Source organism: Sardina pilchardus, chromosome 15 (genome assembly GCF_963854185.1).
Source record: "Sardina pilchardus chromosome 15, fSarPil1.1, whole genome shotgun sequence".
In the NCBI taxonomy this organism is placed as follows: Eukaryota; Metazoa; Chordata; class Actinopteri; order Clupeiformes; family Clupeidae; genus Sardina; species Sardina pilchardus.
Window position 1 is genome coordinate 31,699,824 of NC_085008.1, and position 69,664 is coordinate 31,769,487.

General features: G+C 39.5%; 6 protein-coding genes and 6 non-coding genes across 14 annotated transcripts in view; 6 read left to right on the plus strand and 6 right to left on the minus strand.

Moving 5' to 3' along the window:
• Positions 1-1,936, plus strand: part of LOC134101741 (vacuolar protein sorting-associated protein 4B-like) — a 6,738-nt gene extending 4,802 nt beyond the window's left edge. The window contains exons 9-11 of the mRNA XM_062555514.1: positions 150-369; positions 770-910; positions 1,001-1,936. Of these exons, the coding sequence (XP_062411498.1) occupies positions 150-369; positions 770-910; positions 1,001-1,102 (463 nt within the window). The 3' untranslated portion in view covers positions 1,103-1,936. The remainder of the gene's footprint in view (positions 1-149; positions 370-769; positions 911-1,000) is intronic.
• On the minus strand, positions 1,860-7,207 carry plekhb2 (pleckstrin homology domain containing, family B (evectins) member 2). 2 transcript variants are annotated; one of them, XM_062555518.1, is made up of 8 exons: positions 7,183-7,207; positions 6,473-6,528; positions 5,396-5,548; positions 5,016-5,118; positions 4,471-4,510; positions 4,178-4,264; positions 3,879-3,996; positions 1,860-3,690 (listed from the first exon to the last, which is right to left on the minus strand). In XM_062555518.1, the coding sequence occupies exons 2-8, from the start codon at positions 6,507-6,509 to the stop codon at positions 3,554-3,556; spliced, it is 675 nt and encodes a 224-aa protein (XP_062411502.1). In that variant the 5' UTR covers positions 6,510-6,528; positions 7,183-7,207; the 3' UTR covers positions 1,860-3,553. The 2 variants fall into 2 exon arrangements, with proteins under 2 accessions (XP_062411502.1, XP_062411501.1); XM_062555517.1 differs by lacking the exon at positions 7,183-7,207 and adding an exon at positions 7,061-7,173.
• A 3,016-nt stretch (positions 7,208-10,223) lies between these two features.
• Positions 10,224-15,385, plus strand: ing5a (inhibitor of growth family, member 5a). Its single transcript, XM_062555516.1, has 8 exons — positions 10,224-10,356; positions 11,460-11,531; positions 11,663-11,829; positions 12,049-12,160; positions 12,244-12,340; positions 13,452-13,587; positions 13,831-13,892; positions 13,979-15,385. Exons 1-8 carry the CDS (start codon positions 10,320-10,322, stop codon positions 14,016-14,018), a joined length of 723 nt encoding a protein of 240 aa, XP_062411500.1. The 5' UTR covers positions 10,224-10,319; the 3' UTR covers positions 14,019-15,385.
• cep19 (centrosomal protein 19) lies at positions 15,384-16,704 on the minus strand. Its single transcript, XM_062555519.1, has 2 exons — positions 16,323-16,704; positions 15,384-15,998 (listed from the first exon to the last, which is right to left on the minus strand). Exons 1-2 carry the CDS (start codon positions 16,450-16,452, stop codon positions 15,643-15,645), a joined length of 486 nt encoding a protein of 161 aa, XP_062411503.1. The 5' UTR covers positions 16,453-16,704; the 3' UTR covers positions 15,384-15,642.
• A 3,069-nt stretch (positions 16,705-19,773) lies between these two features.
• pigx (phosphatidylinositol glycan anchor biosynthesis, class X) lies at positions 19,774-23,315 on the plus strand. Its single transcript, XM_062555515.1, has 7 exons — positions 19,774-19,862; positions 19,958-20,149; positions 20,241-20,328; positions 20,419-20,554; positions 20,724-20,943; positions 21,469-21,569; positions 23,058-23,315. The coding sequence occupies exons 2-7, from the start codon at positions 20,074-20,076 to the stop codon at positions 23,226-23,228; spliced, it is 792 nt and encodes a 263-aa protein (XP_062411499.1). The 5' UTR covers positions 19,774-19,862; positions 19,958-20,073; the 3' UTR covers positions 23,229-23,315.
• A 245-nt stretch (positions 23,316-23,560) lies between these two features.
• Positions 23,561-37,493, plus strand: pak2b (p21 protein (Cdc42/Rac)-activated kinase 2b). Of its 2 annotated transcripts, none has more exons than XM_062555512.1 (15): positions 23,561-23,677; positions 24,987-25,362; positions 25,935-26,041; positions 26,825-26,972; positions 28,738-28,769; positions 28,913-29,041; positions 29,177-29,312; positions 29,431-29,494; positions 29,607-29,655; positions 30,987-31,099; positions 31,319-31,436; positions 31,794-31,893; positions 35,438-35,634; positions 35,790-35,927; positions 36,336-37,493. In XM_062555512.1, the coding sequence occupies exons 2-15, from the start codon at positions 25,176-25,178 to the stop codon at positions 36,420-36,422; spliced, it is 1,605 nt and encodes a 534-aa protein (XP_062411496.1). In that variant the 5' UTR covers positions 23,561-23,677; positions 24,987-25,175; the 3' UTR covers positions 36,423-37,493. The 2 variants fall into 2 exon arrangements, with proteins under 2 accessions (XP_062411496.1, XP_062411497.1); XM_062555513.1 differs by having other exon boundaries at positions 23,609-23,677; positions 25,222-25,362.
• Positions 37,494-42,207: 4,714 nt separating this feature from the next.
• trnad-guc (transfer RNA aspartic acid (anticodon GUC)) lies at positions 42,208-42,279 on the minus strand. The gene has a single exon. It is a non-coding gene; the product is annotated as a tRNA-Asp (tRNA).
• Positions 42,280-52,362: 10,083 nt separating this feature from the next.
• trnad-guc (transfer RNA aspartic acid (anticodon GUC)) lies at positions 52,363-52,434 on the minus strand. Its single transcript has one exon. It is a non-coding gene; the product is annotated as a tRNA-Asp (tRNA).
• Positions 52,435-52,524: 90 nt separating this feature from the next.
• On the minus strand, positions 52,525-52,596 carry trnad-guc (transfer RNA aspartic acid (anticodon GUC)). Its single transcript has one exon. It is a non-coding gene; the product is annotated as a tRNA-Asp (tRNA).
• Positions 52,597-58,780: 6,184 nt separating this feature from the next.
• Positions 58,781-58,853, plus strand: trnav-cac (transfer RNA valine (anticodon CAC)). Its single transcript has one exon. It is a non-coding gene; the product is annotated as a tRNA-Val (tRNA).
• Positions 58,854-59,003: 150 nt separating this feature from the next.
• trnad-guc (transfer RNA aspartic acid (anticodon GUC)) lies at positions 59,004-59,075 on the minus strand. Its single transcript has one exon. It is a non-coding gene; the product is annotated as a tRNA-Asp (tRNA).
• Positions 59,076-62,114: 3,039 nt separating this feature from the next.
• trnaa-agc (transfer RNA alanine (anticodon AGC)) lies at positions 62,115-62,187 on the plus strand. The gene has a single exon. It is a non-coding gene; the product is annotated as a tRNA-Ala (tRNA).
• The last annotated feature ends 7,477 nt before the right edge of the window (positions 62,188-69,664 follow it).

A 69,664-nucleotide genomic window follows, 5' to 3' on the forward strand; every position in this document is an offset into this window, starting at 1 on the left:
AAAACCGCATAATAACCAATATAAGATCATCATCTGGTCATAATAAAGGGAGAGTGACTATAGTATATTATTACATGTGTGTTTTCATGAGCATGAACGCTCATTCAGTTGTGTGTGTGTGTGTGTCTGTGCTTGTGTCTGTGGCTTAGGTTTGAGAAACGCATCTACATCCCTTTGCCTGAAGCGCATGCCCGCTCCAGTATGTTTAAGCTAAATTTGGGCACCACCCCCAATGACCTGAATGAAGAAGACTTTGTCACTCTTGGGCGTAAGACAGAGGGCTACTCTGGTGCCGATATCAGCATCATTGTTCGAGATGCCCTCATGCAGCCTGTCCGCAAGGTGCAGTCGGCCACTCACTTCAAACGGGTAAGGAGAAAGAACTTCGCCATAGTAACTTGATTAGATAGCCATAGCCCCTACCTGAGTATTTCACTTTGAGACATAGTGAACATGTCAACATTTTTGGAAATTAGCTTATTCACTCTCTCCCCCTAAGAGTTATTTAAGATGACACATAGCATAGCTTAGCATAGTTCATTGAGGTATGCAGTTCCAACAATCCACAAGTGATTTAAGAACTCCACCATGTTACCATTTACATGTTTTTTTCTCCACATATAGCAAAGAATACACCTTTTGGGGGATGTTTATAGCAAAACAAAATTATTGATTTTTGAAATAACATGTATTTATCCTTGATATAAGCAGTTAAATGTTTTCTTCAATTTTGAATTACCACTAACACATACCACATCCATGATACCAGGTACGTGGAAACCAGTGGAACAAACCAGATGTGGTGGTTGATGATCTGTTGACCCCATGCTCTCCTAGTGACCCCAATGGCATAGAGATGACCTGGATGGACGTATCAGGGAATGAACTTTTGGAACCTGTTGTTAACATGGTAAAAAATAATTACAGATGCCTTTTTCTCATATACCCAACGAAGTAGTCGAGTTAGAAACAAATTCTTCATGACTGCCTCTTTTAACAGAAGGACATGCTAAAGTCACTTGAGAGGACCAAGCCCACTGTGAATGAGGATGACTTGGTGAAGCTTAAGAAGTTCACAGAAGACTTTGGTCAGGAAGGCTAATTACCGGCAGAGGATATGACACCAAAGCAATACTTGTGTGACTTACATCCGTCTTATCTTTGTCTTCTATCATTCCTTCAGTGTTTCCATATACATCTGAAAGTGCCAAAGGCTGTTTCCTTGTTCTATTGTATAAACAATGTTGGGAAGTAAAGTCATTGTAGTGGGATTATGTATTTAAAATACAAGCATGAGTAACTTGTTTAAAATACAAGGATGTTATGAGTGACATAAGTGTTTATATTTAGTTACATTTTTAAACGGGTATTCAGAATGGTAACTTTAATGTAGGCTTAGACTTTTCAAACCATGTATGCATCTCATTGGTGCCTCCTCTTTCTCTCTAGTTACACTGATACCATACAAAACCCCCTTTGGAGAATGTAAAATCAGTTTTGTTGCCAACCAATGGGGCCCATTTTAGACCATTATAGGTTCTGGTTCAAGGACATGAGTTCCACAGACAATAAAATATAAGACAATTCTTAATGTGACCTCCCCAACACTGTACCCATAACACTGGCAGTTTACATTTAATTGTATAGTCATCTGTTACATAGTTCAGTCTCTGTCATGCACACACACACACACACACACACAATATAGTAGAATCTTGAATGACATGGGGGTTTTTTTATCTTCAAATTTACACCTGTATGTGCATTTAAATTATCATGAGAACTGAAAATGTCATCTTTTTTTTTTTTTTTGGAAAACAAGCAATATACAGTCAATCACCAGGAAATGGTTCTCCATCACTTTCATACATGTATTCATTTTATTGTAATGTTAACTTTGAATAAAATGACAATAAATTATTGACTTGAAATCCAAGACCTTTGTAAATAATAACAATACATTTTTGTGCAATGTAGCATGTATGTTAAAAATCCATCCTCAAGAGAATCATCAGAAATGCCACTCAGAAGATATTACATTACATATAGTATAAGCAGAACAAAGTAATGAACTTCTATCAGACTGCTGGCCCTCTGACCAGTCATCTCGTAGGGGACAAAATATCTTAGTATAGACCTCTGAAGTTCGCCTACAAAAAGGATCCAAAGCTGCCATCTTTGCCCATATAAGGAGATCCGGGAGTTAATTGAAGCTAACTGCCTATGGCAAGTTGCATTGTAAGTTAGCTCTGGGGTAGCGAAGATCAAAGTGTGCCATCTTCACCTATCGAAGATCACAGTATGCACTTGAAGGCAGAGGACAAAACTTTGTAGCGCAAAACGTCTGCTTTTCCAATTTCTTCGTCCCAGTGAGAGTGTAACAGGTGCGATAATTCAAAATCCCCATGTTATTTTCCCATAGAAAAAATCTTGAGATACCGGATCTCCTTATTTGGGCAAAGATGGTGGCTTTTTTGTAGGCGAACTTCAGAGGTCTATTGAACATGGTCAGTAACTCATTTAGAAGGGAAAACAAATTATGTGGAAAACACAAAGCAAATAAATAGCTTCAATGACAAATAATTCATTTGTGAAAGTGCATGGCGATTTGAATGGAAGAAGTCCTGATCCATCATTTATAATAGCTGGATGCCCTGAGGCTACTGAGTGAAGTATGTGAGTAAATTACCTATAGTTTCCCTAATTACCCTTCATATTTGTGCATCTGTTTGTACATATCGGAGACAATAAATAATGACACATATTCTGAAAGACACAAGGTGATGAAATGTTCTGACCAATCCCAAGTCTTGGATATTTGATATAGATATATACACACACAGATAAATGGTCGATCAGAGTCTAATTATTGATCTTATGGAGTGTAAAATCTACTGCACATATCAGAAAAACATTTAGAACATGACAAGAATAACATAAAACTAAATTCTTATTATGAACACATCAGAAAAGAAACATCCTGGAGTTAAAACTGAATGAGGAGGGTGTGCTTGGGTGTGTAAAAGTTTAAGAAAGTGCAAAGCCACAATTGCCAAAACAGGGAGACCCTGAAGGCACCAATACTTACATACTAGACCAATAATCAAAGAAGTTGATATCTACCCATATTGTGTCAAAGGAGGTTTCACCTATCTGAAACTCTGATTCCATCATGGTGACTCAAAGTGGGCCTTCATGAAAAATCACATTAAGACTTCATCTAGCCCATATCAAAATGAATACTCATCAATACATGAATCTAAATAAAATATTGTTCCCTTCATCATTATATTTGGTTAACATAGTTATTTTCATAGATGTGTAACTTACTTACTAAGAAGCCTGACATAAAGTGAGGTACAGGGGATAATAGGTCTTTGGTACAAAGACAGAAAGGTTAGTTCACACAGATACACTTCAAAGCCCAACTAAAACAAGGATAATAGCTATTATATTGCAGTGATACTGCAGTTAAACCTTCACTTGGACAGCTGCCTTAACAATATGTGATCTGTGGAGTAAGAAATCTTTACATGAGTTTGGGAGCAACATATTAGAACACAGAGAAGAGAGATCCAAGAGCCAATCCAGTCGCAGCACCTGCAAGCATGCCCAGCGCTACATCACCTGCGTCGTCACGGCGACGCTCCTGGACAACGACGTGGTTGACTCCAGGAGGAGGGTAAGCTCCTGTTTAGCAGACAAAAGCATCATAAGTCATGTACTGCTATTTACATGCAGATCGACTACATTACAACACATTCCGATTTCCACTTCCAATGATTTGAGGAAAAACAGTAAACAGGAAAACTTGAGCGGACAAAACTTCACTTCATTAGTTTTTTTTTTTTTTGTCTTCCCATAGTTTCAAGCCATACCTTGATACTGGTATGGGTAAGCAACGGTGTAGTATTGACCATCAGGAGAATAAACCATTTGGGTGCCATGTGGAGGAGGCTGAGGGACATAGCCTCCATATTGGTCTGGACAGTAAACCTGTTCAACAGAAATTATAAAAAGTTTACCGACAAAATACTATGGATACCAAAATAGTGTTATGAATAACTTGTCAGTTCCTGAAACCAAATAAATGGTGAAAATGTAACACTAAACCACTAAACACTAAAAATGTAACAGTAAAATGTAACACTAAGCTTAAAATAACGGCAATTGATACCTGAGAGGCTGGGGCACACTCAGAGTATGGCGGAGGGGCCGTGGCAACAACCTCCTCAGCCATGCCAATCTGGGGTGTAGCCACAACCTAAAATAAACCCAATACACAATGTCAACACTGTTGTTTAGGAACACACAATAGTCAAATTACCTTTATGGTGGCCAAATGCTCATGCCCTAACATAAGCAAAAGTTACTGACCAAAGCATAACACAAGGATGTACAGCTGTTGAAGGGATTACTGTACATATGATTAAGTGGTTAACCCTTTATGTTGCAGATACAATCACTCACCGTGTTAACTCTAGCATCCTGGAGAGCCATTGTCCATGCCCTGTGACAAAGAAAATAGTCAAGACAAAACCTCAGATGTGGTACCTCACTCTCTCACTTACACAACTGTTGACATGATTTACCACCATAATGTTTTCCAATGAAGGCATGAATGTTGTAATACTGATTGTCATTCTGTACTGTGCTCAGACAGTACAGAAGGACAGTCTGATATTTCTTAACTCCTCATGACTCACTTCCACTTTCACCACTAGCCTGCCAGAGGTGAATACAACATGGAGAATGAAATAGAAGCTATAGCATCTGTAGTACAGTTAAATTCTGTAACTTATTTGACAATGACAACTGTGTGAATGGTCATGTGATTAGTATGAACATGTGATCCACACTCCTATCTCCTCTATCTATCTATCTATCTATCTATCTATCTATCTAGCATCCATAGTGAAGAAAGTTCTGGAATTGCAAGCGTGAGTCTGGACAAAGATCATATTAGTTTTAAATTGAAAATGAAATGGTGTGTGGAAGTAGCCAAAGTGACTTACAGAGAATCATCAGAGCTGTCTGCACAGATGCTGATAACCCGTCCATCTCTGCAGACGATCTGCAGAAGGGAATCCCGACCCTTGCCCTCAGGTGGTGTCAATTCTGTAAAGAGAGAGAGAGAAAAAAAAATTGAGAATTATGCAACAAAAGTCATTCAGGTGATGTAATACAAACACAAATATACAGCACCATGAAGGTAAGGCTTCCAAAAGTTCAAACAATACTAAACTCTACAAGAGAAAGTAGAAAATTGAGAAAACAGAATTTGGTTCAGTATACTTGACTGTATGTTTTCAACTTTTAACAGTTCAGATACATTGTTCTACATTGATACGCAACTGTAAGCAATACTGAGTATCAATAGCAAATGTCTCCCCACCTCGACATGCATTTGCATTGCGGATGTTTATGCAGTCAATTCTCATGTGTATCTCATCCTCCATGTCACGTCGCTGCTGGTCATCATAGAACACAAGCCTTCCATCAGACCAAAGGTCAAACCAATTCTTTTTCCATCGCCGCAAGATGGTGCCTGTAAAGTTTGACACATTTTAATTTGACTGCTCAACCAAAGTGAGTCTGGTTCCTTTTGGGCCCATCATTAGCCCATCCCATTAACCACTTCAACAACACACTGTTAATTCCTCCTACCTTAGTGTGCAACAGATTTGTATGCATCAAGGCCATATGTGGAAGAAACCAATATGTTAGGGAAGGGTGTGACTTTATGAGATACAGTCTATGACACAGGCTATATGATTGTTGTGTTTGTGATTGTTATGATTGACTCATAATATAAAATTACAATATCAGTAATACAATCATTTAAATAGCATTTCATATTTTTTTTTAAATCCATATATAAAATCTGAGTGGGCACGTGCCCACCGGGCTTTTCCAGGTACATTGCCACTAGCTGTCTATGATGTTTGTTGTTTGGTACTTACTTTGGTACCTTAGCACCTTAGTAGAACGCCAATCCCTTTTTAACACTTGTGAAAGTGAGATGCAAATACACACTTTGCTTTAAAGAAATAGCCTACAAGCATTGATTGCTTTGCAAGATACCTGGAAAAGGGTATTACTATATTAGCCATGTCACAATCTGTTTAGTCTGGCATATGGTCTTGATAACATGACATCCTATTTAAAATTGATGGGGAGCTATACTTCTATCACAGGTTATAAAGCGAAACACTCAATTTAACATTATGGTGAATGCAGAGAATTAATCTCGGCATTGAAAACACATTAAAGTGTGAGCTTTCTGAGCTACCAAAGCTAATTTAATAAAGTCTGAAAATGCCCCCCACAAATTGGCTACTGCTCACGTTCAAGGTCTATGCTACAGCAGTGTCCTCAATAACTGCATTCCATCACTTTCGCCTGACTTTAAGTTGGAAGTTGAAAAAAATAATATAACCTTATTCAGATGTTACTTTATATGCATACTTACTCTGTCTATGAAGCCATCCACTTTTCACAAGAGCCATCCTGGATCTGGGCGCAACGCTGTTATGGTAGAAAAACAAAAAGTTAGATGCGACCCATCCTGTATCATGCATGCGGGCTGAAGTTAAAATTCAGTCTGAGCAAAGTTAACGGAGAACCAGTGACCCAAGAAAACAGGCTTATATCCAGCCCCACGCATGTACTTCGAAAACGAATGGTCAAGGTAACATTTTAGCCGATGTCATATCGCTTCAAATAGGCAGTCCCTTCATGATATTCCAAAATTAAGAATTTGAAGGCCGCTGCGCGCTGACAGCATTATATGAAACTTGCCGCAAATTACAGCACAGACCACCGTCTGTATGAAGAGTACAGTTCTGTGTTAAAGCTTATAGGTACTATCCGACTTCAAGAGGCTAAATAGATGTTGGTATTTTGTTTGTAGAATTACAACAACATGCTAGATAGCTAAAGTTCCGCTAGCATCAGCTGCTCCGACCACTTCGGGCAAGCAGGCAGATCAGCGGAAAACTAGATCTCTGAATTGATGCATATGCCCTACAATGCAAGTAGAACATTTAAATCTAAATACCAATAAAGACGTGGATCCCGTGTGTTTGTAGACCAAGACTAGTAGAGAAAACAAGACCCAGGGACTCCCACTCGATGACTAACTCATCAGCTGACTTTTGAAATGTTGGTGATGAGACTCACGAATATCCGGTCTGGAGGCAAACAGTAGGGGTTGGCTCAAAATATGGAGTGGAACTTAGTGCAATTCAGGACATCTCAGTCACATCCACGCTATACCCAAACCTGACCCAGCAGGGTCCAAAACGAGGTTCGGTCAGGAAAATTGCTGTGTGAGTGAACAGAATTAAATTATAGAATGAAATATAAAATAGAGTTACTATGAATGAAACAAATTCAGAATGAACAGGGCGGTTTGAACGGCATGTCTTGCATTTACTGCAATATTCCTAGGCCTACACGTTAAGACCCACGTTAAGACCCAAATCCAGGACATTACACATAAGAGTGGTAGAGCCTATAGTTTTAGGCCCTATAATACATTTTCATGTCATGAAACAAAAAACTATTTTCATCCATGTCTCACTCTTGACTAGGATATTTCCTCTTGGCTTTCATGTTGCATTTCTACTGTAGGCCTACTACGAGACCTTGGGAAATGCCCTTTAAATGATACATTGATACATAATTGATACATTTAATTGATTTTATTTGAATTGCATTTCACAGCAATTGACATGAGGGGAAGTAGGCAAAACGTACCCTAACATAGGCTATTAGTTTAAAACTTAGGTTAACAGCACCTTTTATCTCTCATAAAATATCAACTATATTACAAGTATCAACTTGCAAAGGCACTTTCCTTTGTATCATCCCAGTCATGATATTTGCAGAGTTGTATAAAGTATCCAAGACCCACAACTGAGTAGAGGTAGGCCTACAGTTATTTGATCAGAAAATGACTTAGGAAAAGTAAGTAATTTATAGCATACCATTAAGTAAAAGTATCTACAGTACTTAAGTACAACAAGTAGCCCATTATAAACATACTCAAATACGTAGGTAGAAGTACAAAGTACTGGTAAAAGCTTCGAGTCCAGGTGGGGTAACAACCCCATTCGCTAGGCTTTTAATGAAAAAGAAGGCAGTCAGAACTTTTGATAGGATGTATGTTAATGCAGCACCCTTTAACAATGCAAATAATTTAAAGGTTTAGTGTAAATAAAATCTAGTCCTACAGTACTCTAAATGACCTCCCAATCTACTGTAGATACTCTGTCAGGTTGAATTTTTGAAGGAAACAGCACAAATATCCCAAGATGTAAAGTAAATAAGGATACGTACTTAAATACAGTACTAAAGTATGAATGTGAAGTATGTGTATGTGTGTTCTTTACTTAAGTTTTTATTTTTCTTCCTACTTTTACTGTTACTTAACTACATCTTTTAAATTAATTTTTTTTTTTTACTCCACTATGTTTTCATTAGCATCATTAAGTAGACAGTAGTCTAAAATAACATGCAAATGAAAACAAAAGCAGTTTCCATTCAGCATGTTAGATATTTGCAATTCCAAGATTTTCTGACCTGATGTCACCATGAGACCAACAGGGTTAAGGCCTGGCAAATATAGTTAGGACATAGAACACAGGCCTATGTAGGCTGTATGTTGTGTTCTGTAAAAGGAAGTAGCAGTGAAAAATAAATGGCAGCCATACCTTTACTCAGGCTTCAAAGACTGTGTATGAAGCATAGGCACCAAGTCTTAATGTTGTTGTCATTACTACTACTGTGAAGGTACTACTTGCCTATTACCAATACTTCTACTAGGCTGCTGCTACAACCCTGTTGTTCATGATTATAAAGATAATGTATTATTATTTCAACTGTGTGCACATAGTGTGTCTGATGGTGACAATTAAAATGAAAATTCATTTGTACTTTGATTTCATTTATAATAAATACAATCTTAATATAATTTAAACATAAATAACGTAAATATACAATCAATTATATTCATATATATTCACATTTATTTTAAAATGGATCTATTCCAACAATAGCCTATGTATAGGCTAGGCCTACCTTAAAATGGGCTTTAAACAATTCTTAAGAAAAAACCCTTCTGAACAATACAGCATAAAACAAATGACAATTTCAAAATTATTACCAGATGTATTTTTGCAGTGTTTGTGGTTCAACCTTCGTACATTTTCATGTTATTAAAATGGTATTGACTGTGTTGAATATATTGTGGGGCAAACTGATGGTGAGGTAAAGGCATTGTGGGAGGAACTGACAGTTTGTCAACCACAGTTCCTCTATTGTTTTCTAAATAGGCCATCGCTGTCTGTACCTGGCTTTTGAATGGCAACAGGCAAGTTCATTTCTGATTTTCAATTTAATCACTTGGTCCTGTTCTGCTTGTTCTGAAAGTTGGTTCAGTTGAGAAGAGTAGGAGTGCAGCTGTCCCGGTGTAGGTCTAAAGCACTGGCCAACAGGCCCCATGCGCTTGGACATCTCATCAGCCAACATCGCTGAGGATATCCTCCGTTTTGCCGAGCCATTGCGTCTTTTACTAACTGATCAAGCTAAAAACAAGTTCATATCAGCATATGCGAACAAGTTTAGTTAAAAGAGGAGGCCTAGGCTATACTAAAACAATTTATCTGAATGAGTTTGCCCAAAACTAAAAAATACTGTGCATAATGTCAACATGAATTTGCTGTTACGATTACATGTTTAGCCTAATACAAAATTGTAAATCCTGGTTCCAGTTTTTTAAAATGTTAAAAAGACCAATCGTCCCATATGCCTACGAAAGTGGGAATAGCCTACTAGCCTACTAAAGTGCACACTAGCTGCTCGTCAGAGGCGACAGCGGAGTTTGAGATGGAATGGAAGTCATAATGAAATTAAAGAAACATATTTTCCATGTTTAAGAGATATTTCATCCTTTGCCCTACACTGCCTTAGCACTACCTGCATGACAGAAGCAGCATCAGCAGCTTTCAGGTGGCATCAGACTCAGGCAGGCAGCAGGCTTCATAATAAATGAAGAATCTTCAAGAATGCACGAGCTGTGTGTAGTCTACTTCTAGCCTTGCCGCAAAGATCCTTGATTTACTGCTCCGTTTCAAGCATTGTTTCTTAAAGGAGCCAAACCAGACCAAACCCTCGTGCTATCCAATCAGAGCAGCTTACCCTAATAAGTAGTTTTTGATCCAATAGTAAAGGAGGACATCATGAATTATTAATTTCAATTCGGTTGCTGTTCGAGAGTAGAGAAACAATATTTTAACCACTCCGAAACAGCTGAAATGGCGACGGCAATATACCTTGAACATTACCTTGATAGTGAGTAAAAAGATGAATCTATTTCGCTACTGTTTTCTGGTGCCTTGGACATCGGGCTGGTAGTTCAGTAATTTCCTTGCTAGCAGCCCAGCAAGAGTTAGCGGGCCATCATGGACGGCTAGGTAACATTAGCTACAAAACAAACGTTCTACGCATAAAATTAGAAAATATAAGGATTTGACATTAAACTGCTGGTGTCCGCTTTGAGTCCAACAGTTGTATTTCTTAACTTTTCCTGAGAACAAGCCAAGTTGGGTGTGTGTTTTTGGCAGTGGCGAAAGACATACTTTCGTTGTCGTACTGTCAAGTTAGCTTATAAGCTATAGCTTGTCAAATGTGCCTATATTTTTCAGACGGCCATGCTAACGTTAGGTGTTTTTAATCAGGAAACTGTGCGCGGCTAACCTGGCTAGCTTTGCTGTTATGGCTGCGGCTGTGCTCTTGGAGGGAAAGAAGCAGTTAGCCATTAAAGAGCTGTGATGGCACAGGTCACATCATGGTAAAGTTAAATTAGACGAGCTTTCATCAGAGACACTTATATATGAGCGTCAACTAGCCAATATTGGTGGCGGTTCCCCCAATGATGAGTTACATAGTAACAGTGTTTATTAGCGTTAGCTGAATATGTAACGTTATGTTAGCCTAGGCAATATTCTTAAATATTACATTTGGCCGTGTATGGGTGTAAAGTGGACTTAACGTTAACGGTACACTGACTTTTGCTCTTAATCTTTTGAAGAGTATGTTGTTCAAAAGAGCCGATAACTGTTGAATTGGTAAGCTTGGCATTTAACACTATCAGACAGCTCCGAGGCGAAGCTTTCTTTTCTGGTCGAGAAACCTTTAACAGAGTGGAGGGCGGGATCTGTTGTTTGAAAGTGCGTCACAACAGACGATGGTGTCGTCCGACATAACCCGTCCTGTAAACAATGTAGCGGGACACAATCAAAAATAGATACTGATGGTTACAATTTTACAGTCCATACTGTAATACTGTAAACGTAGTAATGTTGTTATTGTTTTGGGCGTGACCACCTGTTACAACCTGGTATTGGACTTGCCCAATAGGCTACCCATCACTACATGCATTTTCATTCCCCCAGGTATTGAAAACCTGCCATGTGAACTCCAAAGAAACTTCACATTAATGAGGGAACTAGATAGTAGAACTGAAGGTAAGATGCCAAGATATTACATACCATCAGGAAACCTCATTGGTTATGAGTCATTGCAGTTGTGAGGACTTAAGTTATAAGCCACCAGGTCTACTTTATTGAATCTTTTGTGGCTCTTTACACCTTGACAGAGAAAAAGGGGGAGATTGACAAGCTAGCTGAAGAGTATATTGCAAATGTCCGGAGTCTGGCTTCTGAACAGAGAGTGGAGCACCTACAGAAGATTCAAAATGCCTACAGCAAATGCAAAGAGTACAGTGACGACAAAGTACAACTTGCCATGCAGACATATGAAATGGCAAGTGTTGTCCTTTCCTGTTGTTCATGTCCTTGGGATAGGTTTATGGTCATTACTTTATTGTGGATTTGTTTTTATGTACACATTTCTTACATAATATGAATTTCAACATAATCGTAATTTGATATCTGCCAAATTATGTTGCCTTGTAAATAGTCATAAAAAAGAAAGTTAGTTACTCAGGTATATGATCAGACTGTTTACATCTGTTCCTTTCAGGTGGACAAACACATCCGAAGGCTTGACGCAGACCTAGCACGATTTGAAAATGAGCTGAAAGAGAAGCTGGATGTCAGTGGCTATGAGAGTCCAGATAGTCGGGCGCTAAAGAGTGAGTTTGATGGGGAATAAGTTGTTTGCTGAAATATTGTATATCACAGTTTTGGTTTTTAATTTGTCTCATCATCCTGCCAGAGGGTGGAAGAGGACTGAAAGAGAAGAGAGGCCCAAGAGGAAGAGGAAGGAAAGGGTCGGATGAGGACTCACCAAGAAAGAAAAAAATTAAAAACAGGTAAGCCTGTGCCCTATGAAAACAAAAAGTCTGTTCAGTTGAAGAACCCATGAAGTACAGTGGCAACATCAACATGTCCAATCTCATGTCCCCCCTTATCCTTGGATACCTATTCTATTGGTATGATAATTAGAGCATGACTAATGATCTGTATCCCAGTTTCAAGTGTAGCAAATGAACATACTATAGTATCCTTTGAATTGTAGCGAATGAATTTACAATAGTATCTTTTCAATTGTATGTAATTCACAACAGATAGACAAGGACCAAAATGTAGAAAGAACTAGAATTACATATTCACTGGCCACTTTATTAGGTACACATGTTCAACTGGTTATTAACACCAATATCTATTCAGCCAATCACTTGACAGTATCTAAATGCATTAAGGCATGTATAAATGACTCAAGCATCAGAAAAGGGAAGTGATGAGTGACTTTGCATGTGGCTTGCTTGTTGGTGCCAGACAGGCTGTCTGAGTATTTCAGAAACTGCTAATTTAATATACTACATACTCCGGTCGAAATTCCAAAACAAAAGCACCACAACACCCTTTTCAACCCTTGGTGTATCCTACGAAGCAAGTTAGACATATCTAGGCAATCTTGAGATATCGAGGCTACACAAAGCCTCAACTCGGTGTGATCCTACGATAGCAGTTATGTGATAAATTTGTAAAACTAGGCTTTCAGCTCAGATCTGTGAGGGTTCTCGGGGATGGGATGACGCTGGCCAATTGTGAAACGTGGAAATGCACAAGACCATATCAAAAACCTGATCTTGCAGGAAAAAGCTAAGTTTACTTTGGTCAAGATAGATCAAATTGGGGTGGTCTAACAGTATTTAACAAGCTGGCCGACATGATGTCACTTTAGCCAGCAAATCTGAATGGCTCGATGAATCACATGTTTACAGACCTAAACAGCCAAAAACAGGACTGGCTTGGGTTGTTTTTATATGTTTGCATTAGTAGCCACTCCAAATATCCAAATACATGCGTGAAAGCACTTAAGGAGAATAAGGTTTTGTCGTCCACTACAATAACATGGTTGCTGCATAAATGGGTACTAATACTTGTATTTGCCCCCTTTTGTTTTTTCTCTGCCTTCAGTCCTGAATTTAGTGACTCACTGTTGTCAGTTCAGCCATCGGACGTCTTGGATATGCCAGTTGATCCTAATGAGCCAACGTATTGTTTATGCCACCAAGTCTCATATGGAGAAATGATTGGCTGTGACAATCCCGACGTGAGTTTGCTAACTCTACTATTTATCAGACATTGTTTTCATAGCGGCAGAGAGATATTTCATGTTTTGTAGTGTTTTGCTCTGTCTTTTGCCATTTACCTGTTAGTCAAGGTGTCTTTAAGAAAAGGCAAAGTTAGTGCAAAGTCTTGACTCGTACTGTTCTGAAATACATGTATGTACTAAGCATAGTAAGCAACCATCTTAATCAGGCTTATGTCTATGCTTATGGTTCTGATTTATCAGTGTCCCATTGAATGGTTCCACTTTGCCTGTGTTGACCTTACTACAAAACCCAAAGGGAAATGGTAAGCCTGACACTGTAATAATATAAACATTACTCACTATTATGAAAAGTTTTTGATCAACACTCATTCATACTCCAATCTTTCAGGTTTTGTCCCCGTTGCACCCAGGACCGGAAGAAAAAATGAAATGTATGTTTCGGAGGCTAAAAGATTACTTTTATATAATATATGTATTTTTGTTTATGTAGAAAAATAGTGTAATATATACATATAGATATATATATATACAAAGGTCTCCATTAAATCATGACCATGTTTCTCTTAGAATGTGGTCAAAAGACTTATTTTTTGAAGTACTTGAAAGTATTTGTCTATGGGGGACTTTAGCCAACATTATTGCATCCTTCTTCATCCATGCCTCGATATTAGGATTGGACTTAAACTTTACTTTCAGTTGATTCTTGTTTTTCATGACATGGGAAGACAAACACTTGTAGTCTTGGGCTTAATTATATAGACTTTGAAAATATTCCATGAATTTCCATGGCTCTTGCACTCGTCTGTAATTATGTTGTAAAGCAACAAAAGCAAAGGCATATATTCCAACTCCGTCCAGGTGGGCACCAAACCAACAAGCCCTGATAAACACCTATTTTAACTAACTCTGCCTTTTGAATGTACCACAAAGGGAGGAGTCCCAGGCAGAACTGCTGTAATATTACCAGAACAAATTGATCTGAATGCACTTTTGTACTGCACTGCTTGTAATGCACTGCTGTTAAGTGAAATGGAAAAGATGAACTAGTATCAAATGATATTTGTTTTAAATGGACCTGTGGAAAATGCTTTAATCCTACACAAGATGTGAAAGCAAAGCATGAGAATAATTGACACACGTTTCTACTATTGGCAGGTGAGAGAGCACAAAACCAAAAGCATACCAAAGTTTAATCTGGCCATTGTATTAGCTTATGACATTTACTGCTGTTATTATTTTTGTTTTTGTTTGTTGGTTATATCTTAAACCCAGTCAGGTTAAATGATAGCCCTATAACTACTTGTGTATTCCACTTTGCCAGTTTAGGCCTAAATGTTTTCCAAGACCAATACCATGTGAACTATAAATAAGCTTTAGTGTGTATTTAGAGAACTGTATGTATTCTAGTGGCACATTCTGTCTAATGTTAATGTTTTCCTGCATTTGGAAAATACAATGACACTTGCAGCTACCTTGTGCTATACAAAGAGGAAATTGAATTGTAAAGTTATTTATTTTGCCAGTCATCATTGGAGACAATCATCAGGAGAATGCAAATTTAATGGCAAGTGATTGATCATTTTGCCCAAAGATAATTCCACTGCTGTCCACTCTGTATTTCTCCTACTGAAATGGGTACTTTTTGTATTTCTCATGGGGCATATTCTTATCACTTGACTGTGAATATACAAGTATCCTTATTTCAAAAAGAACACTGTTCCTAGAGGAGGAGTGAACATTTTTGTATATCAGTGTTTCATATAAAATGTCAATAAATAATAAATATTTACCAGTATTTGATATTTGTAGTTTTATTTTATACATAACCTGAGTATGATTCAATACAATTCCTTTGTCGCAGAGCTGACAGACTTTATTATTATTATTTTTTTATTTTTTTATTATTATTATTATTATATCATTATACACTTGTTAAATTGAAGAATCCATTTCCAAAAAAATAATGAAATAACAATGCATTCTCCAATATATGCAAGGCAACTCAATGAAATAACTTCCTTAGTAAGATGAAAACTCACATTTCACGCATGGCTAAAAGCCATCATCTGATTCATCATCCCAGCTGCAGGCTCCCTGACTCTCAATCTCTGGAAACTCCACCTCGAGATCATAAACAAAGTCTGGGTCTCCCCTCTGCTTTCTGTTGCGTTCAAAGACCTTGTCCATTTGAGCTTTCCTGTGAGCAAGATCCTCGTCGCTTAGCTTATTGAGGTCCTCCTCGTAAGGATCTTCATTTTGCAAACCAGCCAAACTTTGTTCTGGAGTTAGCCCCCGCATGTGTTCACGCAGGCGTACATGAAGCTTCTCTAGTTGGCTCACGGATATACTCTCCAGGTAATCCCTGTGACGAGGGTTATGTTTCAACCGTTCTGCAGCCTTGCTGCAATCTACAGTTATGGGGAAAGACAGACCGCTCCATAATGAAAGATAGATAGATAGATAGATAGATAGATAGATAGATAGATAGATAGATAGATAGATAGATAGATGGATACTTTATTGATCCCCAAGGGGAAATTCAAGAATGAGAACATCTTTGGTCAATTCAATGAGAAGACAGAAAACACAGGCACTGGCAATGACCAAACGTTATTATTAAATCAGAGAATGTCTAATAAGGGGCAGAGACGGGCTCTGGTTAAATCGAAGACAGGGGTACATTAATAGCCATGCTAATTGCAGTTGTGACAGGCTACTGGATAGTCTCTTACCTGAAAACTGTGAGAAATTCCTCACCGGAATAACGCGTTTTCTCATCTTGCTAGTACTCTTGTCTTCATAGATAACCACGACAGAAGGTGGGCTAAAATTCACTCCACATCGTTTAGCCACGAAAGGCATTGCCACCAGTATGCTAATGTGAAGCTAACTAGTCTAACAGGAACGTAAGCTGAGGAACGTTATGTCCATTATTGTATGAAATCACTGTTCGTTTGAATAACCTGAAGATTATGAGCGAACATGACTGAAAAGCCTACCACTCGCTTATGCAAAGCTCACCGTATCTGACGTATCATACATCTAAAAGAGTAAAAATAAACTAGGCACCTAAATTGAAATGTACCCCTTTTTCATGCGTTCGTTTGAGGTGCAGGCTGGTGCAGGGCTGTTTGTATAGGAACGTAATGTGTTGCCTGATATTTTCGCGAGCACTAAAGGCCTATTCTTTTTTTCTTTTTTTTGCGATTCAAAAACGGCTTATCATAAGGACCTAAACAAATAAGTCTAGGCCTATGCTTTCTTCCTTACAGTTAAGTTTAGTATTTTACCTGCAGAAATCTCTGTTGCTTGTTCTGGCATTAATAAGGGCAGCCCTCTTTGCCTATGGGAAGCACGGCCACCAAGTGGCAGCATGCCAGGTAGAAAAATCGGCACGTGAGAGTGGGGTTTTCATTTGTCTGTGGAGGAGAAGACTCAATTAATTTGTTTTTCAAAGAAAAAACAGTAAATCCCACACTAGAACTGAAGCTATATAACCAGTCTTTAAAGCAAGTCAGTGTTATTAGGTAGGCTACCTGGGAGTGTGGTTTAATGTCAAGTTAACATTTAAGGAACACATTCAGAAAAAAGTATAGGCCTACATAAGAAGGGCATCAAAGTTTTGAAATGTTTGTCAGGGTAGCCTACAACTGGGGAGCTTCAGGGGTGTCTCTTCGGAGAATGTATATTGCACTGATAAAATCAGCTTTAGACTATGGGTGTATTGTGTATCTCTCAGCCTCTTAAGACAGTTCTCAATGATCTAAATAGGATACAGGCTAAAAGCCTCAGGATATGTTGTGGTGCATTTAGAACCTCTCCCATACCAGCATTACAAGTAGAAACAGGAGAAATGCCCTTAAACCTCAGACGTCTTAAATTGAGTATGGCTTACTGGACTAATCTGAATGGACATGATGCATCACACATACTAAAAAAGTTCTTAAAGAGTGCTGGGAATATGGTAGGTCCCCGATTTGTCATTTTGGCTGGGATGGTAACAAACTAAATCAACTGAAAATAGACACCATCACTTATAGCAAAACTGTACCCCTGGTAACAACTCCACCTGGGTTGTTTTGCTCCCCTATAGTGAACATGGAAACCAGAGAGATAGCTAAATCCGGAGGAGTCTATCAGAATGTAGAGCAATATTTAGAAAGTATGTTCTATGACAAAACACAAATATATAGGCCTACAGATGCATCTAAAGATTCAGAGGGCAAAACAGGTATTGCAGCTTACATCCCTGAGTATAATGTATCTATTAAAAAGAGAACATCTAATAATTGATCTATATTTGCAGCTGAAATGACTGCAATAATTGTTGCATTGCAGTGGATTGAAGAGGTAAGGCCACCTAAAGCAGTTAGATGTTGTTCAGATCTCTCACATCCATTCAAAATGGAGAATCAGCATGCCAACAGGATTTATTGAATGAAGTTAATGGTATCATATTTTCAATCAACCAACAGGGATTAGCAGTTCAGTTTGTGTGGGTTCCTGCCCACAAAGGAGTTGATGGGAATGAGAAAGCTGATAAGCTGGCAAAAGAGGCAACCAAAGAAGAAGAGATCCAATTAAATATTCCTCTTAGCAAATCTGAGATAAAGGTACTCATTAAGGACAAGGTTAACATTATGTGGCAGGCTGAATGTGATAAGGAGGAGAGAGGAAGACACTTATACAAACATGTAGCAAGCAATAAATCTAATTATGCAAACAGACAGGAGTTGGTTTGGTTTTCCAGAATGAGGATAGGTCATACTTGTTTAAACAGCAGCTTAGAAATGATAAATAAACATCCATCTGGGAATTGTGAGATTTGTGGAGTCAGAGAGGATGTAGACCACGTCCTTTTAGGACACTTTATAAGGTGAGCCCAGGTCAGAAAATATCACCCATGCTTTAATAGTGTTTATCAAAGAGACACAATTAGATGATAAGATTAGAATGTGTTGTTTTGTGTTGTTTTTTCTTTTACTTATTTTGTGTCTTGATATAAAATCAGTTTGATTGCACCCCAATCCTAGATGGCGGTAATACACTAGATTGTAAACTGCCAAAAACCTCACAGAAGAAGAAGAAGCACGGCCACCAGAGCCCAACCTATGAGCCCAACCTATGAGCCCAACCTATGAGCCCAACCTATGAGCCCAACCCGGCCCAAGGGCCCAACCACCAAAGCAACTTCAGGTTATCTTTTAGTCTATGGTTTGGCCTTTACTGGGTTGGTTGGGCTGTCTATGGGTTGGGCTCACTGACATCCAAGGTAGACATTCTCTGATAAAAGATCAGTGGTTGGGCTGGATCTTCAGTGGAATTTAAGTGAAGTTTAGTTGCAAATGGTGACAAATTTTAGAAATATGTTGAAAGTTCATGTGAAACCCCAATTATGGATCAAGGGATACACAGCAGTAAAAAGGGACGGAGAAACTGGCATAGGAACTTTCAAAGGGAATTTCAGAATAGAGAAATAGGATTAAGAAGGGGAATGTTGTGGAATAGGATTACGTACATTTATTCAGTTGGCAGACATGTTTATCCAAAGCAACTTGTAGCAATATAATGGCATTAAACTATTCATTCGATGACTTACGCACTTAAGTAAGTGGGTGCAGACCCAGCACTTTGTATGCAACCATTAGTGATATTGATTGATTTGGTTGACTGAAGACCAGACGGGCTGCAGTGTTGGACCATCTGGAATGGGTTTACCGCACCTTAGAGGAGTGTATAACAATATTGTTGTAATGGTATATATGAGGGCAATGTGTTATCAAACTATTATAATCCATAGCAATTGGGAATAAGGCCATTACAAGAAATTTGGAAAGGGAAGTTAGGCTATCTGGTGGGGATTTTACTGCATAATCTAGAGATGTTAATGTGAATGTGATTGAGGAATTTATGGAACCAAAGTTCCATAAGATGGAACACACATGACATATTCCATTTTTTTGTAGGCTATATAATATTAAATCTTTCTTTATTTACTTTTTTGAAGAAGACAGAGTTAGCCCAATTGAAAGAAACCCATACCAGAGCCAGTCTACAGTAGCCTAGAAATCTGCGGGCTCTGACCAGTCTGATGTAATTTAAATAGCTTGATCTGGCACTCCAGTCCAGTGGGTGGCGGTAACTAATTCACCATTATAGCTAACGGGCAACTGCTATGATAAGAAGAAGAAGAAGACGAAGCTCCACGGAACGGACGGAACTCGGCTGTCAAATGTTTCTTTAACTGGCTCTGTGATGAAATGTTGACAACTGTAAGGAACCTGTTATTGTAGCCTAGTCGTCTACATTTACAGAGTTGAAAAATAAAGTAGGCCTACTAGTCTCTTGTTTCTATCAAATTCAACAGGAAGACAATATTTGCCGCCTTGGTCTTCTAACATGGAAATACTCGTTCTGCAACTTGGTTAACCCACCAACAGACAGAAGGAAACATTTAAGGGGACCGATTCATCAAATAAGTTCATGGACATCATTTTGCTCAGTTGTGTCTTTTTCCTATGGGTTGGGCATGGGTTGAGCGTGGCGCAGCCAGAGAAAGGTAAAATGAAGGAATATCCCTATTTTACGAGCTAGGCTCAACCAAAGAGTATAGCGGCCCATCATCTAATTAGGCCTATTTGTTTCTGTAGGTAGCGATGGCTGTGGCTTCTTTTTAACGCCACAGTGGCTGGATTCCGTGAAAGTGGCCGTGAACCTGACAAAAAGTGGTTTTCATAGGTATTCGATTACGTTTAGATTTTCTCTAGATGATATAGGCTAATTAGGCCGGTGAGTCATAACATTCTACTTTCCTACATTGATTTTCAGAGATCTTATATACACTGTCCAGTTTGGTTCTCCTTTACCAGAGGATCTCAAGGCTCTTCTGGTTCAGAATATATCCAGTGGGGTGTACATGGATTTTTACCAGTTGCAAACCTTGAGGAAAGATGCAGGCTTGCATGTATGACATTTCCTTTGTTTCCTTATATGTTTTTTGAATTCAAAATGGCATGTCATTTAAAATGTTATGGATGACTGAGTGAATTAGACAGTAAGTTAAATATGATCAACAAATGCATACATAATATACAAATGTAAGAATTAAATAAACATGTCATTCCATACACCAGGTGCTACTTGACTCAGAGGTGGATCTAGAGGCACCAGCCTATGAGTCGTCTGGTTTTACTGCCTTCATCTATCCTCAGCTAGATCCTACAACTCCAGGGCATCTCACTGCAACAGTGCCTATTCATGGGCGTTATCACAGGCCTTCTGGCCCAGGAACACGTGTGAAGGTGGAGATAAAGAATACCAAACTGCTTCTTAAGTCAGACACCTGTGAGCATGGTAAGTCTAAATGGGTAAGGGTCTAATGCTGAGGTTGCTGTACATCCTCATAACATTACCTCACTAAACAGATGCTGTTATCCTAAGTGAGCTGTGAATCCCATGTTTGGTAGGAAACCATTTACTAGTTGGATGCTGCCTCTGGTTTGAAATGTGAAACCACTAACTGCCTTCATTGTCTTCAATTATTTCTGTAATAGCAGCAAATTTGATCAATTGTAGATGTTATAAGGCCACATATTTGAAAGTAAGTGATAAAGTGTATGATATTGTACTACTGTATTACTGCCGTGTATTGTATTATTGTGTGTAGTAAAATTAAAAGATAAATAGTAAATACATTATAGTTTAGTAAATTAGTCAAATCCTGCCAAAGCTGCACTTGATTGCTTTCTCAGCTGGGGCGTACGTTTGAGCTAACAGCATCTCTGCGCATGCCTCTTAAGACTGCTGATCAGTTGCACCAGGATGTGTTTGTTATGGAAAATGTAGGTGACAACTCTAACTTCTTCTCTTCACTGTTAGGTACACTACCCTTTTCCAATCTCCCTCACAAGATAGTGTATGGTCCTTGTTCAGTACACAATATAAGCATTTGTTCATGGATCGAGATTGAAAATTTGAAGGTAAGGGAGACATACAGTTTTCACATACAGTACAGGCCAAAAGTTTGGACACACCTTCTCATTCAATGAGTTTCCTTTATTTTCATGACTATTGACATTGTAGACTCACACTGAAGGCATCAAACTATGAATTAACACATGTGGAAAACAAAAAAGTGTAAAACAACTGAAAATATGCCTTATATTCTAGTTTCTTCAAAGTAGCCACCTTTGCTCTGATTACTGCTTTGCACACACTCTGCATTCTCTGGATGAGCTTCAAGAGGTAGTCACCTGAAATGGTTTTCACTTCACATGTGTGCCCTGTCAGGTTTAATAAGTGTGATTTATTGCCTTATAAATGGGGTTGGGAATCAGTTGTGTTGTGCAGAAGTCAGGGGTGATACACAGCTGATAGTCCTACTGAATAGACGGTTAGAATTTGTATTATGGCAAGAAAAAAAGCAGCTAAGTAAAGAAAAACGAGTGGCCATCATTACTTTAAGAAATGAAGGCCAGTAAGTCCAAAAAATTGGGAAAACTTTGAAAGTGTCCCCAAGTGCAGTCGCAAAAACCATCAAGCGCTACAGAGAAACTGGCCGTCCCAGGAAAGGAAGACCAAGAGTCACCTCTGCTGCGGAGGATAAGTTCATCCGAGTCACCAGCCTCAGAAATCGCACGTTAATAGCAGCTCAGATTAGAGACCAGGTCAATGCCACACAGTTCTAGCAGCAGACACATATCTAGAACAACTGTTAAGACGAGACTGCCTGAATCAGGCCTTCATGGTAGAATAGCCGCTAGGAAACCACTGCTAAGGACAGGCAACAAGCAGAAGAGACTTGTTTGGGCTAAAGAACGCAAGGAATGGACATTAGACCAGTGGAAATCTGTGCTTTGGTCTGATGAGTCAAAATCGGAGACCTTTGGTTCCAACCACCGTGTGGACTGCAGAGTTAAGGCAAAAGGGCCAACAAGTGCTAAGCATCTCTGGGAACTCCTTGAAGACTGTTGGAAGACCATTTCAGGTGCCTCTTGAAGCTCATCAAGAGAATGCCAAGAGTGTGTGAAGCAGTATTAAAAGCAAAAGGTGGCTACTTTGAAGAACCTAAAATATAAGACATATTTTCAGTTGTTTCACACTTTTTTGTTAAGTATATAATTCCACATGTGTTAATTCATAATTCTAATGCCTTCGGTATGAATCTACAATTTTCATAGTCATATAGTATGAAAATAAAGAAGGGGTGTCCGAATGAGAAGGTGTGTCCAAACTTTTGGCCTGTACTGTATCTCTGTTACTAACATGGTTAACCTTGCATGTGTAGCCATATTCACAAGGTACTTGTAGGCTGATGTAACATGAATTCAGAAGTGTCAGTGTTCTGAATGTGGGCTCTCCAACATCAGCAGTCTAGGTTTCAATTAAAGAACGATGACACAACAATACTCTGAAACCCCTTAGCAGGCAACATGACACATACTAATTATTTTCTTTTCTCTATGTAGGTGCCACACTCATTGTTTATGGACTTACCTGTTGGTGACAAGTCTCTGCTATTCCTTGTTTGTGGTGGAACTCTGTGTGTTGCAATTCTGTGTAACCTTATTCTCACAGCAACCATCTGGAAACATGGCATATTCAAGTTTTCTCTGACCTCTCTCTGGTCATGTCCATAAACTGTTTACAAAGTGATGAATTTTATGTTATTTTGGAATAAATGTGGAATGAATTAACATTGTTTCAGTAAAGACACTATCAAGGGATGGTGCTTGACTCTTGTTGTTTTTCATTTTCATTTCAAAATCACCTAATACATTTAATCCAACATTTCTGAGAAGTAATATAATTATTTGCATTAGCATTGTCTTTCATCTGCCAAATTAAGTTACATCCAACCTATGTGGATTGGAAATATAAGTAATTAAAATAGGCTACTATTTTCTGTTTTACTAGTACTTAAGCATGCTTTTATTTTGACATGTCAAGGAAATGTGACCCAGAAGTAGGCGTGAGATTAGCTAGATGCTAGGTTCATCCAGGTCGCGTATCCCCCTCCTCTTCTTGTCCTGTATGACTGAAGATTCAAAGCCACTGTATACATAGCCGCTTTTAGGAATACACTTTGGTAAGTGTTCTCTTAATATTCAGTTGTGTGGTTACATTTCAGAGGCTTAACATAAATCGTAACTGTTTTTATATTGGAGGTTTCTGAGCCTGATCAGTTAGCGAGCTTTGAAGCTTATGTTAAGTTTAGAGAAAGTTTAGCCAGCAAGATAGCTAGCTTGCTAGGTAGGTGTTTAGCCAGAGTTAGCGGTACAATGGACAGGTTTTTTCCTTTCCTCCCTTGAGCAGACAACGTTTATGAATCAAGTGTGTAAGAGCATTCCCCGCAGCTTATGCATCCGAGTAATTTAAGTTAAGTAGTCAGCCTATCTTTCGAATCGGCATCTTTTCTTTTTCAGCTTGCTACGTATTGCTATTCATGATAAATGAAATCATCGAGTTTGCCCAGCTAATAGCAAAGTTTCCCTTAGCTAGCTAGCATAAATATGCAGACCTGGCAAACATCAGTGTTCAGGATACGTAAACGTTAACTTTAAGTGAATACAAATTGGAGCTAGTCATTTTGGAGAAGTTGACTTTTGCTAGGTTGCTAATCTTACTATACCGTAAGGTAGCATATCCTTACACGTTGAATGAGGAATTTGATTTGTTTGAGCGCTGCTTTGTAACTCGTCGCTTTAATGCAAAATGTCTCATTTGAAATAAAAAAAAACATCTTCGAGGCATGACTGAAATATTTTGAATTAAGCTACCTTGCAAACCTACACAATGCTTGTGCTAGGTATTAGACGTTCTAAGACAAATTGGTTGTGTGCTCGCTACTGCTGTAAACAGCTTGCTGGCAACGTTAATGTTATTCCCACAGTTGAGGACTCTTCACACATGACTTTGTCAATTTCGCTTTGGCTTGAGCTAGGTAGATGACGTTCCAAGACAAATTGGTTGTGCTCGCTCTTGATGTAAACACAGCTTGCTAGCAACGTTACTCCCACAATTGAGGACCATTTTCTTCATTCATTTTTACCTTTGGCGATTTAAGTTGTTTTCTTTCCATAGGATAGGAAGTGGATACCACAGCTCACTTGTTGTGTTAATGCCGTAACCCACCTGTAACGTCTAGTTATTTTCCTTCTATTGTTGTACTTGTATTAGGCATGGTGATATTGAAAAGAAACGCTTGCTGATTATGTGTAGTTATACCACCAGATGTTTTGTGTGGAGATATTTTATGGTGTGAGTGTCATTTTTAGTTAAAACTATTGATAATTTAATGTGTAGAATTCGTGTTAAAAGTGTGGTGCAAAGAAGAAAACCTTATGCTCACAGATAAGTCTTTCTAAATCACAGGATGTATTTTTGTTTGTCTGCAGTGCCATTCCCCATCTTGTACTTTGAACTCCTCCTCCACTTTTTTCACCCTCTCTCCTTCACCTGTCACTGCATCTCTCTTGCTTCTGCACATTTCTCACTCTTCTTCAATTTTCCTCTCCTTTCTCCTCATTTCCTCGTTTTCTGTCTCTCTTGTGGTCTCTCTCTTCACTCACTCACTCTCTGTGGTCATGTGTGACAACGGGGATCACGAGGACAAACCCCCCGCCCCTCCAGTAAGGATGAGTAGCACCAGTTTCGGCAGCAGTGGGAAAGATCACACACTCTCAGCCAATCACAGCTCCAAGCCCCTGCCCTCTGTGCCAGAGGAGAGGAAACGCAACAAGATCATCTCCATCTTTTCCAGCGGGGAGAAAGGTGACCTCCTCACTTTTCACTTTCTCCTCCTGCTCCTTGTAGATTCATTTTCTGTGGGAGACAGAAGAGCTAGGGTTGTATTTGCTGTTGTTTTATAAACCGTAGAGTAATTTGGCAGTGATATCCGCTGTACATGATATACAGTTTCACTCTGTAATAGGCTACGTGCAGGAAAGGCTCTCTGTACGCTCGTGTGTTTCCGATGGAGCCAGGTGTGTTTGAGCCGCTATTGGTAATGCAGTGTCTACACGGACCCGGTTGGATGCTGCACCTGAGAATCAGCACGTTACGATAAAGAAATATTTAAATATGTGCTGAAATTGTTATTATTAGTTGAACAAGATATTCAGTGTCAGAGTGGAAGATTTAACGAGCATAATGTAACAGAAGATGCCGTTACAACAGTTTAATTTCCACCGGAAATAAATGTGTGTTCAGGAAGAGCCTTTTGTGCACCTAGGCTATTGTGACTTCTGTCCATTCTCTCGGGGTCTTCCTAAGATGAAGGTTTCATAGGTTATCTATGCAGAAAAAGGTTACAGTAAAATCTATTTTACTTGGGTGATTTGCAGTGGGCAGAAGAAAAGACAGAGACAAGGAGCGGCCGGAGATTTCCCCACCGTCTGATTTTGAACACACAATCCATGTCGGTTTTGATGCAGTCACAGGAGAGTTTACAGTGAGTATGGGTTCACTTCGTCATATGCTGACTTTTGTCATCAACCTGCACATTTCTTTTTTTTGCGATCAACATTTTTATTGTTTTTCAAATGGACGGGGGGTGGGGGTTACAGACATATCCAAAATCATCTGTGACTGCTGAATTGAGAAAGAAAACAATATATGATTAAAAAGAGAGAAATTAAAACATCACATTGGTAAGACAAGACATAAAGCAACACAAACATGTTTTGCAGGTAGAGTTCATGACAATGATCGCCTTAGCTGTTGTCCCTGGTCCAAGAGATTATCCTAGATGAGAAAGAGTTCCAAGCTTGTACAGTCGCTGGTCGTGCGTGCCTTATTGAGTCGTGCAGTTGTATGTTCAAGGTTTACAATTTTGACAAGGCTATGGATCCAGAATGATTTCATACACATATTGGGAGTAAACCAGTTTTTCAGAATTGTTTTCTTCGCAGAGGTAAATCCTGCGAATACCATTTTGAACTGGATTTGCGTGCCTTATTGAGTCGTGCAGTTGTATGTTCAAGGTTTACAATTTTGACAAGGCTATGGATCCAGAATGATTTCATACACATATTGGGAGTAAACCAGTTTTTCAGAATTGTTTTCTTCGCAGAGGTAAATCCTGCGAATACCATTTTGAACTGGATTTGCTTTAGTTTTATGTAACCTGCACATTTCTGAAGTCTCTTTGTGAGAGGGTAGTTGACAGATGCAAACTGAGATGTACCATCACTAACCACTTGTTTTAAACGGACTGGCTGCTTGTTGTCCATAGGGCATGCCAGAGCAGTGGGCGCGGCTCCTGCAGACATCTAATATCACCAAGTCAGAGCAGAAGAAGAATCCTCAAGCTGTACTTGACGTTCTGAAGTTCTACGATTCTACTGGCAACGGCCGTCAGAAGTACCTCAGTTTCTCATCAGGTGTGTTTTTTTTTTTTTTTTTTTACATTACATTTACATTATTTTTACCCAAAGCGACTTACAACATGGTAAGACATGTTGTACAATAGTGACATTTACAACAGTTAAAGCTTTTTAAAGCAATTCTCATAACAATTCTAGGATTTTTTTTCTTTCTAAAGGTAGGGTGCAATAACAATAAGTGCATCAGTGAGTGCTGTTTTTAAACAGTCAAGTGTCAGTTATAGTCGAGCAGTAAGTCTAGGACCAGCAAGACTAGTTGTAAGTCGTGCTATGAAAGGAGATGGTTTTCTGTGTATCTACAGTATCTGTCTGCTATGGCAATTATTGATTAAAGTGCTCATAGTTGGAGTAGGTAATCAACAGTAGTCTTACAGGGAGGCGACACCGGGCGTGTTACTAAAGGCTGGCTTACATTGTACGATTTTGGCCTGTTTTAACAGTCGGCGACTAAATTTCCAAAATTGGGGTTCTCAGCGGTTTTAAGTCCGTCGGAGGCAGTCTTTTTCTAGTTTTGCCGTTACGACAATATCAAACATGTTTGATATTATCGGAAGTCTTTTCAGTCGTGGCTCATGCAAATAGTGACGTGAACATTAAAAACCAATAGTAACCTTGCGCGAACATGAAACAGGAAGGGGCAAAATAGGCGACAGCTGTAGCCTATATGATTATTTGTTATTTCATTTCTTATAATTTATTATTCGGCTGTTCTACGTGACAGAACAACTCTATATCTGTTAGTGATGTCACACATCAAACAATGCTGCAGAAACGTGAAAAAATGACTTTGATATGAGTAGGCTATCATGTGAGTTCCTGTTAATGATGACGTGTAGCCTAGTGCACGATGGAAATAATTTGAAGGAATCTAGCAGCAGTCTTGTAAATAGTGACCCACAGTCTTTGCAAAATCCTAATCTGAGACTGGCCTGTGACTAGAAACTCAATGAATTGTCTTTAGATGTGAGAGGGTCTGAGACAGTAGTCTTTCAAAAATCTTTTCCAAATCTTTGCAAAGTCTGTCAATGTAAGGTAGGCTTTAAGCGTTCCATTTGCCTAGTGTCTGCTGCAACAACTTAGCTTCCACTGTAATCAGTGGAATTGGCTTCACCTGATGTCATAAAGTGAACCTACTATTGGTCCTTACCCAGGGCTGTACACTTAGTATTTTCACTAGGAGCACAGGTGCTCCTAAATGAAAAAATTTAGGAGCACAGAAAAACATTTAGGAGCACTATGACATTTCCTTGAAAACCTTATTGCCTTAAGCAGGATACAGACCATTCACAGCAGTGGCAATCCTAGTCTCTGCTCAAACCCTCCACACACACAGAAAATTGCTTGTCTTGTTTCTATTTCATATTTTGAATTCAGAATTTATGTACATTTTGTTAAGAATTTATAGCATTTTAGGATCTGCATAATTACTTATAGCTTAAAATATTCAGTAATTTGAATACTTCATATTGATTACTCTTGTCTTTAATGATATTACAGGGGTGGTGTGTAGGTCTAATTGAGTGCCTGTCACTTTAAGAAGTACCGTACGTGAACATAGTTACGCATAGTTCAAGGATACATGGTTTCATTAAAAGAACACTTCACCGTTTTTTCATATTAAACTATGTTATTCCCTTAATTAAGACAAGTTGATGCATACCTCTCACATTTCAATGCGTGCACTCATGTCCTTGTAGAGATGCAGTATCTTGCTGTGGTCATTGAGGTTCATCTGTCTGTCCTGTATTGTATGTGTCCACAGAAAAAGATGGTTATCCCCCAGGCCCACAGTCTGTAAGTACTAGGTTTGGAACTATTGAAGAATCTTTATTTTTTATGTGATGACTGTAGTTGGAGATTTACCCCATCAGTAGTATGTGGTTTATTCACTCTGCAGCATTTGTCTTCTCCGTGTTTTGTTCTAAAATATCCCACAGCCTGTCAAGAAAGGCACAGAACCTTCATCTACAAACACCAAAGACATTGATAACGGTGGCGATGACGATGAAGATGATGATGAGGCACCTCCGCCTATTGTCGCACCCCGCCCCGAACACACCAAGAGTGTGAGTGTCACCTTCCTCACATTTCCGCTCTCAAACAACAATCCTCTGGATCTTGTTTCATTAGCTTCAACGTTAACTGCATGCACTCTGTGTACATATTACTTCATTCTTTAATCATTGTGCTATACCTTACAGGTATATACACGACCCTCCATGATAGACCCCCTGCCCCCGCCTGTGACTGCTCCAGACGGGGACTCGGCCTCCAAGGCAGCTGACCGACAGAAGAAGAAGGGCAAGATGACCGATGAAGAGATTATGGACAAACTGAGTATGACTGGCATCCGTTTCTATGGCCTTTATGTGGGCAACATTATGTGCCACTGTCCCCCAAAGCATCACAATGATCAATTTATGTTTAATCAAAATTTATTTATTTATCTGCCCAGGAACCATAGTTAGTATTGGAGATCCCAAGAAGAAGTATACACGTTATGAAAAGATTGGGCAAGGGTAAGTGTGAATGTATTTGTGAATGTGTGCATGTGCAGAAATGTATATTTATTTGAGTATGAAAGAGATTTATACAGATTCAGTGAGTTTTGCCTTCTTCCGCCCCCCTCAGAGCTTCAGGAACAGTGTACACTGCCATAGATGTTGCAACTGGACAGGAGGTAAGGGAGTAGGGCTGCTTGATTATCATTATCGCAATTGTTTTGTTCAAGAGATTGAGATCACGATTATTAAACATAATTACTTAGTTGTTCTGGAACTGTCTTCCATTTTCAATCAAATTAAATTTTGTATATAATCCAAGAGAAAAAAAATACATACAAAGGGGGAGTGTGCATGACATCTCAAAACTAAAGGAGAATATTATTATGAAAATTATTTTAGCAAAATAATCATTATTTTGATTGTGTTGCTTTCATAATTGTTGAAAGCCATATTCACAATTAATCAATCAATTGCACAGCGCTATAAGGGAGGAATATCATGAGGAAGTGAACATGATCTTGACCAGTGGTTCTCAAATAGGGGTAGGAGGGGGGACAAACAAATAGAATGTCCTTTTACCTTGCTCTCGCAAAAAGCAAGGGACAAAAATTAGCCTACCACTGAACCAACAGTAATAGACACCACTTAAAAAAAAAAAAAAAGCTTTAAATGTGTCATTTGAAATCTACATGACCGCTCCTTCAATAACTGTAGCAGACATCCGCAGGTCGCACATCAGGCTACCATTTGTTTGCTGTATAGGTTCATAGGTTGAAGGTAGTTTCGATTGCAGGTGCATTCTTCAGTTTTAACAGCCGCCTTTATGGGCTCACTTTCGCATTCTTCACATAACTCACAAGAGTGCATCAGGCTACATTTTAACCAGCCATTTTAAAAACTATTTTCCTCTTGTTCCTATCTTGCAAAGCCTAGTAAAGTAAAGGCGCATAATCTTTTTTCGTCTTTTTGCCCATCTTTTCTCTCCCCTACTCTCAAAACTATTTTTTGTAAAACATCTAAAGTTAATTAAGTTTTTGAGCTAATCATTGTTGCCATTTGCAACACTTATTTATAGTCTTAGCAATCCTATTGAGGTGCAATCACTGTTTGTCTGTTTTTTGTCTTGTGCCTCTATTTATTCCTAGCACATTCTTACAACTAAGCACAACGCAACTAAGTTTAACTTGCGAGAAAAGAGATGCTTTGACTGATGCCTTTTTAAAATATATATATAAAAAGAAACCTCCACACATACAGTATAATGAGTGATTTGCTTTCAGTGTGAGCTTCACATAATATGGGGGGGGGGGGACGTTATGTTATGGATCGACCAGTCCCATAACAGCTGTCAATTTCAGAAACAGAAACAACAACAACAGAAACAACATTGTGTAGTGTGTGTGGCCATGCGAGGCATGAATGGATTTTAGGCCTCCCTTTTCTCGGTCTGAAGAGGAAGAGGCGGAGTCCTCAATGTCCTGTTCATTGTCTTCTCTTTGATCTCAAGGTGGCCATTAAACAGATTAACCTCCAGAAACAGCCCAAAAAGGAGCTCATCATCAATGAGATCCTGGTGATGAAGGAGCTGAAAAACCCGAATATTGTCAACTTCGTAGACAGGTAAAGCCATTGCTAGATGCCTGTTGATCTCACCTACAGTGTATGAAAGAATATTTAGTCTTTGCTATTCCTACATCGCTCATTAACTGTTCTTATGAGAGTTCAGTTCTATATCACAATCAGCATTTCAAAGTTTGTGAACAGGGTTGTGAGTTGTATCAGTAAGTGTCTTTCTTAACCATTGGTTTATGGATTTGATTTCTGACATTTGCCGTATAGCTTTTTGGTAGGCGAGGAGCTCTTTGTGGTGATGGAGTATCTGGCCGGTGGATCTCTCACAGATGTTGTGACAGAGACGTGTATGGATGAGGCTCAGATTGCAGCTGTTTGTCGAGAGGTGATGTTGCAGCCTGATCGTGTTGCATAACTGGTGTCTGTTCCTTTTTAGTCTTTATCAGAATAGATGTTTATTTTACTCTCATTCACAGTAACTATGTGATGAAATGTTTTATTTCAGTTTGATCATGCTCATTGTGTGATTCTATACTGTATAATATAATCTACATTGTTCTTCATATGTTATCTTCATTGTTCCATGATCATATACAATTGCAAAGTATTGCAACAGTTAGATCAAGATCTTTGTTGAACCTTTAGTGGTGTTGTCTCATAAACTGACTGGTGCATCAGTTCTCTCTATAGACCTGCCAATGACTCATTTTCTTCTCTCTCTCTTTTCACTCTATTTTCGTAGTGTTTACAAGCATTGGAGTTCCTGCATGCCAACCAGGTCATCCATCGAGACATCAAAAGTGACAACGTCCTATTGGGGATGGACGGCTCGGTTAAACTCAGTGAGTAAAAATAATTGAAAGCATACACTGATAAAAGAGTGAGACTTGGGCTACATCCACCCTATCCCTTTTCTGTTTTAAAACGTGATCACTGCCTTGTCCGCACGGGACACTTACACAGTGTGTGTGTGTGTGGGGGGGGGGGGGGCACACCTGAAGGGTAGATCACACCTGAAGGGTAGATCACATGACCATTCATACATTCGATTCAACTGCATTGCAGATGCTACCTAAGACCGCAAGACTGTCTTAAGCCTGTATTTCCCTGTTGGATTCACCACTGGCAGGCTAGTAGTGCCTTGCTAACTCATTAGTTTGTCAGCCAGGCTAAACAAATAACTGACTTAAACACAATCAATGGATTTGCATTTGTTTTGGTGACTTGTGTGTTGACACATTTTAATTGATGTCATTGATGTATCGTAGATGTCAAAACTTAAACTTAATGTTAAAAAGTAGTCCCCTCCAATTAAAACGCTGCCATGTTTTCATTGATCGAGTTGTGACAACATGTTACAGAAGTCATGAGAATCAAGCTTTCTAAACCGTCTGCACTCCTTTTGTAATTTTCATTCATCCTTACACAACTTTTCTTTTTACATTTGCCATATCCTTCATTAGCCCTAACTAGGTTTGTTGTTCCTCAGTGTCTGGTTTTTGCTGTACTTACACATGGTATAACCCTGAATTGACATTTTAAATTAAGACGGTAGGCTTGCAGAGAATAACTAGAGAATGTAATTCCAGGGAAATTACGAGTGCATGAAAATGCAACAATGTATAGATACAGTAGATAATGTAGATATTAGGGCTGGGACTCGATTAAAAAAATTAATCTAATTAATTAGAGGCTTTGTAATTAATTAATCGAAATTAATCGCATTTTAATTGTATATAAATATATGACCTGAGAACAGTGAGAAGTATTTTTTTTTCACATGGATTTTTAGTATAGCCTACTATTGGATAATGACTGAATACATAGGCCTAAGCTTAAGCAACAAAAATATTGTTTATTAATAAGTCCAACAGACCAGGGCAATTTTTGCCATAAAGTGTAGCAATACCATATTTAGAAATAGTACATTTTCAGAAATTCATGTAGCATATAGATAGGTAGACCTTCTGTAAACTATAATACTGTGATATCCTGTTAATTGTGTCACCTGTTACCTTGAGTTGAGTTCATGAAATTGTTGTGTCCCTTTAAGGGGAACTGGGGGGCGGAGTTTACGTGTGTGCATGTGTGCTTGCATGCGGTTCTGAGTGTGAAGTTTCTTTTAGGTCTATGAAAGTTGGACATGGAATTAGGTGCGGTGGATTACTGTTATAAGCGTGAGTTGTGGCTGTAACAGCAACTTGGTTGCTATTTGTTTAATAAATAAAGCTCAGAGGTTTCCCTCAAGTGTCTGGAGTATCACAATACTTTGTCCACGCTAGCAGCTAGCTGCTTTATGTTTTGCACTGAGGTGATACCTGCGGTGATACGTCCTTGTTGCATAGGTTGCACACAACCATGCTCTTATCTACGCTTCCATCCGTTCGTTTTTTGTAACAACATTTCCCATCCACGGGGCCAACCAACGCGGTCACATCAGCTTCTTTGTTCATGTTCACTGTGCCACTGTGGTTTGTTTTGTCTGAACCGAACTCATGCACGTCACTTGGTGCTCCAGTATAATCGGTCCGTCTGAAACTCATCCAGTGAGAAACGTTCCGCGGTGCAAAAATAAATAGGCATACGATTAAAATGCGTCAATTTTTTTTAATGCATTAATGTTTGTGTAATTAATTAATCGTAATTAACGCGCTAAAGTCCCGGCCCTAGTAGATATAGTTACTAAGGTGTAGCTAGGGTAAACATGATGGTTGCATAGTTTAAAGAAAGCTGATAGTGTGAAGGTAGACAGTTTAAAGCTAAAACATTACAGTTCTAACTGAACTAATGATTTCTAACAGTTATGCTAAAAATGCTAACTATGCTAACAATGCTAACCAGGTTGATTAGCTAACTTAGCTAATCATTTCTAACAGTTATGCTAAAAATGCTAACTATGCTAACAATGCTAATTATGCTAACTATGCTAACAATGTTAACTATGCTAACAATGCTAACCAGGTTAATTAGCTAACTTGGCTAATCATTTCTAGCAGTTATGCTAAAAATGCTAACCATGCTAACTAGCTAACTTGCTAGTGAGGACTTTTATTTTGAAACATTTGTTGATAGGGTATCTATGGTGGCCACTATCAGGAATAAAGAAGTTACTGTAGTAAAATCATGTTGGTTGCTATGGAAACGGTCATAAACGCTTAATTTTAATGGTTGCTATGTTGGTTGCTAGGTACATGGAGGTTTCATATAGTTGACTGGAGGCATAGTTGATGATAACTGACAGTTTGAATGGTTGAACAGTTAAATAGTTGAGTAGTTTCAATGGTTACATGATTTAATAGTGTATTATTGCAGTGAGGACTTTTATTTTGAAACAGTTGTGGACAGAGGAAACAGTTTACAGGATATGTAGTCTTCACAGAGAGATTGTATGCTTAGGCTGAGAGAGACAGAGCTGCTGCAGGTGGGGCTGGCCACCTGGCATAAGATTCTAATTGCCCTACTATGATGTCATAATCGCAATGTTAAGTCTATGGGGGGAATTTTAATAGTTTTTATTTAATAGTTCAAAAAGTATAAAAGTTACAAAGTTGAAAAATACATAGCTGAAGTCACCTAAGTAAGACCTACGCAGCGCAGTTTGAATGAAGTTTCTACGTTAAACGGTTGAAGCTGAATTGCGCGCACAAAAACGTTAGAGGAAAAATAATAAGAAGATGTCGGATAACAGTAGAGTGCATTTTCATGCACTCTAATTAATCTACTAATACCTCAACACAAGTAGTCATAAATGTTTTTCTTAATGGTCTTAAAATTCTTACATTTAACTTGTTGAATCTTGCAGAACTTCTGTATTAAAAAATGCTGTAATAGTGGTAAAATCATCTGTCTATAATCAGACTAATTAGATATACCGCATTGATGTGTGTTTGTCTGTGTCTGTGCGTGTGGGTGGGGTGTACAACAACCCTTTGCTCCACCATCTTCATCCTGTTTGATGTACATTCATTCATTTATGTATGGCCCTATGAAACTCAGCATTCAGAGGGTGTAACTAGGTAGTGGCTGAAGGGGCTGAGTGGCTTGGTTGAGCTGGCTCCTTGAGACCAACATGCAAAAACAGTCGGTCCTCATAGGCCCTACAGTTCTCTAGATATTCACGAAAACTGTGTCCGCCCTACCCACATTTCGGCGGCCCTGGTGCGGCAGGGAGAAGATGGATCAGAGCGAAAATCGACAGTTCCGTGTCATCCTTGTGGGGCTACAGTGCCCACCAAGTTTCGTGCAGCCCAGTCTTTCAGTATCCTGGGAATCATTGACACAAAATGACTGCGCTGCGGTCATATTAATAGTTGGCTTTTTCTGATTTGTAATTGTCCTTATGATATATTTCCCCTCTCCTCTCCTCTCTCTGTCTTCCACTTTTAGCCGATTTTGGGTTCTGTGCCCAGATCACTCCGGAGCAGAGCAAGCGCAGCACCATGGTGGGCACGCCCTACTGGATGGCCCCTGAGGTCGTGACCCGGAAGGCTTACGGGCCCAAAGTGGACATCTGGTCCCTGGGTATCATGGCCATAGAGATGGTGGAAGGCGAACCACCATACCTCAATGAGAACCCGCTCAGGGTGTGTACAGAACATGTATTCATAGTGTGCAGAAGCCTGCTCCCTGCTCCCAGTCTCTCTGTCGGTCTCCTCATTACTTACCCGTGTCTCCTCTCTGTGTGTTTGTGTCTGTCTATCTTTCACTGCTCCTATTGCCCTCTTTTGCACTCTCTCAGGCACTCTATTTAATTGCCACAAATGGCACCCCGGAGCTTCAGAGTCCAGAGAAGCTGTCACCGGTTTTCCGTGACTTCCTGAGCCGTTGTCTGGAGATGGACGTGGAGAAACGGGGAGGAGGAAAAGAGCTGTTGCAGGTGAGGTTGTTAGCAGAGTTACCAGTCACGTTATGGTATTGAATTTGTGATGTCTCACCTGGATATGATTAAACTGATTCAGTACACTGTAGATATTTGGTACTGTATATTTAAGTGTCTGGTCATTTGTTTTTCTCGCATATTAGAAGCACAGTCTCCTCACAATAAATCAAAATAGAATGAGGAGGACATGTTCCTGTTACTCTAGAAAACCTATCCTAGCCGTTAGCTCCTTTCTACAAATAGAAAGATACCCACATTGGTTGTTAGAAACTGTTATCCTGCACATGAACTTTCAAGCAAGCTACCATCAAACATTAACACTCTGTTTCAGTCTGTGCACTTGCAATACCTACTTTGAGTGCATATAGGTGTGTTAACATTCCCCCCCCTTTTTTCCTACTGCAGCACCCCTTCCTGAAGCTGGCCAAGCCTCTATCTAGCCTCACGCCACTTATCTTAGCAGCCAAGGATGCCATGAAGAACAACCGCTAACCTTTCAGATGAGAGGGTCCCCTACCCATTCGTTCCTGATGTGATGTCAGAAGCTCCTTCTTGTTGTGCCCCCCACCCCTTTCTTTTGCTGACGTGCCATCAAGCAGCCAAGCCCTTGAAGCCACGCTGTCTCCAAGACCAAAAACTTAAGCCCCAATCTACAGGGGTTGGAACTCTGGTGGCCTTATGAACTCTTTATTTAGTTTTTTTTTTTGTTTAGTTTTTTTTTTTCTTTATTATTTTTTTTGTCTTACCCAGGGGTTATGAACTCTTCCCTGACACCAACTGAGATGGTATTTTCCCCCTGCATTTTTAAACTATACAGAAAAATTGTGTTCCATAATATTGATGACTCGATTTAATGTGATCGAAACAAACAAAATCTATCTCTTGTCACAGAGAACTTTTTTATTCAACCTCTGTATGAATCATGTCTCCATGTTGTATAGATCCATGTGTCTTTCATTTCAAAATATGACGTAAAAAAGACAACATTCAAATGTGGGTCCAGAAACATATCTTGATTTCTCCACTTCATGCGAAGAACATTGTGTTAGATGATTTTGTGTCCATAATTTCAAAAAGTAGCGTTTATGACACTCCCTCGTTGCCACATCAGTTTTGAATCTCACCAGCCTCCTTCAGAGGAAGGCGTGCACCTTATTTACCGATGCCAACAGTAGCTTGTGAGTGGTAGGGTTGTCACTTGTGCCTTGTGTACTTGTTCCTACACAAACAAAGTATTGTGAACCGTTCAGGATGGAGTCCTTCTTATGTCAGTTTCTTCATTTGACTAGAACCTGGGAAGATAAACTTTCATAAGGTAAAATTTGTTATGTATATTACGAACTTCAAAAAAGGAAATGGTAGTATACAAATTAGGACTTTTAGACAAGCTGTCATTTAATATGTATGTTTATATGTATAAACACTATTTTTGTTTTTAATAACTAACATTATAAATAGATCTGTCGGAAGTCTTGGTCAGGCCTGTTTTGGTGCCTTGAGTCTGACTTTATTCCCATGTCAAAAATTGTAACTGTGAAAATAAAAAATAGTGTTTCTTGTCAATTTCACTAAGTCCTTTGTTGTTTAACTGTTTGGGTTATTTTTTAATACACCATTTGTAAGTTGTGATGAATTTCACTAAGGTGGTGTATGCTGCAGATGTGTGTGAGGATGTGCAAGAGCAATGGGTTCTTTCAATTATCACACCTGTTAAACTCTCGCGGGGATGATGACGTTGGAAATGCAGACGTTTTTCGCTACACAGTTTTGTCCACTGCCGTCTAGTGGATACTGTGATCTTCGGTAGGTGAAGACGGCACACTTTGATCTTTGCTACCCCAGAGCTAACTTACAATGCAACTTGCCATAGGCAGTTAGCTTCAATTAACTCCCGGATCTCCTTATATGGGCAAAGATGGCAGCTTTGGATCCTTTTTGTAGGCGAACTTCAGAGGTCTATTAGGGACATTAGAAAATCTTGGATTATAATAATCTTGGTTATATTACTTATGATACTTTGTACAACCAAGTTTTGAATTTGAATTTGTTGTTCAGAGTTGTGTTTTTAAAAAAGAAAATCTTGGAAAAAATATTCTTATTCTTAAATCTGAACATTGAGCTTTAGACTTCCTGTAGTCTACAACGAGCCAAGTTGTTGTCAGTGCACCACGCCGTTAGGTGCTGGACCTCCTCTCTGTAGGCTATCTCATCATTGCAGCTGATGAGATCAATCACCATTGTGTCATCTGAAACCTGACAATGGTGTTAGAGCCATGTGCAGGTGTGCAGTCGTAGGTGAAGAGGGTGTTAGAGCCATGAACAGGTGTGCTGTCGTATGTAATGCCTTCATTAGGATCCAAACAGAGATGAAGTTAGAAGCGACCAAACACCTCCATGTTTTTCCTCTTAAAATACAGTTACACGAGTAGTCACACAACCAAGTATGGTGAAACAAAATAAAACGTGGTGCATTTCTAAGCAGGCAAAAGGGATTACTATATTGTGTGGCGGAATAACATTGGGAGCACGTAGACTCTGCGCAGTAATATCCTCACTCCAAAGTGAAACTGAAAGTGCAAGAGTGCGGATATTACTGCGCCACACAATTTATCCCTCTTACCTGCTTACAAATGCACCACGTTTTATTTTGTCTCACCATACTTGGTCGTGTGACTACTCGTGTAACTGTATTTTAATAGGGAAAACATGGAGGTGTTTGGTCGCTTTAACTTCATCTCTGTTTGGATCCTAATGAATGCATTGGGCTAGCTAAGTGCTATCAAAGTTGTGCCGTGCGCCAGAGCCAGTGAGTGCACGCATTGAAACGTGAGAGGTACGTATCAACTCGTCATAGTTAAGGGAATAAAGTAGTTTAATATGAAAAAACGGTGAAGTGTTCCTTTAATTGACTTATTTTAAGTCAATTCTTCCTGAAAACAAGCAAAATGATCTGTCCATGCAGTAAGTAAATTTGCCGTAAAACAAGCAAAATTATCTTTCCATGCAGTAGGCTAAGTGAATTTATCTTGATAAGACTCCTTAAAATAAGTCAGTCTTCTTAAATTAAGTTAAATTATCTTTTGAGAGAGCGCTAGTATGTTCATACTTAAAACAATACCAAATAGATTTTTGACCTTTATATATATATACAGTATATATATATATATTTTAAGGACTGTCTTAATAAAGAAAAGTAGCTCTGCTGGTGAAAATGTTCAAATGATCGCTTCTTCTAGTAGTTTTGAAATCCGTGGCAGTTCTAGTGTCAAAACCAAATAATTTACTAAGAGGACTTGATCAATTTCAACATCACCTTGATGAAATCAAATGCTGTCACAGCCTTTGAGTTTTAAAAGCACACAGCACATTTTTTTCACAACAGAACTGTGAAAGGCAGAGTTCAGATTTGGCTGGGGACACCCCATTTTTCAGGATTTGCAATTGTCTAATGTTTTTAATAAAGAAGGTCCGTGTACTTTTTCGTTCATTCGTTATTCTATTTTGGAATGAAATGTGAAAATGTGAAAAGGGTGCAACTTGGTGTTTTATTCAAAAGAATAAAAGCAGAAATGTCTGTATTTTGTTTTCAAAATGTGTAATCATCTTCAAAAATATTAGAAAAAAACGACATTTCCGATCATTTTTAAATTTGTGATATTCATTTATTCCTTTATTTTAGCCTATTCCATTTGACTGATCCTATCTTTTCCCTGGAAGTATGCCTACACCGTTTCGCGCGCCGCGCACTCACGCATCTCCACGACCACAATATTCCTCCCGTGGGGTATAGCCTATGAACCTCGATTAGTGAGTTAGCGAGGTATGTTGCGCTCAGAGCTAGGGTATGCTGTCATACGAAAGTGAATCTTTTCTAGTGTCACTGTATCACCAGTAGGCGGTAGCCTACTTTGGGGTTAACTGTAACCACTTTTGAGGCCGTTTAAATGCACCAAATCAACAGGCCACCTGTTCACCATTCACCATTCAAATCAACAGGCCAACAGCCTCCGAAAATGGTTACAGTTTACTCCAAAGTATCAACTGGGTTTGGGTGAATTTGGCCAATCGTGAAACGTGGAGATGCACAAGACCGCCTATATTAAAACAAGATTACTACGCTAAAACAGTGCCACTTTCGTGTCACAGCATACCCTGGCTTTGAGCGCAACATAGCCTACCTCGCTAACGCACTAATCGAGGTTTGTACACCCCACTGGTCACCCAAAACCTGGGTCCAAAATAGACCCAAATGCAATCCAGAATGGCCTTTTTTAAAATTCGGTTTTTGTTTTATCCAAAAGTTCAGTGTTTCATTTTCAATACGTAAAATATATCAAAACGTGGCACTGGATTCAATTTCACATGTCCTACATCAGTGTAAAAATTCACATACAACTCCTCTTTCATTTCGCATGCAACTTCCAAAATAGAATAATGAATTACACAATCCTTTAGAGAACAACTCCTAGAAATCAATCATCTAGTCAGTTTACAATTTGTTTTGGATTTTAGGCCTACAGGTTTCATTCACTGAAACTATTCCATGACAGGAAATGTACATTTCTGGTAGAATGTTCCATTAGCACTGTTGTTACACGTACGTTGTGCTCTCTGCTATTTGCTTGAAAAGTGCTACAGCCAACATAAATTGTACTATTATTAGTATTATTATGATTATTAGTATATTATTATTATAAGACGGTGTATTTGTGGCCTCTGGCTTTTAGCAGTATTAGGTCTGTATGTGCCAAAGCCATGGACATGCAAAAGTTATAGGCCTAGTGCTCTGAACCAGATATTTTTTCAACGAAGGATAAGAAATGACTGACCTCTGGGGAAAAAAACACATCTCTAAAGGAAAGCTAAAATGGCTTTGTTTTGACAAATTCAGTTTGAAGTAGGCCTAGGCTACTGATCAAATAGAGGCCTATTGGTTAATTTCGTTGAGATTGTCAGGAATTTGTTCATATTATTTTTCACTGGATAGCTGCAGGCTCTTGATCCAAGATGTTTTTCGGACATGTATTTTAGGCCTAATTAATACGTAGTTGTACCTTGAAGGCCACCATAGGGAAAAAGGCAAGTTACGTTGAACACATATATATGCAAATTGAACTTGCAGCTTGAAGATGAAGACAAGCAGGCGCCACCTGATGAGTTCGCGGTCCTCGGCACATGATTTCTCAGCAGATCGTCTGTAAAGGAAAAGTAGGATATTTCCTAATTGTCTGGATGGAGTAAAGATACAGCTTAACTGAGGTGAACTTATTTAAGTGAAATTATTCGAAATAGCCTATGTCGAAGGTCGTGTGCTTAGTTCACGAGGCCTATGAAACATGTGGCGAAGAAGATGGCACCCAATGTCTTTCCCTTCTCCGTTTGAGGGTGAGTTATGTAAACTATTAACGTTAACATTTGGATGTCGTCAACATTTTAGCTAAGTAGCCTACATGGTGAAATTATGTACATTTTACAATGTGTGAATTTACATGTGTTTGAAATGTAGGCTTGGTTATAATATTGGTAGGCTTGAGCACCATGCGTAGAGGGCATATGTGCGCCAGCCGCCAGAAGTTGCCTAGGCCTACTTGTTAAACATTGGCCCCGAAAAGATGATGCATAAGTAAGGCTAAATGCATATGGTTGTTAATCGAATGACTTTCCTTTGAACTATCAATGTTCTTCACATTGTGTTGAATTTCTGAGAGGATGGGAGTGCCGTGGACGGTCGCTTCAACCGACCGCTAGCCCTTGGGCCTCAAGTCCTTCCTTGCCTGGCTGTGATGCGTCGGTCATGACTGATCTGTTTATTGCAATATTCTCATCTAGTTGATTTGTAAGTTGTAACATTTTGTTTGTACAGTTGTTAGAATGTAGCCTAAGGCCAGCTTTGTGGCCTTTTTAACATTAATCAAACATAGATAGGCCTACTTAATTCACCCCGAGGGGAATTTTAGAACATGTAGGTAAATTCAATGTAGCCTAGCTTGTAACAGAAGATGTATGTTGTTTTGCCATCTGTTATTAATGTCATTGTTTCTTTACATTGAAAAGCTTCCCTTTCAAGAACTTTCGGAAAGCAGACCCTGCTGGAGATGGTGACATGAGATTCTGCTGACACCTCAAGGGCGCCATCTGCTGTAAGAACTGCACCATGCAGCCCTTTTTTATTATATTTATAATAGGTGAATTGGGTCATTAGTTTTGAATTAAATTAATGTAGAGTTGTTAAGATCAAGTGTTGGTTAAAAAATCTGAGAAGAAAAAAGGTTTTGGCCTCCCCGTCGGGGAATCGAACCCCGGTCTCCCGCGTGACAGGCGGGGATACTCACCACTATACTAACGAGGATTGCCATGGTGATGTCATGGACATGTGACATTTTATATTAGTGATGGTGACGAAATATTTTTGCAGTAGTATTGAAAGTAATGTCTAGGTCAGTGATCCACAAACCGCAGTGACAGTAGTCGAGTAGAAGCCAGGATTACTGACAAAAAATATAGGCCTATACATTTTGATGACTTAAGGCGAGACACTACAGTTGAATAGGGTAAACATTTTTAATAATAGGTATCACCATGAAACTTCCTCAGCTGATTACTTACACAAGTATGAGAAAAAAATGTATTACAAGTTTTTGAAATGTGTATGTTTAATTATGCAAATTATGCATTATCTCATTAAATATGCGTGATTTTGCATATATTTCCAGTAGATAGATCTGAACATATGATAAAGCCAGGTGCAACATTATTCTTTCATGTCGTCTACAAACAAGATAACAATAAAATTACAGAAGGATTTCAGGATTTCTGCTTTCATTGCCTAGAAAATCCAAATATACTGCCCATAGCCTTAAAAAAACGATTTTTGCCATGCTTTTTTGATTAAAATGGCACATAAATCTGGCCAGGAATGATGTATTAACAAATCCCTCAGTAAATATCTTCAGAGTACTGTTAAGTGTATAACTGGAAAGTTTGGTGTACATATGTGCTACAGAGGTTGAGAAGTATCTACCGGAAAATGACACAAAACCGCAAATAACTAGTTTTGAGAAATAGCCTTGAAACACAGCCAATGAGATGCGTTCTCAGCTTAGACTCGTCTTTGAACTTTCGCGATTGGTTGCTAACACAAAGGAAATGTCCATATTTGGATTGCATAGCATTATGAAGTAGAAACAAGGCTTTCCAACGGTGTCACACACAATATGATTTGGATTCACGGTCGCGGGAGTACATGACACTTTAGAATGGGAACTTTTTGTGAAATTAGGAGAAATACATAGGCGCGAGTAGACAAAATGTTGTGAAATGAACACCTAAATGTGAAAATCAGACTTTGTTGTTGTAGTAGGGTGGTAGAATACATGCTAAGGTAGCAAACTAGCACAAAATCTCGAAATTGATTTGAATTGAATTGCCTCGCCTTAATTAGCAATTAACAAGTCTCAACATTATGGAAAGATTAAGTAGCTTCATGATGGTGGAATGTATTGTTCACTGCTGGTGGTGTTGGAGTCCAAGCAATCCCAAGATATTAGCGATCAAGCCTAACATTATTATTAGGCTATTGATTGCAATGATTTGAAGATAATCATGCAGAAATGTTTGTAATCATCGTAAGAGTTTAGCCTACATGCATTGGGGTAAATACAACAAGGCGGATCAAACAAAAATTTCATATTTCCATTACTATGTCCCATGTTACCTCGGTACCTCATCTGTCATTGTCTGTAAATGCTGACAATGCTGTCTATTTCAGTGAAAGACTTTGTATTTGGTTGTTATCTACAAAATCTAAAGGGGAAACAGAAATGTATTGTTTATTACTATGTTCACTCTTTAGATATGTGTATTAATATATGATAATGATTATAATGCTTATAATAATAGTAGGTAATACTAAAGCATAACCACAATTATTTTTTCAGTGAAATGTTCATGATCATTGTTACTATTTTGTTAAATTCAATTTAGTCGATCACTAATTTTTCTAGGCTATATTTGATCATTTAGGTTATGTATTATGACTATCATAACTATTTCATGTAAATTATGTTAATTGATGTCATTGTAAGTCACTTAGAACAAAGGAGTCTGCTAAGAACTATAAACATAAACAAAGGATATAGAATTTGTTTTAACCACGGCCTCTACACACACACATTGATGCAATACCCAGAAATCCCTATCTACCACTGCTGTCACCAATGCGTTCGGTTGGCTACTATATGCATTCACATACACCTGCCGTTTGTGAAGCAAATCCTAACAGTGTACACAAATTGTACACAATTGAGACACATTTCATAATCATCTTGAAAAGGTAAGCAATTTGAAGGGGTGGATACGACTTTGGCAGGATATCAAAGCGTAGAGCACTTTGTAGGCCTATTCTCGGTTATTAGAAAATTGCTGTCTTCCTTCAAGAGATGTTTTCACATTGGGAGGGGTTTTCTTTTCATTTTTTTTTACACTACTTTGAAGACCTATGTACAAAACATGCACAATGGGGAATCATATGAATCCGATATTGATGCTGATCAAGGACGATGCAGCTGAAGACCACATTTAATTACTTGACCATTTACAGTACATTCATAGTTAACACACATGTGCAAAAAAAAAGTTCACCTTGCGTCCATGGTACCTTCACAACGATCCTTGATGATTACGCCAGAATGAGAGTAGTTCCATGTAAAATCGTGACGTTTCATTTTCTGTTGCCTTATTGCACTTTCTAACTTCAGAAGAGACAAGTTTTAAATGGGAACATTACCGGAAATCGTAGTCACTTTTAAGCCTGATGCTAGCAGGTGAGATGCTAATGGTCTAAACCGATTTGATGATCTATGCTTTGCTTATGCTGTTTTGCTCGAGGGGAGGTGGGAAAATTAGCTCCATTCCCCAAATTTTGAGATATCCCTTTAAGATACCATGAGGGTACACAACCATATGATGCTGGAGGTGAGGGACTCAACTGCACATTGTTCTTCCTATTGGGTCGGAAGTTTGTAATGCACTTCAGCATAGGATGTGGCAGCTGCAATTGTAGGTGCCTGGCATGGAGACAGTCTTGGATGATCATGTTGATGGCTGAACTGAACAATGACAAAGACAATTTTTTTCAGCTAAAGGTGAGGTGCTCATCACTTTATGTGATATGTATGTTAGTTATAATAGATTCCTTTTTCCTTCAATCTTATGTTCAAGAACTACAATTAGACCACCTCCTTGGTTACTGCATCATAGATGAGTGTTGGGAGATAAGAGAGTGAGTGTGTCCTGATTCCTTGACCATCTCCACCATTTCATTCCTGTTAATCTTCAGGTTGTTCTCTGTGCACCGTGTCGTTGGCTGTGACACAGCAGACTCAGGCTGGGTCATCGTTGTCGTTGATGAGGCCTAGGTCTGTTGTCATCAGCATGCCTAACCTGCTTGTTGGAGGGGTGGCTGGAGGTGCATTCACTGGTGCCCAGAGAGTTAAGATACCTTGAGGGTACACAACCTTTTGGAGCTGATGGTGAGGGAGTCAGCTGCACATGTTGCCTCCTGTTGGTCAGGGAAGTGTGTAATTCACTTGTACGTGGGGTGAAGACCTGCAACTGCAGGACTTTGTCATGGAAGCATTCTGGGAGAAGTCTGTTGTAGGCTGAAATGAACTGGACAGGCAGAGCTCTGGGGCCTCATTTATAAAACTTTGCGCAGGATGTACGCCAGAAGATGGCGTGCGCTCAAAACTCAGAAAGTGCGTGCGCACAGAAATATTCTGATTTATAAAACCGTGCGCACGCACGTTCCACGCCAATTTCCCTTTATAAATCAAGCTCTACTCTACATGTGCGGCACCTGTGCGTACCTCAAGACACACCCATAATTGCTTATAAATATTCAGCGAAACGCCCTTAATGAATATTGATGTCTGTGGACAACATGCCAAAAACAGCGGGAAAGACAAGAAACGCAACTTAATTGACTGTTTGTGGGTTCATAAATGGCGTGAGCAGCCACCGTTTCAGCGGATATCCACTGTCACCTACAACATAACTTGAATGAGTAAAGGGTGAATGTTTAGAAATGGTCGAAAATTGTTACAAATTCTTTTAGGATTTACACACAGGATTTAAACACGATTCGCCCGCACCTACAGTAGGCCTACAAGCCACCATCGCGCACAGCTCCAGCATTCAGTCTGCGCCCAACGCTGCTACAGTAGCCTATGTCTCAATATGAATCAGGCCAACATTTGTGAGCAACATGTCCGTGTCACATTATATAACTTGGACATTGAGGGAATGAAAATATGCTTCCTGTTAACAAAGGCACATTTATTTTCACTCGGTGCTCTTATAGCAATATGGTTGCAGTCAATAGCACGGATCACATTTGGGAAATTAGACTTTGCTGCGTTTTTATTTGCCTGTTCACCGTGTAAGGAAAGTTCATGTAGTTTGGTGATGAAGCAGTAACACCTCCTAACACGTCTGGCAAAATTCGGCTGAAGGTTGGCTATTCCAGTCCGGTCAGCCAGTTCTCGATTCAGCCAGTGGCAAGAAAGCCGATGCAAGTCAGCACTTACTATAGCCTACCATTTGCAAGCTAACAAGCAACATGTTTGAGCCTTGATGTATTATTGACAAATAACAAAACATGCATGAAAGCCATAAGTGGATAATTAACTAAACATACATAGGCATAGCCTATCAGCATGTCTTTCTCGCATCAAATAAGATGGAATTTTTGACGGGCGCACGAAACAACAATCAACCACGTTTTAGATTTTAAACAGGATTAGGTTAAGGCAGTTATGTCATTGATGCGCGTCATTGCGCGATGTTATGCTTGTGTTAAACTTCAATTATTGAACCAATTTCGGGTCGTTGTACCTGTTTCCTCCTGAGGTCGCAGTTTCTGCTTTTCCCTTTTTTGTGCGTACGCATGGGTCAGAGCTTGCGTGGAGGTGCGCACATTTTCCCGTCAAGTTCACTTTTTATAAATACCAAAGCTTGCGTAGAATGAGGCGTACGCATTCTTTTGTGCGTACGCATCGTTTATAAATGAGGCCCCAGATATCCAGTATAGTTCAGCAGTTATGAAATTCCAGGTAAATTACACATTTTCCAGGAATTTCATATTTCTACATGGATGTACAGTATGTGGATTCTTGTTAATCTTCAGGTTGTTCTCTGTGCACCTTGTTGTTGGCTGTGACACAGCAGACTCAGGCTGGGTCATCATTGTCATTGATGAGGCCTAGGTCTGTTGTGTCATCAGTATGCCTAACCTGCTTGTTGGAGGGGAGGCTGGAGGTGCATTCACTGGTGACCAGAGAGTTAAGATACCTTGATGGTGCACAACCTTATGGAGCTGGTGGTGAGGGAGTCAGCTGCTCATGTTGCCTCCTTTTGGTCAGGGTGTCTGTAATTCACTTGTTTGTGGGATGAAGACCTGCAACTGCAGGAGCTTGGCCTGGAAACGTTCTGGGGGAAGTTTGTTGAAGGCTGAAGTGAACTGGACAGGCAGAGCTCTCATAACCAGTTCAGTTCAGAAGTTATGAACTTCCAGGTAAATATCACATTTTCCAGGAATTTCATATTTTTTCATGAATTTAAGATACTACTAGAGTACACAACCTTATGGAGCTGGTAGTGAGGGGGCATCTGCACCTCTTGCTTCCTGTTGGTCAGGAAGTCCGTAACGCATTTCCACAGGATGGGGCAACTGCAACTGTAGATGCTTGGCGTGGAGACTGTCTTGGCTGATTGTTGAAGGCTGAACTGAGGTGGACAAACAGGGTCCTGATGTACACTGCAGTTCCAAAGGTGTGAAATTGCATGGAAATTAGTAGATTTCCTGAAATTTCAAATTTCTCTCTGCTCAAGGTATTACATCTTTGTGATATTTTGACTATAGTGGAGTCTTTTTTCTTCAATTGTATGTTGTTGACAAAGGTCAAGGTGTTGAACAACTCCACTATCTTGGTTACTGTATCATAGATGAATAATGGGAGATAAGAGTGTGAGTGTGTCTTGATTCCTTGACCATCTCCACCATATCATTGCTGTTAAGCTTCAGGTTGTTCTCTGTGCACCGTGTCGTTGGCTGTGATACAGCAGACTCAGGCTGGGTCATCGTTGTCGTTGATGAGGCCTAGGTCTGTTGTGTCATCAGCATGCCTAACCTGCTTTTTGGAGGGGAGGCTGGAGGCGCATTCACTGGTGCACAGAGAGTTAAGATACCTTGAGGGTACACAACCATATGGAGCTGATGGTGAGGGGGGCAGTTGCACATGTTGCCTCCTGTTGGTCAGGGTGTTTGTAATTCACTTGTTTGTGGGATGAAGACCTGCAACTGCAGGAGCTTGGCATGGAAAAGTTCTGGGAGAAGTTTGTTGAAGGCTGAAGTGAACTGGACAGGTAGTGCTCTCATAGCCAGTTCAGTTCAGAAGTTATGAACTTCCAGGTAAATATCGCATTTTCCAGGAATTTCATATTTTTTCATGAATTTAAGATGCTACAAGAGTACACAACCTTATGGAGCTGGTGGTGATGGGGCAACTGCAACTGTAGATGCTTGGCGTGGAGACTGTCTTGGCTGATTGTGTTGAAGGCTGAACTGAGGTGGACAAACAGGGTCCTGATGTACACTGCAGTTCCAAAGGTGTGAAATTGCATGGAAATTAGTAGATTTCCTGAAATTTCAAATTTCTCTCTGCTCAAAGTAAAGTGTTACATCTTTGTGATATTTTGACTATAGTGGAGTCTTTTTTTCTTCAATTTTATGTTGTTGACAAGGGTCAAGGTGTTGAATAACTCCACTATCTTGGTTACTGTATCATAGATGAATAATGGGAGATAAGAGTGTGAGTGCGTCTTGATCCCTTGACCATCTCCACCATATCATTGCTGTTAAGCTTCAGGTTGTTCTCTGTGCACCGTGACGTTGGCTGTGACACAGCAGACTCAGGCTGGGTCATCGTTGTCGTTGATGAGGCCTAGGTCTGTTGTGTCATCATCATGCCTAACCTGCTTGTTAGAGGGGTGGCTGGAGGTGCATTCACTGGTGCCCAGAGAGTTAAGATACCTTGAGGGTACACAACCTTATGGAGTTGATGGTGAGGGAGTCAGCTGCACATGTTGCCTCCTGTTGGTCAGGGTGTCTGTAATTCACTCGTTTGTGGGGTGAACACCTGCAACTGCAGGAGCTTGGCATGGATATGTTCTGGGAGAAGTTTGTTAATGGCTGAAATGAACTGGACAAGCAGAGCTCTGACATCCAGTACAATTCAGCAGTTGTTCATTTTTAGGTAAATGAGACATTTTCCAGGAGTTTAATTTTTCTACATGGATGTGTTTGGATTCACAATAAGCTTCTGGTTGTTCTCTGTGTACTGTGATGTTGGCTGTGACACAGTAGACACAGACTGGGTCATCATTGTCGTTGGTGAGGCCTAGGTCTGTTCTGTCATCAGCATGCCTAACCTGCTTGTTGGAGGGGAGGCTGGGGGTGCATTCACTGGTGCCCAGAGAGTTACGATACCGTGAGGTTACACAACCATATGGAGCTGACGGTGAGGGAGTCAGCTGCACATGTTGCCTCCTGTTGGTCAGGAAGTGTGTAATTCACTTGTACGTGGGGTGAAGACCTGCAACTGCAAGACTTTGTCATGGAAGCATTCTGGGAGAAGTTTGTTAATGGCTGAAATGAACTGGACAGGCAGAGCTCTGATATCCAGTATAGTTCAGCAGTTATGAAATTCTAGGTAAATTACACATTTTCCAGGAATTTCATATTTCTACATGGATGTACAGTATGTGGATTCTTGTTAATCTTCAGGTTGTTCTCTGTGCACCTTGTTGTTGGCTGTGACACAGCAGACTCAGGCTGGGTCATCATTGTCATTGATGAGGCCTTGGTCTGTTGTGTCATCAGCATGCCTAACCTGCTTGTTGGAGGGGAGGCTGGAGGTGCATTCACTGGTGACCAGAGAGTTAAGATACCTTGATGGTGCACAACCTTATGGAGCTGGTGGTGAGGGATTCACTTGTTTGTGGGATGAAGACCTGCAACTGCAGGAGCTTGGCCTGGAAACGTTCTGGGAGAAGTTTGTTGAAGGCTGAAGTGAACTGGACAGACAGAGCTCTCATAGCCAGTTCAGTTCAGAAGTTATGAACTTCCAGGTAAATATCACATTTTCCAGGAATTTCATATTTTTTCATGAATTAAGATACTACAAGAGTACACAACCTTATGGAGCTGGTGGTGATGGGGCAACTGCAACTGTAGATGCTTGGCGTGGAGACTGTCTTGGCTGATTGTGTTGAAGGCTGAAGTGAGGTGGACAAACAGGGTCCTGATGTACACTGCAGTTCCAAAGGTGTGAAATTGCATGGAAATTAGTAGATTTCCTGAAATTTCAAATTTCTCTCTGCTCAAAGTAAATTGTTACATCTTTGTGATATTTTGACTATAGTGGAGTCTTTTTTCTTCAATTGTATGTTGTTGACAAAGGTCAAGGTGTTGAACAACTCCACTATCTTGGTTACTGTATAATAGATGAATAATGGGAGACAAGAGTGTGAGTGTGTCTTGATTCCTTGACCATCTCCACCATATCATTGCTGTTAAGCTTCAGGTTGTTCTCTGTGCACCGTGACGTTGGCTGTGACACAGCAGACTCAGGCTGGGTCATCGTTGTCGTTGATGAGGCCTAGGTCTGTTGTCATCAGCATGCCTAACCTGCTTGTTGGAGGGGTGGCTGGAGGTGCATTCACTGGTGCCCAGAGAGTTAAGATACCTTGAGGGTACACAACCTTATGGAGTTGATGGTGAGGGAGTCAGCTGCACATGTTGCCTCCTGTTGGTCAGGGTGTCAGTAATTCACTTGTTTGTAGGGTGAACACCTGCAACTGCAGGAGCTTGGCATGGATATGTTCTGGGAGAAGTTTGTTAATGGCTGAAATGAACTGGACAGGCAGAGCTCTGACATCCAGTACAGTTCAGCAGTTATGAAATTCCAGGTAAATTACACATTTTTCAGGAATTTCATATTTCTACATGGATGTATTTGGATTCTGGAAGTCTGGAGGTCTGTAATTCACTTGTACGGTGGGTGAAGACCTGCAGGGGCAGGAGCTTGGCATTGAATCATTCTGGGAGAAGTTTGGTAATGGCTGAAATGAACTGGACAGGCAGAGCTGTGACATCCAGTACAATTCAGCAGTTATGAATTTCCAGGTAAATGACACATTTTCCAGGAATTTCATATTTCTACTGGTGGCCAGAGAGTTAAGATACCGTGAGGGTATACAACCTTATGGAGTTGGTGGTGAGGGAGTCAGCTGCACATGTTACTTCCTATTGGCAACTGCAACTGTAGGTGCCTGGCGTGGAGACTGTCTTGGATGATTGTGTTGAAGTCTGAACTGAGGTGGACAAACAGGATTCTGATGTACACTGCAGTTGTACGTGGGGTGAAGACCTGCAACTGCATGAGCTTGGCATGGAAGCATTCTGGGAGAAGTTTGTTGACAACCGAATTGAACTGAACTTACATCCAGTACAGTTCAGAAGTTTCCTGGAATTTCATATTTTTGTTGTCTTAATATGATAGTGAATGTTGTTAACAATTTAATTCTATTAAATAACATTTCTCAGAAATATTGCACTTAAAGTGGCGCTTGAGTGATGTGGTTAATATGGAAATAAAACATTTCCTTTGTCACAGTGTTCAAAGGTTATGAATCTGAAGGATTTTTTGCGGGAATATCCATATCACTATGAATTGATATATATATATATATATAAATTTCATTTAGATTAATAAAAGGTTTTCTCAGCAAGATTTGATAATCTTTTGTAAAAATGGGAGCACAGAATTACTGAAGGTGGCGCCAGAGTCCTTAATAAACATGTTGAGAAACTGCGCCTGTGACAATATAGTTGGCATTTAGGGTTCTGTAGCACCTTTCCGTGGGGAGAGGATGGCTGATGTAGTCAGGTTGTGGGTGGATTGTCAGTTGCTCTTTTTTCTGTCCTGTCTGCCACAGTCTGCTTTTATCCTTGCCTCTGCATCATTCAGCTACTTGACTTTGTGTTAAGATACAGACAGGCTTGTATTCCCATTTTTATTATAATCTACTACCATTATCTCATCTGCAGATCTGCAAAACTTTTGGTGTAGAAGAGTGTGTGAAGTGGATTTGCATGTGAAGCCAGGCTTAACTTGGGTGCATAAAAAACTAAGCCAAAAAGGAAGAATAGGGCCCATACTGTATGAGCACATTTAGAAGTAAAGAACATCTTTAGTTAAGATATGACAGAATTGAATATTTCAATGTAATTCTATAAATGTATATAAATTATTCTTAAAGGTCGGTTGATCTTGTAGTTGGAGAGTACTTGTTCAAGTTGCAAAAATATTGACTCCCCGTCGGGGAATTGAACCCCGGTCTCCCGCGTGACAGGCGGGGATACTGACCACTATACTAACGAGGAGTATGTCTATGGATTTGCTCTCTGAGCTTCTAACTTAGTCATCAACCTGGGCTGTCAGTTCACGTGTGTTCAAAGTTTGAAAAATTGTGTCTCCCCGTCGGGGAATCGAACCCCGGTCTCCCGCGTGACAGGCGGGGATACTCACCACTATACTAACGAGGAGTACATATCATTTCAGCAAAAAAAATAGAGTTTTAATCTTGAGTACCAAGGAACTGTAGTTTTTTTCTCTCGTGAAATCTCATGTTTTGCAAGTTGGACTTAATTCATGCTGATTACAGTCATCTATCTCAATTCATAAACCTAGTCGGTTAAGGTGAGACACAACAGGTGATTAAAGGTAAACATTGTAACTGATATCACTATCAACTTACCAGTTGATTACTGACATTAAGGTGAGATTCGTGTTTTGCTGTGTAAATGCACTAATTCTCTGCACTTTCAGTCAGAGATTAGGGCCTGCACTGTTTGACTCCTTAAGGCGAGACACCCCAGGTGAATAGGGGAAAATTTTAAACTTAAAGGTATCTTCATGAAACTTTACCAGTTGAATACTCACATAAATAGGAGAATAAAATGTATTGCAAGTTTTCTTTAATTTAATGTTTAAATATGCTAATTAGGCTATATCTCATTAAATATGCGCTAATTTGCATATATTTTGATGCGAAGGATCTGACCATTGGAAAAAGCCAGGTTGAAAATTATTTTTCTGTTGTGTTAATATATCAAATAAAAAAACATTTACAGAGGGGATTATGAATATCTTCTTTTGTTTTCCAGTAAATCAGAAAATACTGCCAATTGGCTTAAAAAGTGGATTTTCGCCCTATTTTTAGGCATAAAAAGTCATGTAAATCATGCCAAGAATGCTATATCAACAAATCCCTCTGTAAATATCTTCCTAATATAGTTAGGAATAAGACTGGAAAGTTTGGTGTATGTAGGTGCTGCAGAAGTGGAGATCCTTTGCATGGCGTGTGGGGGAAAACTCGTTTTGAGTAAACAGCCTTGAAACACAGCCAATGAAATGCGTTCTCAGCTTAGACTCGTCTTTGAACTTTCGCGATTGGTTGCTAATACAAAGGAAATGCCCATATTTGGATAGCATAGCGTCTTGTAGGAGAAGCAGGGCTTTCAAACGGTATCAAACACGATATGATTTGGATCACGATCACGGTAGTACATGACACTTTAGAATGGGAACTTTTGGTAAAATTAGGAGAAATATACAGGCGCGAGTAGACAAAAGTTTGTGAAATAAACACTTAAATGTGCAAATCGGACTTTGTTGTTGTAGTAGGGTGGTAGAATACATGCTAAAGTAGCAAACTAGCTCAAAATCTCGAAATTGACCGGAGGTCACAAAAACAGTATTTACACCTGCCGTGTCTCGCCTTAACATTCCTCACCTATTATCTATAGCCTATGCATGAAAACAGTTTTTGAAAACGAAACTCAGCCATATTATTTTCTCAACCTTAGTTTACATTATGTGTGATAACTCTAAACAGCTAGGCTACTCTTGTCAGATGGCCATTATACATCATTGAAAAGCTGAGAATTCCAGGCTTTCAGTAAAGGTATGGTTTGCCACCTTTTTGGTAACGACCAACCCCTCTGGCTCACGGACTAATAGGTTATTGAGAATGATGACTTTCTCTTCAGCATTGTCGTAGAGTAACCTGCTAGCCATTAAAACGAGGCAATGAAACGGTAACACTTTACATTACAGATCGGTAATAAGTGGGTAATGTTATTGAAATATATATGCAATTTTATGGTAATAATATTTTTAAACCACATATTACAAATAATTCATGTGTTATTTCTAGACAATTACTGTGCAATTACCATATATAATGGTGATAACTGCAAATATGTACTTACCGAAGCAATACATATTTAGGATTTACTTATTGTGACATAATATTTCTGTAATTATGTCAACATGATGGTGCTATGAAGGACTGAATTACATAGTAACTTCCAAGTATTATGGCACAATTACACAGTGGTCAAAGTTTTTGTAGTAGTTAGTTTGATGGTAAAATGTGACCTGTTATCTGTTATTATGATGAAATAAATAAGGTAATTTCACAATAACTGTATGGTATCAGGGCTGTAAAATACTGTTATGTCTTTTCGAAAGGATTTCACCAACTCCCCACCGTACAGAAAACCTTTCGAAAAGACAAAACAGTATTTTACAGCCCTGATACCATATAGTTATTGTGAAATTACCTCATTTATTTCATCATAGCAACAGATAACAGGTCACATGTTTTGTCACCATAAGTAAATCCTAAACATGTATTGCTTCAGTAAGAACATAAATACAGCAGTTATTACCATTTTATTTTACCCTTAAAATGTTACCCTTATTTGCATTGTTGTTGTATGGTAATTGCACAATAATTGTATTGAAATTACACATTAATTATTTGTAATATGTGGCTTAAAGATATTATTACCATTAAATTGCATACATATTACCATGACATTACCCACTTATTACCGATCTGTAATGTAAAGTGTTACCCACGATCGCACACACACAAATCATACGTCGGACGCTTTATGCTAGTTTCTACATGGGTTTAGGTAGTGATTGGGCTATATTAAAACCACACTTCAATAGTGGTTGGTGAAAACCGGGACATATTAGCGTCCCGACAGGCTTTTGTCGGGACTCGGGACACGCCACTCAAAACCGACTGTCCCAGGAAAACCGGGACGTCTGGTCACCCTACCATAGCAGGAACTGCTTTAGAATTAGCATAGCATAAGCTCTAGGGAACTTGCAGTGGTCAGACATGAAAATCACTCACCTTTCGGCGAAATTCGCCGTTTTGAAGCCAAAACAGGTGACTTACATGATTCGTGCAGATCCGATGAGAAATGATCAGCAATGGATGCATGAATGTAGCCCCTATGCGTTTAATTAACATTGGAAGCTAATTGTTGACAAAGACGCAACCCGAACAGAACGCGCACGCCAAGTAGGTTATAGCCTCCCTGTTGTGAGCGCAGATGCGTCTGAGATGTCAGGTGAAATAGTGGTCCTAGGAGAGATGCCATGCCGAGGGATTTCACAGGTGGGCTAGTTGAAACTTTCAACTTCTATTATAAAAAGACGCTGAGATTAGTGTAGCAACGTAGCATAGGTTGTTTTCTTCTAAAGTTCGTTTTGTCCAGAGACACAGTTGATTGACATGATAATGCTGTCTTTTGCCTATGTAACTCAAATGATTCGCTAGTAGGCCTAACGTAGCCAAAAAAAGTTGCAACTGCTTCAGACCACAAGTAACGCACGTAACCGTTTGAGTTATGTGTGACTTGCGACAAGTTTCAGTTACACCCGGATCATTATGATTTACGAGTTCGTAAGCCAGGCGTAATGTAAATTTACATTTGATTGTCGAGTTACAGGACCCTGATCAGTGACCTAGTCTGTACCTACAGGTAGCCTACAGTTTAACATGTAATATGAAGACAGTTCACATAACTTTATTGGTTGGTTAAACACACTAGCACAACAATTGCATGTTGAAACGTTTAAACACAATTTTACAAATTAAAGCCTATCTACCCTATTTTATATAATATTAGTTTGAAATAGTGTGTGTCTCAAGCAAGTATATTGATTACCTGGTTTGTTCCAACAAATATTCAGACTTTATTCTGATAGTCTAAGTGTCCATTAGGCCTATGAAATCTTCAGAAATGTGTAATAACTTCATTCACAGAGAAAGAGAGAGAGAGAAAGAAAGAAAGTGGGTCCCTCACACTTTGGAAGATTTTTTTAAAAAAAATTTCACATGTTTTTGTTGTTGTTGTTTTTTTTCGGGGGGGGGGGGGGGTTTGCGCACTCTTCTCACCTTTTTCACCCCTGACCCGTTTTCATGCCTGAGTGGTGGAACCAACTTGGTGGGATCCAAATTGTATGGCTTATCATCTAGGGTGGTGGTGTTGCTGCAGTGCAGTGGTATGATGCCGCTCCCATGATAAATGGTGGTAGGGATGTTGCTATGTATAATGTGCATATGTATGAATTCGCGTTTGGATATATATGTTCTTGTATGTGTTTATGTTGGTATACAGTATATTTTATGTACTTCCAAGTAGACAACTTAAATAACATTATTTTCAGGTATAAATTGCACTAGTTAGCAGTAGGGGTGTCACGATACCAAAAAATCAGTAGTCTGTGGCAATACCAGTAAAATGGCAAGATTCTCGATGCCAAATTCGATACTACATTACATTACATTTCATTTGGCTGACGCTTTTTAACCAAAGCGACTTACAACATGGAAAAAAACAATTAGGTTTTTTAAGAGCATTTCTAACAACAATAAAAAAATATGGCGGCACACAGCGTGGAGTCTTGTGCTGACATTGATTCTGCTATTTCAACCGTTTGGTCTATCGAGTATTCATTCTTTAAAAGATTAACAGAGAATAGTTTTGAAGACATTTATTGGTGGCAAGGATGTTTTTACTCTTCTTCCGACCGGGTTTGGCAAGAGCTTGAAGAAGCCTAGCACGTCATTCAAGATAACAGGCAAGTGGTTTATCAAATCACATGCGAGGATGTTTTACAAGGAACCCGCCTTCATAAATACATCTCCTATCGAGAAGTCCCAGATCCTTGTGTGAAGCAGACAGCGAACTACAGGATCTGGCGAAAGTCAGGTTAGGGTTTTCAGACCTTTTTTGAAGATGGCTAGGGATGTCCCTGCCCTAGTAGGAACAGGTAGTGCATTCCACCAATGAGGGACGACAGATGAGAAAAGTTTGGAGTGGCCTGCGCGTGCTTGCGGAAGAGCTAGTCGTCGCTCAGCTGAGGAGCGTAGCGGTCGTGTGGTAGCATATGCCTGTATTATGGTATTGAGATAGGTGGGGGCAGAGATTTTCTAAAATTCCATGTACTTAATGAATTTCTTTATTGAAATATTTGCAGAATACTGAAATATAATTGTTATAACATACAGAGCATAACATAATACAGTATCCAATTGCGAGCATATCACAGGCTTACACATAATTAATTAAATCACTTTTCTAATGAATTGTATAAAAACTAACAACTTGCATCGCCTTTTTATCGCTCTGCTTTCATATAATGTGAATGATTTTGTAAAGTGTTTATTTGAAACACACACACATTCTGTAACTATTTACACATTCTATATACTGACATTTTTGATCTTCATAACAGCAAACTTTATGCAGATTATAGCCTACTATTCATATCACAACTCCACCTCTTAAATTCAGCTGTCTGGTTGAAGCCTCAAAATATTGTAAACAAAGTAGCAGGCTAAGCTTATCATAGGCTACGCTACTGGTTGGACTGTTCAGTTTCCCCACATGTGTTTAAGTTTCAAGGTAAGCTACTTTTTCTCCTTGGGACAGGGCCTTTTAAGTCTTGGAGTTGAAAAACATTGGTATTGAGATGGTCAGTCAGAGTTTTAATCAAATATCTGCAGCATAGCCTATGCTAACCGGATTTTAAACAGCAATTTAGCTAGTCGTCTTCTGTGCGTCATTGTGTTCACGATTGTGAATGTTTTATTTGGATTAAATGTGCATGTCGTGGGCGGGTATCCATTGAGCATGCACGAGAGCGGGCCAAGGAGAATGAGTTTGCACGCATAGTCTACAGGAAATTCAGCTTAATGTTGCGTGTTTTTTAACGTTTTTAGCGTTAAAAAATAGATAAATAAATATAAGGTAACAAAACGCAATATGTGGCGAACGGTGCTGAATCTGTGGCGCATCGCCACCAATTAGTCTATGTGTGGGAAACACTGTATTGCCCCCATCAGTTCCGGAAGAGTCGCAGCACCGATGCTTATGCTGGCGTCGGTGCTTATGCTTAAAAAAAATAGGCATCGCCGGTGTTTTTTCATTTTAGAATCGAGAGGTATCGCAAGTATCGGTTCTCGTGACATCCCTAGTTAGCAGTTAATATCACAGAAGGAATCAGGTACTCTTTAGTTGTATGATTTAATGATAGGGGGTGTGATTACATTGTGTTAATTTCTTCCCACTGTCTTTCAAATGTGTATAAAAAGAGATTATTTTATTTCATTTTTTTCATTTAAATGAAGACTAAATGGTTCTCATAGATTGTAATTCCTTTAAACTTGCTCTTGACAAACGGTCAGAAACAGGGTAACTCAATTATTAGTAGGCCTACTCTTGCCCATGATGCGAAAGGGAGGTGTTGCAATTTGTCATTATACACAAATAAACTTTCATTATATGTTCAATTGAGCCCTGCTGAATGAAAACGTTGACCAAGTACAAACATGGTTTATTTTTGTAGATAAGTATAGTTTCCGTAGTGTAGTGGTTATCACGTTCGCCTCACACGCGAAAGGTCCCCGGTTCGAAACCGGGCGGAAACATTATTTGTATTTCTATTATTCACTCTTATTTTTTAAACTATTATTTTCAGTCCTGCAAGTCACCTAAAGTGATAATGATAATGTAGGGGATTGGAAGGTAACAGATGACAGCTGTAGGCTACTGCACTTCCCCCTTTTAAAAGGAATTATCTCCCCGTCGGGGAATCGAACCCCGGTCTCCCGCGTGACAGGCGGGGATACTCACCACTATACTAACGAGGAGTGATTTTTTGAGAGTAAAGGTTCTGTATTAGAATCCTCTGCTGCCATGCAGGAGGTCTGTAACGTTGTGTTGCATGTAAACATATTAGCTAAATATTACTTCTATGATACTTTGGTCAGCGTCTGGTAGGCATATAAACATGCCAGTGGTGTTGTAAGGTGAAATGGGTTATCCTCGCAAATTTACATAGTTATTAAAGCTGGTGAGAACAGCACTTAACATAGGGCAGCTAGATCGTACTGTTAACATTACTGTATATTAACAGCCATATTAAGTATTTTTTGGCCACAATATTTCAAACCGATTTGGCCACTTTATTTGTAATGCTTTTAACAGATATAACATATAGTCAATACATAACATAATATAATAATATATAATATATAATGTTAGCTGCCATTGAACACTATTATTAGCTATCCTAGCTAACGTTTATCCTAGCACCTAGTCCCATTCAGAGTTTATGGTTGCTATAACAACCCTTGCTGAGCTTAGCAGACTGACAAGATGACAGTGCAATCGTGGTTGAAATACTCCCAAAACACTCAAGAAAACAAAGCACAACATGTCTGTATCAAGAAATCGGATGTTGTTTCATTATAAACAAAGGGCATTATAAAGGATAAATCTCACTATAATCTCTGAGCTATGCTATACGTCCCATTAGAACCCATTGATTCGACTTCTTGCCGTCCAGCTAGGCTATTATGCGGAAAGATTATGACATCATTGGCAAAATTGGTAGCATATGCATTGGTGGTTCAGTGGTAGAATTCTCGCCTGCCACGCGGGAGGCCCGGGTTCGATTCCCGGCCAATGCAACACTGTTTTCTTTACTCTGCATCTGGAAATGAACCCTGGCACGGTACAGACAGCAGGGCTAGTGAAAATAGGGCTCTGAAGAACTACAAAGTCATCCCCGAAATGAACTGATTTGACCAGGCTACTTTATTGTATAGTAACATAAGGATTGTGGTAATACTAATAGTTTACTATTGTTGGTTTACATTTGGCTGTGGTCCTGTTTGTTTGTTATGTCAGAGAAATTACAAAAATCAAAGTAAAACTGCTCAAATGTGTTCAACAACCAGTATTTACTGAAATGTGCATAATTTGATGCTATTGCCATCCTGTGATGTCATAATATGCAAATTAGATTAGTAAATTTACTTCCTTCATAAACTTTAGTTCATACTCAAGGATTTTCACATTTACAGTAGGACTTTATCTCTGACCACTTTCAAGCCATGGCCTTTTGAAATTTTTATGCAAAAATAAAAAAAAACCTGGGCGGTTAGAGGGTTAAGGTTGTGATTTTGTACAGACATTCCAGTGCATTTCAAAAGCCAGGACATTGTCCTTCTGGAGAACATAATCCGAGAGTTTTAAGAATACCACTGGAAGTCTTGAGGGCAAAGTGTATTCAATAGTCCAAACAACCACAGATAAACAACGAAGAGTCCTTTAAAGAAAGGATTTCAAAATTGCGGAAAATGGTATGCTGCCCCCATATGCATTGGTGGTTTAGTGGTAGAATTCTTGCCTCCCGCGCAGGGGCCAGCCACGTGTAGTTGATACAGAAAACCAGCCAATTAGATTGAAGCTTTGTTCTGACCTGTGCACATCATTATCTTTAGTGATGATTCATCATTACGTTGAAGGCACGGGTTTGAATCCCGTCAGGAACATCATGAAAATATGAAAAAAAAATGAGTGGAAGGCATTGAAAATAATTATTAGTGAAATAAATGTTTAACTGTAGGTGTAAAGTAAGTGTAAGTGTAACAGTAAGTATAAATGTGAAAATATATTTTTATAGGCCTAGTTGATATTAGGCTAATCATTTTCTTTCATGTCTACCCCCTAAGGACTGAAGAATATATAGTATGAATAGTGTGAAAAGGGTAGCATATCTTCATTTAAGCACAAAGATAGGCAGAGTGTAATATTTGATTAAAAAAATTAATTTTATTCTTTATACATTACTGGTATATTGTATATGTGGCTGGTAGTAAATATCTATGCACAACAATGATTAAAGGTATACTATGCAACGTTTTTCAGTTAATCAATTCGTTCCATACTGTTATATATGATTAAATGAGTCATTACCAGTCGAACGGTGTTTTTTTGGCCGCTCTAGTGGTCTGTAGCGGTAAAACCACACTTGCAACTTCAGGAGACCTCGGGCACGCACCCATGCTCTACTCCAGGAAGTGACATGTAAAGTCTTATGAAAAGGCACGGCAGACTGACCGATTGAGGAGTTTTGTAAAATATACACACTAAAGCTGTAGGGGAAGCTCTGCAGAGAAATATGCAAGCATAAAACGAGCGCAAATGAAAAGTGAAAGCGAAACCGGCGATGAAATCGCCAATCCTGCATAGTATACCTTTAAAACAAATGATAAAATGGGCAAACCTGCCTCTGAAATAAATGGAGTAGAGATTTGAGAAAAAGCTAAGCAACACTTTAACAGCAGAGAGTTTGATTCCCGGCCAATGCAACTTTTCTTCCAACCGCACCCTACCGGGGCTCTGGTGACGCATATAGCCTGTAAACTGCACGTGACAGAGGGGGGAAGGGAATGCTAGTCTGTAAGCAACATGCGTTAGAGGGGGGAAGGGCCAATACACAGGGTGGCTCTCAAACTCTCTCCTCGATGCTCGGTCCTCGCGGCTTGTTCCCACTGATCTATAACTAACACTGGATAGACTATCCCATTGTTGCCGCCCCATCATTCTTTATCTAGAACAGTGGGGACGAGGATCGAGGAAGGAAGGGAGGGTGTATAAAAGACCAAATGAGAGGCACTCATAGTGTAGTTGTGGTAGGAAACCAGATCACTTTTCTTACCGCAGAGCTCTGTTTATTCTCAAGATATTCACTGGTGTTAAGATGTAGTTTTATCCTTTTCCCCCACAAAAAATAGTTATTGTAAAGCACGATGACATATGTGTTAAAGTGTTACATGTACTCCACATGGAAACATGTGAGTTATCCAAGTTATGATGACCCTCCCCCCATTGTACAGCATGGGGAATTAGCTCAAATGGTAGAGCGCTCGCTTAGCATGCGAGAGGTAGCGGGATCGATGCCCGCATTCTCCAATGAATCCTTTTCCCCCTCTCCATCAGAGGTTATAGACATGTAGGATAAACACCATGCACTGTTCATTTTGCTGTTAAGGATCCCTAGACCTTAAACTCAGAGCACCGGTTACTATTTTGGTTAGCTTGTATGTGTAGCTGAATGCAGTAGTTAGCTGGTGAAGCTAACTACTGCAAGTCGAAGTAGATAGCTGTTGTCAGATTAAGTTAAAATGTATGCTTAATTTATGGATTTACTCGGCAGATGCTTTATTTTGTTTAATGTGACTAATAGTACGTTGATTATTAACTTAAAGTCTTATTTTCTAAACTAATGTAATAAATAAAGTATAACAGTATAATACAGTAAGCTTAAATAAAAATCATACATATATTATGTTGAAGTATTGAAAAAAAAAAAAGTTTTTTGTGATGGAGAACAACAGAAGTGTATATGTAATCAATAGACATGTCAATCAGGTAATCTTCATGCATTGGTGGTTCAGTGGTAGAATTCTCGCCTGCCACGCGGGAGGCCCGGGTTCGATTCCCGGCCAATGCAACTTTTCTTCCAGACGCATTCTACCAGGCCTTTGGGACGCTGCATTGTAGAAGTTGGGGGAGGATAAACTGTAGCCTGTAAGCTGCATTTGTTTGAGGGGGAGAGGGCCAGTTCAGTGTAGCTGTAGTAGGAATCTACATCATTTTATTCTACTAGCAAGACAAGGCAATTAAGTGCATTACTTTACCGAAGCAGTTCTGTGCATTACATCATCATTAGAACACAGCTAGAAAAACATTTAAAATATAGTAAAAGTAGGGAAATGAATGAAAAAGAAAATCTAAATTAAATAAGAGCAAACAAAAACAATAAAGAAAGTAAATGTGGTGAAATAAGTGAGAGTAATAGATAAGAATTGAAAATAAAATAAAAGCAACTTAAAAAAATGAACCATTAAAATATCTTAAAAGCGGTAAATTTGGTAAGATTTTTTTGTTTTTAACTCATTGGCTGCCAGCCATTTTCAGTGCAGAGCGCTCCATACTGCCAGACGTTTTACAGCATTTTGACTGTTTTTCCAAGATCTCCAAGAGCACCAAATGTAAACACCAAAGGTACCAAATGAAAGAGTAGACTCTCGTCTTTCACCAGGAAAAACGGTTTGTTTCTATCGTTTTCCGTTCTTTAGTAATCGTCAGTAGAACATGGGTTAGTTTTGCTAAAAACACCTAGCCTGGCAAGCCGAACTACACAGAAATGTATAGTCTGGGGTCGGACCATTCACAGAGTTGAAGCCTGTGGGTGGGATGAACAGTTGTCTTTCAAACTGCCTCTGCACGTAATAGGCCAGCATTTGTGACCAATCGTAGCCGGTCAGCAAAACGGCAAATACATCCTTCTTTAAAACGAATGACTTGAGTGCTTCTTTCTGCTCAAACTTCAAAGAAAATCCCAAGTCTAAAGTCCAACGCCCACCAGAAGCGGCGTTCAGCGGTGTTCGGCGGTCTGGGCTTGCCGCGCAGGATTTTAGAATAGTTTTCTATCTCTGTGCGGCTGCTGCGCGGCAGACGTTTCCATGGGCGATGCTCCATTGAAAACAATGGAATTCTATTTTTTTTTGTGGCGCGGTGCGCCGCGTACGCTTCTGGTGGGCGTTGGACTTAACTCTTCCAAAGCCGATTCAAACGAGCGCGTTAGCCTCATCCATCTTTTGTTTTTCTCTATGGTTGTGCAATGTGGTCTCAAATCCAACTCGTCGAACGAGGACGCATGGTCCAGCCCCCTGGCGTCTTATCGGAAGCCGAAGGTGAGCTAAGGCGGGCTCAAGGACTCCGTCCACAGATAGAGCGTTCTGATTGGCTAGGCTGAACTCGAGCCTAGCGCAGGCTTGTCCTCAACGGTGCGACCCTAGACCATCCCGCTAGGCAAAAATATTTTTGGCCGCTAGAGTGCGTCTAGATTTCTAGGCTAAAAAACGCCTGTTTTTAACCAAAAAATGGAGTAAACTATCTTTTTGTGAAAATCAACTTTTTAACGTTAGCGTTTCAGTAGTATGTCAACCACGATTGCACTGTTATCTCGTCAGTCTTGTCAAGGTTGCTAGCAGTGTTGGTAGTAACGGCGTTTAAGTATAACGCCGTTACTAACGGCGCTACTTTGTCAGTAACGAAGTAATCTAATTAATTACTTTTCTCATCGTTGCAACGCCGTTATCGTTACTGAGAATTTAAAGCGTCGCGTTACTACAATTTGGCTGAATGAAGCGAGTTCACTGGATAGGATCATATATGGAATACCCTCCCCTGAGCTAGCCTATATATAAATGTATATTTAGCCTAATCACCCTTGACAGACTGGCATACCAAGATACTGTACATCATAGTGGAATATGGAAATAATTTCATTAAAGGCACACTTCCAACTTCAGGAGGGGAAAAAAGACTTGAATAGGCTACTCACCAAATCCAAGCCATTTAATTTGCACGTAGCGAACTTCCCACAATATAGGCATAATAGTAACAAGTAAATGTGCACTTTCTCTGTCTGTCGGATTGCTATAGTTTCTTGACAGGGCTACTTCACTGAAACTGAACGTTATCTTCAAAGGAGGACCCTATACATTTTAAAGATAGCCCATTTTATTTTTGAGGGCTTTTGATATCGGGGGTTACCTTACAGTAAAATTCATTATTAGCCCATTACACGTCTCTGCTGCATAGCCTACATTTCGTCAGGGCCGTTCAACTGGAGAAGGGGTTGTTCATTTACTCCTGTAGATTGCAAATATAGACTTGCTGCGACTTCCGAACAGTTTTGTGAGTGCTAGCCTACTTTGTTAGTATTTGGGAAACTGCGAGTAAGGGGCGGCCGCGACCGCGCAGCCCTGGCTGCTGAAGTGCCACGAGAGCGCAACAAATCGTCAGAAACAATATACAGTATTTAAGCTCACAATAATCAAACCGGCCCAAAACGTTAACGGCCCACCGGGAATCCTCCCGCATCTCCCGATAGCCACCACGGGCCTGGGCTGGGTGGGCGGATGCCATGCGCACGTTCTGACTTCCACCCACTAATTGTACCGAGTAATTGGTTTTATTCTTCAATCAGTTAGGCCATAATAAATATGTTTGACGTTAAAGATGTTATAGAACATAAAAATTAACGTCAGTTACTTTGCTGAGTAACTAATTACTTTTACAGTGTGGTAACTGAGTTACTAACTCAATTACTTTTTGGCAGAAGTAGTTTGTAACGGTAACTAATTACTTTTTTAAAGTAAGATGACCAACACTGGTTGCTAGGGACTCTGATGGTCGCTATAGACTCTGAACAGGACGGTAGACTTAGCAAGCTAGCACTAGCAAAGTTGTTGTTAGTCTATCAATATCCAATGTAAATGGATCATACCGTTCACGTGTTTTCCATCCTTGATGTAAGAAGTAAGCATATTTATTCCCTGCACCGCGTGCAAACTAGATCCACTGTGGTCCATCTTCAGTGTGTTTACTTGTTGTATGTCTCTGCATGTGCACTCTGCAGGCAGATACTAATCATCCAAATGGCACTGCTGCCATCTAGCGGTTCGGATCGCTAGTACAGTCAGTTTACAAGCTTGAAACTCTGCCAGATCGTTCCCAAGCCCACCCATGAGCCCTCCCCATTGAAAAATGCAAAATGGCAGTCAACGTATGTGTCTAAATTGACGTTTAAAGACGTCAATGGCAGTGAATGAGTTAATATTTACATTTTATTTCTTTTTCACAATCATGACACAATTGCTGCGTTTACATGAGAGCTTTAACCCTTTAACCGCCACGGTCGAGTTAACTCGACAAGATGCGGTACTGTTTAAGACGGCCGATTTTGTCAAACAGGGTGTCAAATTTCATTCAAACTCCCTGCCACTAGTTGGCAGACATGTCATACTACGTCCCCGACTCAGAATTACGTCATGCTTCTATACAAAATATTCGAGCAAGGGCACTTTAAACTCGTGCGAAATATCAGCTGAGCTAGCTTGCTTGTGAGCCATTGTATCAGAGCGGTATTGTGAACGTAAATGAGTATTAGCATTAGATAATCGTCTAAACACATGGAAAAAGTTTACCAGGAATGAAGTGTTGGGTCTTCTGTTCGCTGACAGTTATTCTGAAGGAAAATATCTGCCTTCAGAAGATGACGAGGATTTGTTTATTCACACGCGTCTCCGCCTAGCAATGCTGAAGCTGCAATGTGAGAGATAAGTCCTACACCAAGCACACACGTGGATCCTTTGCCCAATGTCAGTGTTAGGAACATTATTTCACGGGTCTAGGTGTTCATAGGGAAGTTAGAAGACCCTCATCAGACGTGTTATTTGTGTAGAGAACGACCGTGTTGGTCGGGGCACTGTCATTTTATCGCGGCAGCCATTTCGCCCTTTCGTTTTCATTGTGCCTCTCCATAATTGCGAGGACAGGTAACGTGATGGAGAACTTGTCTAATACTATTGGGTATGTCGGTATGGAGGTCGAAGTGTCCATAGGAGAACTGTGGGGCATCGTAGCAGCAGTATAGTTGCAATGAGAATGAGAACGAAAGCCACTCCACTCGGGAGGCGCGCGTGGCAGATCCAGGTTGCCGTCAGACAAAATAGGCAACAGGTAGGCAGTGTGGGTTGATTTTTTTAATGTTATGCCTTGCAATGAGAAGTAGGCATATCGTGAAACAGTTAGCAGACCTTCATTACGTGTTAGTTGTGTGGAGAACGAAAGCTTATGGCCGGGGCAATGTGTGTTTTTTTGTTTGTTTTATATCGGGCTAGCCATGCTCCCTCGACAGTGACCGTGTGCCTCTCCATAATCGGAGGAGGACGGTAATGTAGTGGAGCCTTTGTCTAATATCAATAGATGTGTTAGACGAGGTCGAAGTGTCCATAGGATAGCTTGGGGAAACGTAGCAGCAGTGTAGGCAGTCGCAAGGAGAATGAGAAAGAACAGCCATGCTGATTTTCTCCACTCGGGAGGCGCGCGCGGCAGACCTTACTGCAGGCTGTCGTCAGACACAATAAGCAACAGGTGGGCAGTGTGGGGTGGGATTTTATGTTATGCCTTGCATTGAGAAGTACCGTGAAACACTACAAGAAGTGTCACCTGGATGAATAGGGATTCATTATATTTACAATAAAAAGCCTGCTACAGAAATGTGCATTCCCATCATCTTTCCATTTATTATTTATTACACTATCGATTTACTATTTCCCTGACCATTTAGTATGGCACAATGTGTATTCTTTTTGTGTGTAGGCCTACATGTCCTTGTGATGTGAATGTCTGTCAACTAAAAATAATAATTTAAAAAAAAACTCAAAGTGGCAGATCTAAAGGCCATAGTCAGACAAAATACAGGTGTAGGCAGTGTGTGGTGGGCCTTTGTGTTGTGCCCTGCAATTAGAGGTACCACACCATGAAACACTACAAGAAGTGTCACCTGTATGAACAGGGATTCATTATCTCTATGGCAAAAGGCCTGCTACATAAATTCGCAGCATCATCATCATTCCCATTTCCCTGACCATTCAGTATGGTACAATGTTTGTTCTTTTTGTGTTTTCATGTCCTGGTGATGTGTATGTCTCTCAGCAAAAAATATGAATGATAATAATATTAATATTTTTATAATAATATAAAAAAATCATAAAAATTCAAAAATCAAGATGGCCGCCACCATATGACGTCATTATGACGTCATAATATGCAAATTAGTTGGATACATTTAATCCCTACATAAACTTTGGGTCATCCTTAATATTTCTCTGATTTACAGAAAGTCTCTATCTCTTATCACTTTTAAGTTAAAGCCTTTTGAAATTAATATGTCAAAATTGAATGTTTTTGGAAAAAACCTCTGGCGCCTAAAGGGTTAATTCCGAATAAGACCAAGTTAATTCGGAATAAAAGTTAATTCCGCTTTAAAAGAGACCATGTAAACGCTTATTCCGCTTGAAAGTTATTATTCGGAATTAAACTTAATTCTGATTTAAGTGGTTGGTTTATTCCAATGTTAAAGCTGAATTAACACACTCCTTGATCATGTAAACCTTTATTCCGATTCAAAGTTTATTCTGTTTGTTTGGCATATGCTCATACAGGGAGGAAGCAGCGCATGCTCGTTTCATTGCTAATTCGGCTCAGTCTTCTTCCCCCCTTCTCCGGCACTCTTCTCCTCCTCAGCTAGCAAACGTGAAGCTTGACAATATTCTCGAGCTGCTGGTTAAATAGTTAATTATCAGAATTACTGCGAAAACCGTTTTCATTATGTTATTGCTCATGCTGTAACGTTAACCCGAGATGACAAAAAAGCCGCTAGCCAGCTAAAGTTTGTTTTCTTCCGGTAGACCTTAATTAGGCTGCGTTAATGCGCCGCCTGTCCAATCGGAACCCTTCCCGACCCCCAGACGTTCAGCTGAATACAATAAAGCGGAATTAACCTATGTTCCATGTAAACGCCAATTCGGAATTATTATTTCCATGTAAACTTGAAGGAGAATATTTTAATTCCGATTTATTTAATTCTGAATTAAAAACATCATGTAAACGTGGCCAGTGACAATACAAGACATAGACAAAAATAAAGATAAAATTCAAAACAAAGAATAGGGGAGGGAAGGTTAGCTGCAATTAAATACATATTAAGTACACATTAACCCTCTTTACCCCATAGCGGCCGCCGACGGCCTGTTAGAATTCTACTGTAACGGCCGCGGCCGGCCGTGATTTTTAAAGGGACATCTGCTACAGTATAACCTTCATTCGCGAAGTAATACAGTGTTAGTGGATACATGAACATCAGACTTTTATTTTGACACACTTATTTGTCTATGTCACCATTGACATTTCTGAGGTATTTTTTAGTTTAACCTGCATTACGCTGTTGATTGACCGGCTGAGCAGTTGCGTTGTTTTGAGAATGGCTTCTAACAAGCGTCCACGTATGTTCTCGTTGGAAGAGACGGTATTGATGATGGATGAAGATGATCTACCCTGTTTGGATGTCAGTGTGGATCATATTGATGTAAGAAAATAACTTAATACAAATAAAAAAGTAATATTTAACGTTAGCATCCTCCCGTTTGTTATGACTTAGCTGCCTCTCTCTGGTACTGTATCCTCGTATGACTGGCTCTATGAAAGTTGATTAGGGTTTAGCTAACACCAGCAATATAAAAACATACACCAGTAATGTGTTGTAATTAACCATGAACCCATAAAATGTTTAGTTGCAGATATATCTCTTAACACTAACGTTGACGTTAGGCTACTCCTTTCTGGCATGTTCAGTAACGCTAACTTTATCATACATCACTGACAGTCTGGCTACGAGGCACCTGTCTCTTTGATTCAGAGTTGACTAACTAATAACCACAACGCTGTAAATCCGCCGTGTTTTCTACTTATGGTTGTCAGGAAAACGTAATTGATACACATAATAATATTTTATCATCTCGTGTAATTACAA

What these genes read in the sequence shown, in the direction of transcription:
- plekhb2 (XM_062555518.1), bottom strand. Translation starts at nt 6,509, where the DNA reads ATGGCTCTTGTGAAAAGTGGATGGCTTCATAGACAGA. An exon ending in TGGATGGCTTCATAGACAGA is followed by an intron (nt 5,549 to 6,472) that starts GTAAGTATGCAT and finishes CAAACTTTACAG; the next exon opens with GCACCATCTTGCGGCGATGG. An exon ending in CAATGCAAATGCATGTCGAG is followed by an intron (nt 5,119 to 5,395) that starts GTGGGGAGACAT and finishes CTCTCTTTACAG; the next exon opens with AATTGACACCACCTGAGGGC.
- cep19 (XM_062555519.1), bottom strand. Translation starts at nt 16,452, where the DNA reads ATGCCTTTCGTGGCTAAACGATGTGGAGTGAATTTTAGCCCACCTTCT. An exon ending in GAATTTCTCACAGTTTTCAG is followed by an intron (nt 15,999 to 16,322) that starts GTAAGAGACTAT and finishes CCATAACTGTAG; the next exon opens with ATTGCAGCAAGGCTGCAGAA.
- pak2b (XM_062555512.1), top strand. Translation starts at nt 25,176, where the DNA reads ATGTGTGACAACGGGGATCACGAGGACAAACCCCCCGCCCCTCCAGTA. An exon ending in CAGTCACAGGAGAGTTTACA is followed by an intron (nt 26,042 to 26,824) that starts GTGAGTATGGGT and finishes TGTTGTCCATAG; the next exon opens with GGCATGCCAGAGCAGTGGGC. An exon ending in GAGGAAAAGAGCTGTTGCAG is followed by an intron (nt 35,928 to 36,335) that starts GTGAGGTTGTTA and finishes TTCCTACTGCAG; the next exon opens with CACCCCTTCCTGAAGCTGGC.
- ing5a (XM_062555516.1), top strand. Translation starts at nt 10,320, where the DNA reads ATGGCGACGGCAATATACCTTGAACATTACCTTGATA. An exon ending in AAGAAAAAAATTAAAAACAG is followed by an intron (nt 12,341 to 13,451) that starts GTAAGCCTGTGC and finishes CTCTGCCTTCAG; the next exon opens with TCCTGAATTTAGTGACTCAC. An exon ending in TTGGCTGTGACAATCCCGAC is followed by an intron (nt 13,588 to 13,830) that starts GTGAGTTTGCTA and finishes CTGATTTATCAG; the next exon opens with TGTCCCATTGAATGGTTCCA.
- pigx (XM_062555515.1), top strand. Translation starts at nt 20,074, where the DNA reads ATGGACATCATTTTGCTCAGTTGTGTCTTTTTCCTATGGGTTGGGCAT. An exon ending in GGAAAGATGCAGGCTTGCAT is followed by an intron (nt 20,555 to 20,723) that starts GTATGACATTTC and finishes TCCATACACCAG; the next exon opens with GTGCTACTTGACTCAGAGGT. An exon ending in TCGAGATTGAAAATTTGAAG is followed by an intron (nt 21,570 to 23,057) that starts GTAAGGGAGACA and finishes TTCTCTATGTAG; the next exon opens with GTGCCACACTCATTGTTTAT.